Here is a 63,101-nt window from a genome sequence, read left to right on the forward strand (position 1 = left end):
CCATGACATTATACGAAAAAGGTTCGATCTGACTATGATGAATTTGCTTGTTGTGCAACAGTTCGCGTATGAAGGGAAATTTGGAAACATGCAAAATATATTGGTGCCGATTTTGTGAAATAAATTGAGGCTAGATATTTCAATGCGTTGACAGTTTTCACACATGACGTTGGTGCTAGCTTGTTCTAATTTTCGTTTCGTTTTCATTATTTATGCTTTGTTACCTGGAAACTATCGTCTGTATTTCGTGATTTTTACGTATTAAATCAAACAGAGAATTCGTTAACTCAAACAGTTAACTGTTTACCTGCGCAAATTAAGCAAAATCTGATGTAGGGGTAGGTGCCTACTGAAATACAATTTATTCTATCGGTAATTCGGCATTATCTTTTGCGTAATGGCAGATTAATGCAATAGGTTTTGTTGAGATGCTCGGCATTTTCTCGAGTTTATTCAGTTTAAATAGAGTTTGATATCGCTGACGGAAATATGTAGGTATATACATGTAATATATATATGAATAATTTCGAAAAAATAAATTGTGTTCTTTATTTGTTATACATGTAGTGCATGTTTCTTGTGTTTAATTGTTTACAGTTTCTATTTACTAACCATATTTGAGTGGTAAGCTTCGAATTATAAGCAAGATACAAAGATTTGCTCACAATTCTATGTTTGTACACATATCTTAAAAACTAAAGATTAAAAAAGTAAAAAATTTGTCAATATTTATTAAGAACATTTTCAAAGTCTGTTCTTCCAGAAACCAACGTATTGTAAACTTAACCTTTTTAGCTCACCTGAGGGTGGGGCCACAATGGGGGGTCGAAGTTTAACAAATGAATATATAGAGTAAATCTTTAAAAATCTTCTTCTCAGAAACTAATCAGCCAGGAAAGCTAAAACTTGTGTGAAAGCATCATCAGGTAATGTAGATTCAAATTTGTAAACAATCATGACCCCCGGGGGTAGGGTGGGGCCACAATGGGAGATTGAAGTTTAACATAGGAATATATAGAGTAAATCTTTAAAAATCTTCTTCTCAGAAACTAATCGGCCATGAAAGCTGAAACTTGTGTGGAAGCATCCTCAGGTAGTGTAGATTCAAAGTTGTGAAAATAATAACCCCTGGGGGTAGGGTGGGGTCACAATGGGGGTCGAATTTTAACATATGATTATATAGAGTAAATCTTTAAAAATCTTCTTCTCAGAAACTAATTAGCCAGGAAAGCTGAAACTTGTGTAGAAGCATCCTCAGGTAGTGTAAATTCAAATTTGTGAAAATCATAACCCTGGGGGTAGGTTTGGGCCACAATGGGAGGTCGATGTTTTACATAGGAATAAACAGAGTTAATCTTTAAAAATCTTCCTCTCAGAAACTAATCAGTCAGGAAAGCTAAAACTTGTGTGAAAGCATCATCAGGTAATGTAGATTCAAATTTGTAAACAATCATGACCCCCGGGGGTAGGGTGGGGCCACAATGGGAGATTGAAGTTTAACATAGGAATATATAGAGTAAATCTTTAAAAATCTTCTTCTCAGAAACTAATCGGCCATGAAAGCTGAAACTTGTGTGGAAGCATCCTCAGGTAGTGTAGATTCAAAGTTGTGAAAATAATAACCCCTGGGGGTAGGGTGGGGTCACAATGGGGGTCGAATTTTAACATATGATTATATAGAGTAAATCTTTAAAAATCTTCTTCTCAGAAACTAATTAGCCAGGAAAGCTGAAACTTGTGTAGAAGCATCCTCAGGTAGTGTAAATTCAAATTTGTGAAAATCATAACCCTGGGGGTAGGTTTGGGCCACAATGGGAGGTCGATGTTTTACATAGGAATAAACAGAGTTAATCTTTAAAAATCTTCCTCTCAGAAACTAATCAGTCAGGAAAGCTGAAACTTGTGTGAAAGCATCCTCAGGTAGTGTAGATTCAAAGTTGTGAAAATCATGATCCCCAGGGGTAGGGTGGGGCCACAATGGGGGTCAAAGTTTAACAAAGGAATATATAGGGTAAATCTTTAAAAATCTTCTCAGAAACTAATCAGCCAGATGATTCTTTATAATTGTTAACCCCAGGACAATTCTTTGGCCTCACGAGAAGGTTCAGAGGTTGATGTACGTTTATATCCCATATATAAACTATTGTTAAGGATCTTTTTGAGAACTGCAATACTCAACATATGATATGACTATAAAATCATCCTGTTAGAAAAGGGACCAATGATTATAAACATAAGAATATCCAGGGGAAAATGGATTTTATTTATACAGGATCTACATGTATTATTGTACATTGTCCAGATAGTTTGTATTATGACTCCATTAAGCTGATTTTACCATACCTATTGTTCCTCAGGTGAGCGATGTGGCCCATGGGCCTCTTGTTTAAAATGTTTAAATTTTGAACCCCTCTTGGTGCCCATCAATTGTCCGGGAGTTACAATTTTTTGAATCTACATTATTTAAGGATGTACATGTATGCATAGTAATATCCCAAACAGTTGCACTATAGTTCTTGAGAAGAAGATTTTAAAACATTTTCCTACATATGTTAAAATCTAAACCCCTACTGGGGCCCCACTTTTTGTTCGGGGGTCACGATTTTTACAATCTTCACTATGTATACAACCTTTTGTGTATGTATTGGCATTTTTGGTGAAGTGGTTCTTGAGAAGAAAATTTTTAAACATTTTTCATATGTAGTTCTATGTTAAACTTTGAACCCCGCCTGGGGCCCCAGTCTTGGTCCGAGGGTCACGATTTCTACAATTTAGAATCTTCATTATACATACAAGCTTTTGTGTAAATATTGGCATTTCTGGTGCAGTGGTTCTTGAGAAGAAGATTTTTTAAACATTTTCCTAAGGTATTTCTATGTTAAACTTTGAACCCCGCCTGGGGCCCCAGTCTTGGTCCGAGGGGCACGATTTTTACAATTTAAAATCTTCACTATATATACAAGCTTTTGTGTGAATATTGGCATTTCTGGTGCAGTGGTTCTTGAGAAGAAGATTTTTAAACATTTTCCTATGTATTTCTATGTTAAACTTTGAACCCCACCTGGGGCCCCAGTTTTGGTCCGAGGGTCACGATTTTTACAATTTAGAATCTTCACTATGTATACAAGCTTTTGTGTAAATATTGGCATTTCTGGTGCAGTGGTTCTTGAGAAGAAGATTTTTAAAAAATTTTCCTATGTATTTCTATGTTAAACTTTGAACCCCGCCTGGGGCCCCAGTTTTGGTCCGAGGGGCACGATTTTTACAATTTAAAATCTTCACTATATATACAAGCTTTTGTGTAAATATTGGCATTTCTGGTGCCGTGGTTCTTGAGAAGAAGATTTTTAAAGACATGCACCCTAAACTTACTGTTTCGCAATTATCTCCCTTTTGAAAAGGGCTGTGCCCTTTATTTTAACAATTTATAACCCCCTTTCCATAAGGATGCTTTGTACCAAATTTGGTTAAATTTGGCCCAGTGGTTTTTGAGAAGAAGTTGAAAATGTGAAAAGTTTACAGACGGATGGACAGACGGACGGACGGACGACGGACAACGGGTGATCAGAAAAGCTCACTTGAACCTTCGGTTCAGGTGAGCTAAAAAGTAAATTCTAAAGATTTTTTTTTCTCCATGAATCATATGCAAGATAATTATTGAAAAAGCTGTCAGTGAAAGAACTTGATCTATTGTGATAAACATGTTTTGATATAGGCCTATGGTATAATGTTCTGAAAGAAATCACTCTGTCAGTGTAAGAACTTGAACTATCATGATAATAAAAGATATGATATATTAAACTTATCATGGTACAATTTTCCCCTCATGATATATGTTCCTGATCAGATATAGAGTTGATATGTACAGCTGCCTTACCAAATGTTACACACTTCAAGATTAAGCTCAAGTATTGTTAGCCTTTCAAGCAGTTAATTCACTGTCATTGTGTGTAAACTGTTCAAGTATTAGTACATGTAATATATATTTTGATATGTTTATTGGTCATTTTACGACACAGTGAGTGCAAGTATGTACATGTATCACATGATACTAGTACCTCAATGAGGATACATTGTGCATTAAATGATATACTTTGTCCCAAGTTTTGCTTCCACCACTTTTCGCTTGATATTATGATAATAATGAATACCATTTTCATCCATTAATATGAAAAATGTCCAGATTATCTGTTTTGAAACGCCCCCTCTATGGCTTCAGGTTTCAATACACATCCCAAAATAAAAAGTCTACTGAGATTTTGCATTGCATCAGCCATTAATAAGCCTGGATGATAACGTTGAAAAATTGCGCGAGGTGTCCAGAGTACTTCCGAATGGAGAAAAGATGTAAACATTTCCCATTATAAATCTCCGTAAGAAATTTGTTTTCGTTCCTGTGAAATTCTATGAATGAAAAGGGATGATTTGTCAATGAAGATATCTTGGATATTTTCCATTTCATTGATTTCAACTGTACTTCTTTCACAGGTATGTTTTTATTAAAAATCATCAAAAAGTGATGGAAGCAATAACAGGGGACAGACTATAGTATTTCTTGCTACCGTATTTATGTTTACAATAAAGGCAGTATTTTCCCTGCTCAAAGATACAATGTATTTGCTATAGGGTTTTTACTGAAAAAAGTTATGAAACTGGTCAGATTCCGGGTCAAACTATGCATGATCATAGTCATGCTTCTATAATGGAAGACTGACCTTGGGTATCATCTGTATTTTCATTGCTAAATTATGTATTCACTTTGGACCTAAAAATTAATATTCCATTGGCTGACATTCTTAGCTTTTTTGAAAAGCTTCAATAAGCCTTTCACTTTAAAGCCATTGATCAAAGAGCATTTTCAGCTTGTTCTTTGAAAATACTTGACCAACTTTGTATACCATTATCTATAATTTATTGACCTGTTGTATGGAGCCAAAACATTTTGGCACCTCTGTGAAAATTGATTCTAATCAATATTGTTAAAATCTTCTCTCTACTCCATGACATCTAGCAGGCAAACTGAGTTCATGGTTAAAATGAGCAAAGGTTCCTCTGTTTGTCATAAGGTGAAAATGCATATAAATGTTTTGAAAAAATTCTTCTGATTTGGACAGCAGAGGCTTGATGAGGCGATCTTGCATGATATTTTGCAGAGTTTTGGTAAAATAGTTCACTCATTTAATGGAATGAAAGAGAAATATGGCTCAGCTTTGCTGCCAGTTGATTTGACAGGATTCAGATCTGTGTTTCAGAGAAGCACTAAGCAGATTTCAAAAGTGTAGATGAGAGAAGAGCAATTTGTCAGCTTTCTGTTTCTCATCTTGAAGGAATGTCCTGGAATTTTTTAAAATATCTGTGATCAGATGTTGTTAGACTAGGGTATTTTCTTGCTCTACAGTTTACACAGAATTCGATTGGTTTTTCAGCTCTTATATCACACTGTGTGCCCATATTCTTCGTAGTTCTGTCATCAATATATTCATACTGAGTCGCAGTGTCCACAGTGTTCTTTGAATTCTACAAAACAGTTTAAGGAGGCTTGGTGTCAACAATGTAACCATCAGATCTTCATAAAACTTTAAGATATGATTTGTTTAGCTATATAAAGATATTATTTAGTAAAGAAAATATCCATATAATTTACTTTTTTAAATTTGGTTATTTTTTTTTTTTTTACAATTTCAAGTAGAGCTCTTCTTATAAAGGAGACGTATACATTCTAAAAATGGCCACGACTATTGAACCCTCTTAAGAGAAAATGTCATTGCTCTTTCTATACAAAACAGATATTGGCATAAACACTTAATATCTACCCGAGTAACCTTTGCCTTTTTTGGTTTTCCCTTAGGAATTGTTTCTTCTTTCCTTTTCTGTTCAGATCTCCAAGCTTCTTCTTCTTTCCTTTTCTGTTCAGATCTCCAAGCTTCTTCTTCTTTCCTTTTCTGTTCAGATCTCCAAGCTTTGTAAGAACAGCCTGCCTCATCTTCCGGTACAAGTTTGTCATCTTCAGCATTGGCAAGAATATTCTTAAGTAGCTGTGAATGACAAAATGACAATAAAATAATTAAGGCTTTTATTTAATACAGAGATTCCATGTTTATGAATTCAATTTTATCTTCTATAGTGTTTATGATATTACTCACTTCTGATTTTTCCTTCTTTTTTATTCTTTTTTCACTTGCTTCCCTTCTCTTGGGAGTTTTGCTGTCTTTGAAAATAGTAGGAACTGCTCCCTTTTTCAGTTTTTTTCTTGGTTTGAAATTCATAAGGCGTGCCTTAAAGAGAAAACTTCATGCTATTTATTTAGGATTTTAAATTGATTAAAATATTTCTATGCTAGTATCTTCTTTATATAAATCTTTTCGAATATCTTAAATGCATAAATTTTAAGGTACCTCACTACATCAAGACTTATTCCTTTTAAGACACAACACCACAAGAGATGGCGATTGAAATGTTTTATTAAATATTGCTTGTATCAGTTTAGTTGATTTTTTTATCATAGCTCAATAGTTTAATTATGTTTGGGATTGTGAACAGCAGATCATAAGTTCAAATCATCCTGGGGCTTTTATTCACATTTAAATTTTAGAAAATCATAATTTTTCATACAAAATTGCACATTTTTGACTTATTTGACTTGTATGCATCTTTTGCATCATGCTATCTATCATAATCTAGTAAATTTCTGCTGATTTCAGGAACTATTTCAGAGTGTAGTAAACCATTTACGTACCTTGATTTGAAAAATTTAAAGTAAATTAATTCTTACCTCAACATCATCTTCAAAACAATCCTCTTCAAAGTGTTTTTCACAGACAATTTTATGATATGCAAAAACAAAAGTCTTTATGTTTAGTTTCTTATTCCCCAAGTTATGGATCCATCTTTTGCACAATTCATAGTCATGCTTAGGGTCAGGAATAGAAAATGTATTGAATCCCTGTCCCCTTCTGACAGTGCAAAACTTTGCTTGGCATTCAGGCATGATTTTTCCTGTAGTTTTAACAATTATTTTGTAGAGTTGACCCAGACACTAGCAGCAGTACGTGTGTCTAATCTTCGTCAGAGCACACTTGCAATTTTGTAGAGTTGACCCAGACACTAGCAGCAGTACGTGTGTCTAATCTACGTCAGAGCACACTTGCACTCAGATGCATGCTGGGAAATGATGGAGGATAATTGATGAAATCTTTCAAGAGAAATACAGTTTATTGCAAAAGAATTCAGTGAATTTATCATTAAATGAATTTTTTTTTGTTGTAGAATGTGAATAAAAGGGGATTAAATTTTGGGGATTATATCTTTATTGTGATCAATGAAGTTGTATTTTCACAACATTGAATGGAACTGTTTTCCTCCCAATATGCTAAATAAATCAATAATTGGAATTTCAGTTGTATGTATACAAAATGCTGCTGTGATTTGGTTGTGTCAAATAAGTGTTTTCTTTGCTGCCTGCAGACAAAGAGAACGTGTGTACACATGGCTTATCACAGCTTTATCAGATCGAGAGGCCCTTGGCATACTTAACGAGTGGTAGGCGGTAGAGCTTTAATAGTGTAAACAAGCGCCCTCTACTGAGTTAAATGTAAATCAAGGAAAAGGAATAAAGATTGGAAATGACAGTATGATTTATAAGTGTGATATACATAATTTGTAATTTTCAATGTATTGTTTCAGTTAAATGATTGATTTGAATATGCGATTATGTTAAGTACATCAACACCTTACTACTTCTTGTAATTAGATTAAAGAACTTTTATATACAGTGAAAAAAATAATGATTTTTGTGAGAGCTCATGTAAATTTCTAAATATGATCAACAGAACTCATGTGAAGGATATAAAAGCCTTCTCAGCCCAATATCTGGTATCGCTTCTCGGCCTTTTGGCTAAGATCAAAGTGTAGTATCTGTTCTTATCAGCTTAATATCTGATACGTTCCCTACATGGGAACTACGATATTAAACTGATTTTTGGTCAGAGGTGAGATGTCAGGGGCTTGCTCCGCTCTCGCCACGGGTTGGCCTGGTATTGCAGTACCTCCAGGATCGGCCCACTCCCCTCGGGGAGAAAAATCAAATAATGAAAGATTTCCACGCCCTTCTCCTACCCCTCTCTCCAACTTTTATCTACCCTCCCTCCCAACCCTAAAGCTTTATAATTCCTTTACCCTCCATTTATTTTGTTCTCTGAATTGAATCATTCCTTTTAGTTAGGAATGCTCTTAGGAAACTTTTGGGACTTCACAGTACCCGGTACTTGGGTATATCATCATATCATCATATGGTTGATGAAAAATGATAGAAATTTAGAATACATGTACATTTGTCTGCTTCTCATTTGATATTTGGGGTAAACTAAAAGGTTGATAAATTTTGATTTGTTTTAGGTGGCCATTTTGTCAACTGCAGCAAGTGCTATATTGGGATGGCCTTTTGCAGGAATTATAGGGTAAAATTCAACCACATTTACTTTCATTTGAATTTGTCAGATTTTTTTCCCTTAATCCTTTTTATCTAGTTTTTGTATTGATTTATGTATCTTAATACCATATTGAGTGAATTATCTTTATTTTTAAACAGAGTACCCATAGCCCTGGACCTACTGCTGAGGAGAAGACACTATGGTTTTTTCATCAAGTGGTGTTTGGTGGCACTGGTTCTCTTCTTGGTAATTCAAAGCGATATCTCACTTCTTATCCGCTCAAGGTGGTAAGGGACCTCTCGAGAGATATCAATTCACAATTGGAATGAAAGTATATAATTCAAAATCTAAACATTGTTTTGAATTTTAAATTTTACAGTATTTAACCTTTTATATTTACATTATCCAGTGTCTTTGTCTGTGATAACACTACGTATCGATTTTGTACTATATAACTCATAATACAAATGACGCCAAATCAAGGCGCCAGCGGGGTTTGTTTTATTATATTTAATCGTACGATGGCCTAAAATTATATAAATATAAGTAATAAGGAATCATTCTTTGAATATTAGGAGGTGATAATTTCGGTCAGGGCATGATCAAATCTATCATAAAGCCCTTCGGGCTTTATTGGATTTGATCACGCCCTAACCAAAATTATCACCTCATAATACTCAAAGAATGATTCCTTATTCCTTATATAAATCTTACATTGATTAAGATTTAAAAAAATGTAAAACCTCCAGTAGGTTTCAAACTCATAACTTGCTGTTCTGGGCTGCGTTTTACAAAAGATCTTACACCAGAGTCGTAAATATTTTCAGTCTCATGTAATGATATTTAAAGAACAAAACTACAGAATCACATCAAAATGGCGAAAAGAAAAATAGGGTTATTTTAGATTTATTGTTTACATGTATTTCCAAAGAAAGGTTACAATATTAAGGTGTTTATGTGAACATGGCAATTAGAATGTCAGCTTTGTTTTGTTAACATCCTTATTTTCTCAGAAGAAATAACACTAGCATTTTTACTCATGAATTTATTCAGCTAAGTTAATTGAACATGTAACATTCTCAGCATAAAACATACAAAGTACGATTGAATTGATTTAAGTAAATGTAAAATCTCTTATCTTATGGCAGATTAATTTATTAATTAATTACTTGTACAGTAAAAAACGCCTATAACAAAGGGCCAGTGATGGGCAATTTGCTCTGTTATAAGTCTACCGGTAATCGTTATAACCATTAAGTTTACAACATGTAAATAAAGTCATGGGGATTGAAAATCACGTTGCTGTAAGCGACAATTCATTATGAGGGCATTTGCTATAACCATGTTTTACTGTATAGCAATTTGAATGAATTTCCCTCTGATTGCATACAGGTTCCCAGCATACAGGTGGACTTCCATTACTACGGGAAACTGGTGATTGCTCCGCTGAACATCGTCATGTATAATGTGTTCACAGAGCACGGGCCTGACCTCTATGGTGGGTTATTCTACACTAGGGCAAGCTTACTGATCTCTATGATGGGTTATTTTACACTAGAGCAAACTTACTGATCTCTATGATGGGTTATTCTACACTAAGGCAAGCTTACTGATCTCTATGGTGGGTTATTTTACACTAGAGCAAACTTACTGATCTCTATGATGGGTTATTCTACACTAGGGCAAGCTTACTGATCTCTATGGTGGGTTATTTTACACTAGAGCAAACTTACTGATCTCTATGGTGGGTTATTCTACACTAGGGCAAGCTTACTGATCTCTATGGTGGGTTATTATACACTAGGGCAAGCTTTCTGATCTCTATGGTGGGTTATTCTACAATAGGGCAAGCTTTCTGATCTCTATGGTGGGTAATTTTACACTAGAGCAAGCTTACTGATCTCTATGGTGGGTTATTCTACACTAGAGCAAACTTACTAATCTGTATGGTTGGTTATTCTACACTAGGGCAAGCTTACTGATCTCTATGGTGGGTTATTCTACTCTAGGGCAAGCTTACTGATCTCTATGGTGGGTTATTCTACACTAGGGCAAGCTTACTGATCTCTATGGTGGGTTATTATACACTAGGGCAAGCTAACTGATCTCTATGGTGGGTTATTCTACACTAGGGCAAACTTACTGATCTCTATGGTGGGTAATTTTACACTAGAGCAAGCTTACTGATCTCTATGGTGGGTTATTCTACACTAGGGCAAGCTTACTGATCTCTATGGTGGGTTATTCTACACTAGAGCAAGCTTACTGATCTCTATGGTGGGTTATTCTACACTAGGGCAAGCTTACTGATCTCTATGGTGGTTTTTTTTTACACTAGGGCAAGCTTACTGATCTCTATGGTGGGTTATTCTACACTAGGGCAAGCTTACTGATCTCTATGGTGGGTTTTTTTTTACAGTAGGGCAAGCTTACTGATCTCTATGGTGGGTTTTTTTACACTAGGGCAAGCTTACTGATCTCAATGTGAGTTTTTTTATACTAGGGCACGCTTACTGATCTCTATGGTGGGTTATTCTACACTAGAGCAAGCTTACTGATCTCTATGGTGGGGTATTCTACACTAGGGCAAGCTTACTGATCTCTATGGTGAGTTATTCTACACTAGGGCAAACTTACTGATCTCTATGGTGGGTAATTTTACACTAGAGCAAGCTTACTGATCTCTATGGTGAATTATTCTACACTAGGGCAAGCTTACTGATCTCTATGGTGGGTTATTCTACACTAGGGCAAACTTACTGATCTCTATGGTGGGTAATTTTACACTAGAGCAAGCTAACTGATCTCTATGGTGGGTTATTCTACTCAAGGGCAAGCTTACTGATCTCTACGGTGGGTTATTTTTTACACTAGGGCAAGCTTACTGATCTCTATGGTGGGTTATTCTACACTAGGGCAAGCTTACTGATCTCTATGGTGGGTTGTTCTACACTAGGGCAAGCGTTCTGATCTCTATGGTGGTTTTTTTACACTAGGGCAAGATTATTGATCTCTATGGTGGGTTATTCTACACTAGAGCAAGCTTACTGATCTCTATGGTGGGTTTTTTTTACACTAGGGCAAGCTTACTGATCTCTATTGTGGGTTATTTTATACTAGGGCACGCTTACTGATCTCTATGGTGGGTTATTTTACACAAGAGCAAGCTTACTGATCTCTATGGTGGGGTATTCTACACCAGGGCAAGCTTACTGATCTCTATGGTGAGTTATTCTACACTAGGGCAAACTTACTGATCTCTATGGTGGGTAATTTTACACTAGAGCAAGCTTACTGATCTCTATGGTGGGTTATTCTACACTAGGGCAAGCTTACTGATCTCTATGGTGGGTTATTCTACACTAGGGCAAGCTTACTGATCTCTATGGTGAGTTATTCTACACTAGGGCAAACTTACTGATCTCTATGGTGGGTAATTTTACACTAGAGCAAGCTTACTGATCTCTATGGTGGGTTATTCTACACTAGGGCAAGCTTACTGATCTCTATGGTGGGTTATTCTACACTAGGGCAAGCTTACTGATCTCTATGGTGGGTTTTTTTTTTACACTAGGGCAAGCTTACTGATCTCTATGGAGGGTTATTATACACTAGGGCAAGCTTACTGATCTCTATGGTGGGTTATTCTACACTAGGGCAAGCCTTCTGATCTCTATGGTGGGTTATTCTACACTAGGGCAAGCTTACTGATCTCTATGATGGGTTATTCTACTCTAGGGCAAGCTTACTGATCTCTATGGTGGGTTATTCTACACTAGGGCAAGCTTACTGATCTCTATGGTGGGTTATTTTACACTAGGGCAAGCTTACTGATCTCTATGGTGGGTTATTTTTTACAGTAGGGCAAGCTTACTGATCTCTATGGTGGGTTATTCTATACTAGGGCAAGCTTACTGATCTCTATGATGGGTTATTTTACACTAGGGCAAGCTTACTGATCTCTATGGTGGGTAATTCTACACTAGAGCAAGCTTACTGATCTCTATGGTTGGTTATTCTACACTAGGGCAAGCTTACTGATCTCTATGGTGGGTTATTCTATTTTAGGGAAAGCTTACTGATCTCTATGGTGGGTTATTCTACACTAGGGCAAACTTACTGATCTCTATGGTGGGTAATTCTACACTAGAGCAAGCTTACTGATCTCTATGGTGGTTTTTTTTTTTACACTAGAGCAAGCTTACTGATCTCTATGGTGGGTTATTTTACACTAGAGCAAACTTACTGATCTCTATGATGGGTTATTCTACACTAGGGCAAGCTTACTGATCTCTATGGTTGGTAATTCTACACTAGAGCAAGCTTACTGATCTCTGTGGTGGGTTATTCTACACTAGGGCAAGCTTACTGAACATGAAATTGTATCAATCGCAATTTCTCAGGCCTTTTGAGCAAAGAAAAACATCTTGAATGTATTAAATGAACATGAATTTTCTATAACATGTTCACAAAGCATGATTCCTGATCAAGATCCCATGTTTGAAAAATATTAAAACCTTTTACATGTATATCTAAATTGTTGGAATATTGTTGGCAATAATCATAAGATATCCACCTTAATTTGATTTTAGTTACCAGGGTATTTTAGTTATATACATGTACTTACCTTGTCATTGTTATTTCTCAGGTGTGGAACCATTTTCTTTCTACTTTCTGAATGGATTTTTGAACTTTAATGTGATGTTCATTTTGGCTTTGCTCAGCTTACCCCTAGTTGTAAGTAAGTTAACATCTCGAAAAATGATCATACCAGGAATATTTGGTTCATATAAATTGTATACATAGAACCATTTTAACAAGAGCTTGGACTTAGGTAGTTGTGTCAAACAGCAATGTGACGTAGGCCTGTGTATTTCATTGCTTGCCAATCCATCATGGTTCTTTGAAATCAACAAGATTTGTCTGCCTTTTGAGCTAAGAATAGCAATTGGTGTATATTTCACTTGAAATCAGCGTCATTTTTAACTTGTTTGTCGCAAGAAATATATAGTTACGTCCTACTGAAAGTCCAAGGTCTTGTTAAAATGGTTCTATTTCCATGTCTCTGGTTTAATCTGTGAACTAAATCATCTGTTTTATTTTCAGTACCTAGTCAAATTTCTATTGAAACTGGAAGATAGAGGTAAAATTATACATACATGACATTTGTAGGGTTGAGTGCCCATATCTGAATCATAAGATCTGAATCATAAGATAAGATACACTTTCAAATTGGTATGCATTTATTTCAAATAGAGTTCCTCAATTAAATTGCTTACATACAATTGAAATAATCTGTTGATAAGGCAAATACTGATATTTTGAAATGATGGCTACAAAAATTGCTATTCAATTTAAAAAATTCAAAGAATAATGAAGAGAATTAAAGGAAATACAATATTAGTAAGCTACAAGATACAAACATGTTATATAGAATGGTATGCTTGTACAATGGTATAGTATCTCTAAATCTATTTTGTAGACAAACCAACATGGCTACTGATGCTACCTATGTATCTTTGGATGCTCATTTTCTTCACCAGGCCACATAAGGTAACCAACTGTTTGATGTATCACTCTTAGAAACATGCGATATGTCCTCTCTCTCTCTCTCTCTCTCTCTCTCTCTCTCTCTCTCTCTCTCTCAAATATTATATGAAATGATTATATACAACTATGCATTCTTTCTTCAAGTCTTTAGAGACACAAAAAATAAATGGCTTATGCATGTTTACCACTGGACTAGGTGTATATCTCTATTAAACTTTTATGTTCTCTGCAGGAGGAGAGATTTTTGTTCCCAATCTACCCACTACTGGCCTTGTTTGGGGCTGTGAGCATTGATTATTTACAGGTATGTGAATACAAAATCATTTTGATTAGACTGATCTGTTCAGAGTTTGTATTATACGATTAGTTCTGCTGAACAATATATACATGTATAAATGTTGTTTGGTTTCAGAAGCTGTGTTGTTTGTTGATGCCTGGACAGAGGGGCCAACACTACACAACAAACACCAATTGGATCCCCGTTTGTCTGTGTGTCCTGTTCAGTGCCCTCTCCTTCTCTCGTATTATTGCCCTGTATCAGGGTAAGCAACTCTGTGTGTGTTTGACATAAGGTTCATGAACTCTCCTCCTCTAACATTGCTCTATTTAAGGGTAAATAACTCTGTAAGTGATTTATATAGTGCCGTCTTCTTCTATCGTATTATTGCCCTTTAACAAAGAAAGCAACTCTGTGCATGCAATATACATTGTATGATAAAGTGCCCTCTCCTCCTCTCATATTGCTCTGCATCAGGCTTAGTAACTCTGTGTGTGTGTGATGTGTAATGCCCTATCCTTCTACGTGTATTTGTATATGCATATTTGTAGAAGATAAAAAATCTAACTTTTAGACATATCTATTTATCATAGGATACCATGCACCATTAGATATCTATGTGGAACTCAACAGAATTTCCTCCGATCCAAAAGTCCATACATTACCTCCTGACAAGTCTGTGAATGTTTGTGTGGGAAAAGAGTGGTATCGTTTCCCTAGCAACTTCTTCCTCCCTGGAAACAAGTAAGTAATGGTGTTATTCCTTTCACTTCGTGCGTGTATCTGTGATTGTTTGTACCCAAAGTACTGATGCCTACTTAGTAGAGTGAAATTAATATTGTTTGTCCGACATCTTTAATTTCATGGCTGAGCTATGTTGATAATTTCATTATTTTCATGCATTTTCAGCATTAAACACAACACATTAACAGTTTGACCAAGTCAGTCAAGGAATTTCATATACTGAAAGACTTTCTTCAAAGTAAAATTTTCTATACATGTAGCTTTGTCTTTAATTCTCATAAATTTTATTTTTAAGCTGGAATCTACAGTTTCTACGGTCAGAGTTTAGAGGCCAACTTCCAAAGCCATACAGTTCAGGGGAGGATGCAACAAAAATAATTCCAACAGACATGAATGACCTCAATAGAGAAGAAATGTCTAGATATGTAAGTGTATATATTGCATGTGTACAATATGGATATGTCAGTTTATTTAAAGAGTGCCATAAAACTATGTCTGTTTTTTGAATGAGTGCACTACAGCTATGTCAGTTTATTGAATGGTGTCACTACAGCTAGGTCAGTTTATTGCTTGTAAGGCAGCGTAGATATGTTATTGTATGGTTTGTAAAACAAGAGTTATCCTTAGATACATTAACCATTAGCAATCATAGCATTTCATAGCATACAGGTAGATAGTGATGATAATGATAAAAGAACTGAGCAAGATCAAGTTATAAAAAGATTAGAGGGACTGAAAAACATGTATGAAGTAGCACCAACAATACACAGCTGTACTAAATAAAAAATGTACTACGCAACTTGGAATTTATCAGGATTAGAAGTAGAGCATTCAATTGTGAATTTATGAATTTATTCATAAGAGGTTTTTTTAATACAAAATGTAATACATGTACATTTTTACCAAACAATTTTACTTAACAGGTAAACATTAGCAGGTGTCATTATCTGATAGACCTGGACACACAGACAGACACAAAATATGAACCCAACTACTCCGCTAATTCTGAGGAGTGGACTGTCCTCCACTCAGTACCCTTCCTAGAGGCCAGCAGGTAACGAGATTCTTAATTCATAATGTGGAGAGGGGAGGGACGTTCAGTCAAATGGGAGGGGTCAAAGTCATGTGATCATAGCAATGACATTGCCCAATATTTGATAAGCACTGGAAACAACAGTATCCTGGTGCTCTCAAAGTCTTTCCAATAAGGAAATACGCATGTACCATATTACATATATGTACCAGTTATCATTTAAGGAACGTTCTTTAAGTATTTCAAGGGGAAGGCGTGACTCAATCCTTTAAAGCCTGAAGTGCTTTCTGATAGATTTTATCATGCCCTGGCAGTACTGATCCCCTCATGATATTCAAATAATGATTCCTTGTGACTTATATAATTTCCAGCAATTGTATGATTAAATATATATTTTACTTTTATTTCGTATAATTATGCTGCTTGCACTTGGTCCCACAGTATGTCACTTGCATCATTGATGATTTTATTGAACTATAATTTACAAGTTTGATTCACAGTGTCATCAAAGACAGACACTGGAAAATGTAAATAAATCAGGATAAGCTTGCTCAAAGGAAGTGGGGGGTTAATCAAATTGAAAAGTCTAAGTCATGGGAACTTACCAATAAAATTGTTCAGAAATTGAAGAGCTCTTTTAATGAAAAACAACAATTTCCTGTATTAATTCTCACAGTCTCTCCATGTACCGGTAGTAAATATGCGTGTGATAATCTATACACCTTGCTTGAAGAATCTCATTTTAAAGTTGTAAAATTTGGATTTTTGTTTTCTTTTTCAGGTCTCATCGACTATTAAGGGCATTCTACATTCCGTTCATCTCATCAAGATACTGCACCTATGTGAATTACAATTTACTAAAAACTAAAAGGACTAAAAAGAATTCTGCGCACAGAAATGTTTAATTATATTGTAGGCAATAAACCAATTGTAGATTTAGAGGAGAATGTTGTTTTGTCTTTTAATTAATATTCTGGTTGGATCCAAAATAAAATTATAGTTACATTGATAAACACGTTATTACCGTTTAGGCATCTTCACTTAAAAAGAGCATTTGGTCAAATCTGCTCCTGCAGAGTGGGCCAAAAAAACCTTGAATAGGGAAGATGCCCAATAGGGTTCATTATGGAGTTCATCATGGCCATGTTTTAATTCTCCTGATTCTCCTGATGTACCAATTATGAAGTACTGGTACATTTATAACCTAACATTTCATTGATAAAATCACAAGTACTCTGTAGGAATCAGACAAAAATTTGTTTAAGTGATCAAATAAACAATATAATTGTGTTTTCATTATGAGATATGACCTAGTTATAACAACACATTTATTTGTAATTTCTGCATTTAGTGTTTTCAATTATGTCCTTAATGATGGTATAAGTACCACTAGATGCTAGACAATTGTCGGTCACAGAGTAGGTTATGGTTCCTCCTCCATCTCGGGGATTTCCACTGCTTCCATGGAGATTCAGTTCCCTGTCCTGCTGAAGATCTTGACAGAGACACACACATGCAACTATTTCATTTCCTCTATAACTGTTGGACTTCCATGTGAAAGGCTCTTTTTTTTTTTTTAAATCATTTACCAGTAATATTTCCTCTAGCTGTTGAATCTCCATAGGATAGGCTCTCTTTAAATCAGTGAGGAAGTTGGGGCTATATGGATCATGGATATTGGCCTGGATAGCTCAGTGGTAGAACTCCTGACTAGAGTTTCAGGGGTCCCAGGATCGATTCTTGGTCCAGCCATATGTTTTCATTATTTCTACCATCCCGTTACATTTGGTGCCATGACTAACCCCTGGAACTGACAGGTGAACTCCTGCCAGGGGAAGAGCCTGGGGTGATCTTCGAGGGCGAAGATCAGTTAAAGGGGAAGGAATATGACAGTCTGACAGATTCGAATGCCAGCGCCAGATAGCTCAGTTGGTAGAGCACCTGACTAGAGATTCAGGGGACCCAGGGTCAAATCCCGGTCTGGTCCATCATTATTTTTCCATCCAGTTACATCAGTTACAAGTAATTAACAAATGACAAGGTTGTACGCTCTACTCTTTTATTGTTTTTATTTAATGAATCATTTGATAACCAGTCCACATACCTACATATTTCTACAAAAAATGACTAACAGTCATGGAGAGAAAAATACAAGACCATGGAAACTTAACAACAACTGATACATATACATAACAATTAAGAAATGGTGGAGTTACTGAATGACAGCCAGTTCCCAAGTATTGGTTGCCATGTAAACACACACCCCCCTGTTAATGACCATGGCCTTCCTAGCCTTTTGTCTGAGCAGTCCAGGGATAAAACATATCATTTACTGAAATGAATGCTGATAACTGCCTACATTGAAAAAGTATACAAGCCAGGGGATATGACATGGACATAATTTCTACCTAAAAAATTTTGATCCAAGTATGATCTTTACAATTCATATTTTTAAAAATAAGAAAAACAATTGATATCTAGGGATTTTTTTAAAAGTTAAAATTCAGATCAGTGGTTTAAAATGATCTCTGTGCAATTTCTAAAACTATCGGTATTTATAGACATACATATAAACATGAAAAAACAAATCTGGTTCACCTGTACAAAATGCGCTCGGATACTACCAGTGTAAGAGGGCAACAGATGAACCAGATTTTATTACCAGAACCAGTACAATTCGCCAGAGAACTGTATAATAGTAATTCACTTGATGCTATACATCATCAGTACTAGTACAATTCATCAGGTGCTGTACATTAAGAATAGATTCGGAGGAATTGGGGATTGAAGTGGTAGCCAAGATGCATGCTGTATCAATTTCACTAACCTTTGAATGAGCATTTACAAAGATACTGTAGATCGATTCCTAATTAAACGTATGGAATTAATATCCACAAAAAATCGCGAGAAGCAACCCTCGCCGATTTTATAATCACGCTTATATTTTTCAGACAGTTTTGAACTAGGTAAAAGAAATCATAGCAGAAAATTGGTGCTCCCTATTTTATACTCTCACAATTTTGATACAAAAATCAGTGGAGTCGTGGAATTAGGTACTTATGTAAAATAAGGAATTTACAGTACATGTACTACATATCATTTAGTTATTCCAACTAGCAAACTATTAAATGAACTAATAATATTTCATAAATTAGGAATGTATACACAATGTCATTATTGTACAGTGACTTTACGATTGTTGGAATGACTTTTCTTTGTCACTATGTTTTGGCACAAGGATTAATATAAAGTAAAATCAAGATATCAATGCTTACTACGTCTGTGCAATACTAGTAGTTTTCATTATACCATATACACATGTAGGTATTGTAAAGATATGTTAGTAATATTGAGCTTGATAATTCAAACAGAATAACTGCAGAAATCAGTATTTTCACTTATCTAGAAAGGTATAGGTTCAACACCCCTCCCCCCTTCACACTATTAACGAAAATACAAACTTGAATAATGCCCTGCATGAACAAATGCACAGACACAAATATAGCATGAAGAGAAAAAAGTTATTCTGTTTCAATACACCCCATTTACATACAAAACTCTATGTATGCACACAATTCCTCTCAAAGATTCCAAAAGAAAAAATGGAAATATTATTTTACAAAGTAAAATTAGTTGGATATATATGAATCCCTTTGCATGTGCAAATATCTTTGTGCAGTTTATTATCTGATTCAGTTAAATTTTGTGGTGCAAATATTAGTGTTTCAGGGAATAGGGGCATGGTTTTCATATTTTCTTATTTTCAATAAAAAAAAAGATTTTAAAATAGATCTATGCACTATTTGCATTACCTGTGCATTGGTGAAAAAAATTTATCAAGATTCTGCAAAACAATAATGACCATATTCAAAGTTACATAACATCTAAACTGTTTATTGTTTATGATCTTTCTAGCTCTCAGCTCTTTATCTCAGCTAAATCTGGCCACCAGAGTCTGTATATCAGGAAGTATATCCTTGACTAGGACTCTATCTTTCTTTCTATCTACCAAACAACGCTGTGAAATCATGAACAGATCGTCAGCGGTCTGGGTACACCACCCTCCTGCCCGGGGGTCGAGAAGGGGAATGATACTTTCTTCTACATTCTCAACAACATGACTCAAAAGGTCTGTCTCTTCTCGAGTGCTGTCACTCGGTGGAAGACCTGTTAAAATTTCCAAAAGCACCACACCAAAAGCAAAAGAGTCTAGTTTAGCGGATATGTCAAACCTAATGGCCTCCGGAGCCATGTAGGCAGAAGTTCCGATCACTAGTTTTGTAGAGGCCACTGTGGTACTACTTCCAGATGGAGCGAGTCTCGCGGTGGCAAAATCACCCACTTTCGGCACAAAATTTTCGTCCAGTAAAACGTTTGCACTTTTGATATCCCTGTGAACTAAACCACAGTCATTCAGGTACACAATTCCTTTTGCTGTTCCACAGGCTATGTTTAGTCTTAAGTGCCAGGACAAGGGTGCCGTGCCATTCAAGCAGTGGAGTCTGTCCTCTAGAGAGCCATTGGGCATGAACTCATACACTAAACACTTTTCTGGACCATCGATAGAGTACCCCACTAGTTCCACAATGTTTTCATGATGATAATTTGCGAGCGTTTGCAGTTCTGTCTCAAACTGCTTTTGCATGACCGGATCCTCTGGATCTTTTAGTCTCTTGACAGCCACAACATACTGGTTGGAAAAACTAGCTTTATACACCGTTCCAAAGCCTCCCCTTCCTATAACACTACCACCCTGGGAAGCTGGCCTATCGTCAAAGTTATTAGTGTGATACTGCAGCACTGCGAAGTTGATGGCTTGAGACCCGGGCTGGTAGACCGCGGAGAGTTGTTTTGGGATATGTTTTTCTGAGGACTCTGAACAGGACGGTGCAGCATCCAGATTGGGACTCTGTTCTCCACTGTCATAGGACTCGATTCTGTTCACCATCACACCATTTTCCGAGGGGTGACAATGCGCGAAGGAGAGAGAATCGTGTCTCGCTGAGTCCTGACTACTACAGGTGGTGCTTGTGTCATTATCTGTTGAGCTGTCCGGCTGGACAGAGGCAGTGTCTGGCACCTTCACTCTGTTGTATAGTTCTCTTTTTTCAAAGCTTCTGTTCTCCAGATTTTTCTGCTCATTTGGAGTTAGAGAGCAGGAACCCACTGGTGATAAAATGGGTTCGTCCTCTCGTGGCACAGGGTCTCCTTTGAGTTGAGTGACAGATAGATAATCCGCTGCTGCATAGAGTCGAGCCTTACACAGAACTTTGATTAGATGTCTTACACTGGCATTCTGTGTTCCCCATTCTTCCAGTATAATTCTGAAATAAAGAAAGATTCGTGAAAATCCGGGTTTTATGAAATGGTAACATAAGTACTTCCATATATTACTGCTGAAAAATGACACACGTGGCCAGAAAGGAATTAACTTATGAGTTGAATAGTTTTTTGTTAAATTTTATGAAAAATGTGTAAATATAATAGTATCTTCAAATCATTTATCGATTAAGCTTATCTACTTACTTGGTAGCGTAAGCACCAGGTTTGGATGCTCTGTTTTCGATCATCTGCGCCTGAGATGTGCTGTATCTCTCCTCAAAATTATTTCCATCCAGTTGTTTTGGGATGTGACACAAAAGCCTTTTCCACAGCTGGTCTGGTTCCAAGAAATTTACGAGTTTTAGGATGGCAGAATACGGGAGTTTGCGGATGTAAGTTTCCGCCGTTACCTGATTCGACATCTCAATTTAGTGTTTTTTTCCGCACCAAACTTTCACTCTTTACCCGGAAGTAAGTCAATAATCATGTTGGGAATTCCAGGATGACGTCAGAGGTGAAAATAGACCAATCGGCGTTTAAAATGGATTACAAGTTATTGGATCTATTATCTTAATATTTTCATCAATAATTCCTAGAATTAAAGATTTTTACATCAATATAGCAATAACAAACGATTAAAACGATAGGTTTATGAAATTCATAACTTTACAAATATATGCTTTGTTTATAATCCTGTATAGTTTGTAGTCAGGATGGCCGAGCGGTCTAAGGCGCTGCGTTCAGGTCGCAGTCTGGTTCTCCAGGCGTGGGTTCGAATCCCACTTCTGACACTAAAATTTTTCTTTTTTTTTTAAATGATTTCGGTTTGAAAATATTTACATTATTTCATATGGAATAATTAATCTGCATAACAACGTATTGTTGTATAAACTAAACTAACCTTTACCAGAGTTTTTAAACCATTCCCGAAAATGTCCGTACACTGTAAACCCTCGATAAATAAAACCGTCGATATATATTTTGAAAAATGATGATAGTTCTTAGTGTGATGTTATTCTTAGTTGAAGCCTGAGAAAAAAAGGTTAAAAAGGTGAAGCAAGGGGTTTTAAATTGCATTTGATTAATCTTTAACGTTAGATACATGTATCTATTCCCTGATGATTGATCACTCACAAATATATGAACTCACAAAAATTTCTATTAAAGAAATAAAACAGAATTATCATTTCTTAGTTTATAGTCATGAAACAAATTTTACCTTGAATTTAAAAAAAAAAGATTTTGGAGGTGTATTTTTATTCTTTACAAATGCATGTACTTACAGAAAAAGAACCGTTATGCAATCCACCGAGCAAATTGAACCGTGTCTACATGTATATGCAAGCATTGGCACATTACGGGTTTTTTTTTAAAATTATGTGGGTTAGTCCAAAATATCCGATGCTTTCCTGGCCGTTTTAACGATTTTGATATTTTACTCGTCAGGAAAACGTCAGATATTCCAGCCTTTTTAAAGGTAAACTTCTATTACAGAAACAATTGGCTATTGTCTTATATTTTACTTTGCATCATTATTTCATTTTTATAAAAGTAAACGGAAGAATACTAAGTGTTCATTTCTTTTGATTTTATTACAGTGAGTAGCGGTATGTTTTGTCGCTTGATTGATATTTTATACTGTAATTTTTTTTTAAATATATAAACACTTGCAACATGCAGACACAAAAATAAACTAGAGAGAACAAAAACACTCTTTTTATAGTGCATGCTGGGATATCAATGAACAGAAAACTGTCAGCATGTAATGTGGGTTTTATTTTGCTTATTCAAGTTAGGCCAATCTTTAAAAAAAAAAGGACTCAAAGACTACAACTTTATAACTTCAAAAGGTCAAGCTTACAGTCCAAAACTTAGACTGATACGAAAGTAGAATAATCTTAAGTTGGATTACATACTTACTGAGTAATTAACTTAATCATTAATAAAATGATGAAAAAAATATATATACATGTATATCTTATACGTATATATGGGAACATGTCAACTAGAGAACATTTCAGACAAATATGCAGGAAGTACCAAATTATTTCTATCTCTGTATATTTGAAAAACAAATATTTCCTTCTCTCTCTCTTTTTTTTTCTTAAATGATTGCAAATGAAAGGAGTTGTCCAGACGTGAAACAATTAACTTCAGACAGGGAAAACCTTAAAAGAAATGGAAAGAAAACAGCGCCGCGAGTTTTTGGCAGGTGCGAGGAATTTGGAGGTAGCTGGGACGTCAATGGTTCAGACGAGAGAGACGAGTCGATCGCTCTGTCTCCCCCACTTCGACAAAGTGTCGATGTTTTTCAGTCTATGAACGATTTAATAGTAGATTTGTTTACCATCTAAACAAATAAAAGCGCCAGAATTTGCTCCATTATTTGTTTTTCTATCGCGCCTTCCAATGATCCTTGCACCTTCAAACCCATACATTGTCAGAATGCACGCAGCCCACATTTAATTGTCTGCCTCTGATTTCAACCTCTTCATCAACAATACGGCGGACGCTCGTCTCCACGAGGAATTTGAATTTTAAACGATTTAGACTTCTCATCAACAGAAATCCCTAATATAATCGGTTGCTTAAAATATAAATATAGCAGAGCAAATGGGTAGGTCAGTATATATACACACAGTTACCGTTTGCAAGGAAATTCGCGAACTTTTCTCGGACCAGAAATTTCAATTCCATTTTGGATTAACTCCCTTTAAAAATCATTGTTGGATTAAAAATCGGACAAGCTGACGGTAAGATAACATTTAAACTTTTGCAGTATTTATATTTGATGAATATTAAATTTGAATGTAATTGCGATAAATTTTTCATGTTCTTGCATTAAGTTGCATGAAATCGAAAGCATACATTTAACTACTTATTTCTTGAGTTTTACGAGTTACGTCTCTTGGTCCTACGTTGACGCCTTTTCTTTTTCTCTCTCTCTCGAGTTTATACCAAACTATTAATAGACAGAAAGTGACAGATAAATAGATAAGTCTGTCTGACGTAATTCACTCATTGCTAGCCAGCCAGTCGGTCTGACGGCCTGCGTGGGGGATCGCCAATGTTCCCACACCATCCCAGCCGGTTATTAGTCTGCGACGAACTATTCCGTGCGCCTGGATACGATAGAAAGCTTTTCATTTTTGGGACTGCCTCGTCCAAGAGACGTGTTTGTAGATGTCGTAATACAAGCTGGTTATGGTCAGAGTGACTACAGGTGGACGATTATATCGGCGTCCGTTAAGGGCAGTGCGGCAAAATAAACATTAGGGAGACTTCAAAGAGCGCGCGGTATGTTATGTACGCATGTACAAACACTGGCTATACAATACACAGTCAAAACCCGTTCTACGGTACAACGACAACAAGAGGAGACGGAGACACGAAGATGTATGTGCGTTTGATCACAATGCTTTATGACACGGGTCCTTTATTTACTTCAGGTTTTGTTTTTAACTTAACCGCATACCAAACATTAACTAACGAATCGGTGTACAAAAAATTGAATAGAATATGTCGATGATTCAAACTTAATCATTAAATGAACACTGTAGTACTTAGCATGATAATGATTATCGCTGGAATTTAGATAAACAAAAAAAAAGTGAAACAGTTAAAATAGAGCCATGTTTTCACGCATTCGGTTTTGATTTTATACACCTGCTAAGAACTTCCGGTTACAACTTTTGACAACTTTTATATGCTCTTGTCTGACTAATTTTGTTTTGTACACATCATCGGGAGAGCATCCAAAAAATGAAATAGACAAGAAAAACCCCGTAAACAAAATCCCATAAAAGTGGCCGATCTCATATTTCCGTTAGGTTTCGTGTGGCATTAATGCAGAAAACTAAGGGAAATATCAAGTTACTAATTTAATTTTGTATTTTAATTACATTTTTTATAACGGTAAAATTAATCGTTAATGTTTTATTTAATTTTTTGAAGAATAAATTGTAACACACGACATCTTCAGTTATATGGAACCGTAGTTTATACTGGTCATGGGTGTCCGACAAAGTATATAATACCTTTTCGCCGAGATTTGCTAAAAGCAACGTTTTGGCTGTAGGTAGACAAAATATAAATGTTAAGTACTATTAATAGACAAAACATAAATGTTACTATTAGTAGCACATCTGCACAAGTGAACAAAAACTAATCATTATCTTTAGTACTTTCAGTACTTTGATCAGGAAACAATCATGCGAAATCTGCAGAGAAATGTATATTAAATATGATGTTTACTTTTTAAAATCAATATATCACTGTAATAATAATTGTTAAAAACATGTCAATTTTTGAAGGTCATAAGCAATTGAACGTCATTTTTTTTTTTTTTAAGTTTTGATCTTTTTTTTCTGGGGGGGGGGGGGGGTACATGAAACAAGTCTATAGGTTTGATTAATCTTCTAATCTTTTATCTCTATGTTAAGCGACCTTTATTTTTATAATTTTGATAAACTACATTCTGAAAAGCGGAACAAATTGCGCTTTTCAAAGAATTAAGTATATGAAGCATTATACAAGCTTGTTTTACATAACTTGGATGGTTTTGGTTACGTCGACAATATCATTGGGTAGTTTATTGTACAATGTAGTTGACGGTTGATTTTGTATGGAAAGCATTGTATACTGGCCTTCTTAATCTCTCTCTCTCTCTCTCTCTCTCTCTCTCTCTCTCTCTCTCTCTCTCTCTCTCTCTCTCTCTCTCTCTCTCTCTTTTGATAAAAACTGAATAATTATGTCAATGTTTATAATCGACCTCATTGTTCGACTTTTTAAAATATTCAGGTTTTTTTTTATTCTGTTATTATATCACATCATAAGCATGCCAAGGTCTGTTTTTGCGATAAAAACACGGAAGGTAAAACGCCTGGACTTATAGGTAAAATGTCACCTCTGTCGCGATATCGCGCGGTCATCGCTGGTGTGTCGCGTTCAGTAATGGCACACAGATCAAAATGTCGATGATGCTGCAGATAACAGTGATAAAATGGCCGATTAATCGGCCAATAGCAGGGTAGAAGATTAACAGTTTAAAGGAATTATCCTGATATCGCGTTGAAAATCTTGCATAGGTTAAGCGAAAAAAATATTAGCAGCCCTGGAGGCACTCTGGAGAGATTAGTACGTCGACGGGTATTTTGCAAATAGGTTAGAGTGCAAAAACGCCCTGACTTAGGAATGTTAAAACTGCGGCCCCTTGTAGCTATTATGATGTTACGTTAAGATGTCCCGGATTTCTATGCTAATACGCAAGTATGACGTCAGCGCTGATCAAAATGCGTCTACGGTACTTCGTCATTCAGCATACCCAGGCCGATTCGTGCCTAATCTAAATGACTCCCGGAATCGGTCAAGGTGTACCGAATGAGTGTACTGTGTACCAGTGCTCGAACCAAGAAGACTAGGTACTTTATCCTTGAAACACAGAGCAAACTTGATAAACTTGCATTTTGTTTAAACTGTTAGCTTCGTTCATCGAGGTTCATCGGTAGTAAAAAAAAATATTCCTCTGGGGAAAGTGGGTTTAATATCTGGTGTGTGATCTCACAAAACAATATAGTACTGAATTTACCAGACTGCAAATCTCCTGACTTTTTTTGCTGAACATAACAGCAGCCATCTTGATTACTGGTATTAGTATGCAGTTGGAACCAAATCGAACCTTTACAGGTCCACTTTTACCGGATTATCCTTTTAGCGAGGTAAAGAATCAACAGAACATACAAATTTGTTATAAACCACCATCAAAATTGACCATCATTTGTTTGCTTACCAATAACAAAAGCCAAAGAAAAAAAAATTATTTTTGCCGAGTCATTCTGTAGATAACAAACTTATAGATTTTCAAAACAATTTTAAATGATCGCCATCAACAACAACGACGGCAATTTGCCTATCTATTAACTATGTCTACTGGTATATCAGACAAAGTAATACAAATATTATACATGCAACCAAAATATAGACATATTAAGTTTTTTTAATCTAAATTTATAAAGGATGATATTTTTTTTAATCAAACATTACAAATTGGTATCTTTTCATGCTATGAAAAGCATGACTTATTGTATCATAAACAGAGAAACTTTTTTGAAATTAAATGAAATTGTTTCGCTGAATTTAAAACTTTATCTCCTACATTATAGCAAACACGTACACTGGAACTTTTAGATAGACGCCCCCTTGCATTTGAGGAGCTCTCAGTTAAACAACTGAAGCAATTTCTGTAGACACCTGCTATCTACTCGCTGTGAAGGCAAGTAATCAAATCTCCAGATTTAAGTGTTAGAACAAACATTTAGACAGCGGAGAGTTTTCGGAGCTAGGCGCCTGTCACAGAGGTGAGAAAATGAGGGATATGTCGTACTGTGTGTTTATATCCCCGATACGTCCACCGACAGGCAATTCAATGTTCAATTGACTACAGAGGATTATGCCCTGTCAGGATGTTGATATCCCATTTTAAGAGCGCTACCCCCCCCCCCCCCCCCCACCACCACCACCACCTTCACCCATACACCACTTAACCATACAGACAGACAAAACCATGAACCAAGATTGTCTCTAAAGATAATGCATTCTCAACATCGCGCCATCAATATCTAAATTTTCATTTTATTTAATTGGACAATGCATCGAGTGCTCTTGATATTGTAGTGTTACTGTTGTCTCTCCATGGTTTTGCAGGCGACTGTCATCTTCTTGGCTTTTCTCTGTCGTCTACGATAGTCGTGTGTCACTTGTCAAATTCGTCCTAATGTTTTTTCTTTTCCTCTTAAATTGTATATAAATCTTCAAACTTTGGCAAAAACCTTGAGGACCTTCCAGATGGCTTCTGCATTCTATACCTTGCAATGTGAAAACGATTGGGGACCACTTGTGTGCGCGTCTCGCGTGTTTACTCAGCCGGGGTAAGGACTCGAACGGAGACAATGCGATGTCGCCATTTTCATTGATATTGTGATCATCCGTTAAGTGTGTGTCTGATGGAGGATTGTGTTGAATGCTTAAACAGGATTGATAACGCAGGTATAAAACTACGAAATTACATAACGGGATGTCAAGAAGTCTCGGAAGACTGGGATTTTAAAGTAAAACAGACGACTCCCTTAGTCGTGCACACAATAACAACCTTAATCTTCTGATTGGCTGCATCATCTTAATTCTTAACTACACAAACACCTGGGAGACTTGAATTATTTTTGTTCAGTTTAACCATCGTTTTATAACAAATTAATACCAATTATGACACCGTACTCGTATAAAAAATATAATTTCTCTCCCTTTTTTGGTAAATTGCTATGTAGTTGTCAATATATCATATAAGCAACAAACAGTAATTCAGCCAAGATAACTTATGTTCTATGCCACAGGCTACCTCTCTTTCAATTGAATCCAACGGAAGTCGCACGTCTACTGACCGTCTGCTCGGGGCCGCTTAGGCGTTTAAATCGTTGGGATCGTCAGAACATGATTAGGTCCCCATTAACGGATGTCATTTTAGTGGGTTTTTTCCCACACCGAAAATATATAACGTTCGAAGTGAGGGTGGCAATAAACCTTACTGATCACCTGTCACAATTCAGAGCACTTAGGATTCAGTAAAATTCGCGGGGGCCAACTTTCGTAGATTTTTAATTTTTATAGGTTCGTTTAGATCAACTTCGGGGTAGCGAGTCTGTGTTCTAATGAATAAAATATAGTGTTTTATAATTCGTATGGGAATGTTAAATAAGTGCATAAAAAGCGTACCCAAGATATCCTTGAAAGAAGAGTCCTATGAATGCATGTATTAATGATTACAAAGTAACGTAAATTGAAATACTTTTTCCTTACGTTCTGAAAAACAAATTGCATTTGCAAATGCCGTTGACCTTTTTATTCTATTTTTTTTAAAACAAAATTGCACTACTAATTACCATTAAAATTGAAATTAGGTCTTTGATTTATCTACACAAATTAAAAAGAAACATGAAATAAACATCAACTCATAAAGGCGCTTCCTCATGTTCTATTGGTCTGGTATACGGAACAAACATAATGGATTAGTTCCCTTTGTAAGCCAATGGATCAAACAGAAAAAGCTGTTGAAGAAATCACAATCAACTAGACAATTGGCCTACACAAGAGTCACTGTGTCGTCCAAACGACGGATTAAACTAATCAAACATCGGAGAAGCAGTCTAATTAAACAATGGAACAACGCTTTACTTTGGTAGACCACATACTATACGAAATTTCCCAACCTCAAAAACCTGGAAATTAAAAACATGTTTCTCCCTACCCCACTACATTTATTTAGAGATCAAACAAATATACATCAAATCTTTCTTTTTTTCAAAGAAAAAAACGCACTGTCATTGTACAACTGTAAGTTTCCGCAGTTTCTGTTTCAAGTATGAATATTATAAATATCTTCTTAAACATCAAATTACACCTTAAATAAAACGACACAAATGCGTAATAATCAAATAATTAATGTGCTCGCATTAATTGTTATTTTAATATGTACTGTAGTAACCAAATAAAAAGTAAAATTTCTGCTTTATTTTTGTTAGATTATGGTTCTTGACATTTGTAAAGAATCTGAATAAGCCGGCTAGTTGATTAGCAGCTGCCGTTGATATGCTTAAAGTACAAGTCATTGAAATTATTCGACAATAGAAAAAAGAATTGCGCAAGAAGTGATGAATTTAAACAGTCTTTTTTTTTTATTTCTCCATATGAAAAACATGTAACTTTTATAATGAAATGGGAATTATCCTTTTACCAAATGACCGCATTTATATATCATCAATTGTACGTTAGTTGTATCTCCAGTTTAAAAAAGAAATTAACTAAAGGACAAAGTTGGAGCATGCGCAGTGTGGCATTGGATTCGAATAGTGCAGAGTGTTCGGTCAGAGTAGGATGCTCAAGTGTTTACTGTGGCGGAGGAATGTTCCTCTGTCATCGTTAATGCTCCACCTGTCGTCAGAATCGGGGACCATCCGCCATAACTTCACGGATTATGAATAAATACACGTGTTCTTTGATTGATCACGGCAAATCGTTGTCTCTTGTTTACAAACATTGCGTCGCTTTCCATTGATCTTTGCTCCAAAAACGCTTGTTCACTTCCTGGAAATAGAAAAACACACGTAAAACAAGAAACCATTAACTGATTCGGAATTCTTTTTTTAATGAGCCCTTGTCTAGCCACGGCGAGTCATTAAAATTGTACAGTGATGTTTGTGTATACAATATCTTGTATATATACAAAACCAATATTGATATCAATTAATTCCCTTTTCATAACTTCAATCTATTAGTGATACATATACATGACTTTATTCATTTGCTACATGTATTTTCAAAACAGGTAACACCAACTAATCTTTTATAGACCAATTAAGTTTAAAGGCAAAGAAATTGGGGGTTTTTTTTTGTTATGTCTAAGACAACAAATTCAGAAATGGAATAGTTAGATGTTTACACACATAGCATAAAGCTTAATATGTTTGCAATTACATGTAGTTTATCTTAAAACGAGTCTGTTTTAATGCAAATTTGATTGTAAAACGATGCATGTAACTGGAACGGATTAAACGAAATTGGGAAAAGTTATCAGGTAAAAGGACATATAATTAGTTCCCAAATCGACAAAACATCATTTGGAGGTCAGTTTAATTTAAAATGAAAAGTAAAATTGTCTAACTTTCATGTAATTTCAATAAATTAATATTGTAACATGTAACCACCAACTGTATAGTTTGTACGCAACCAAAAGCAGTATCTGAAATCAGGCGCCGAGTTCGTCGACCTGCGGAGTGTTCGAATGATATGCAATGTATTTGTATAAATTGGGCACATTCGATTTTTTTTCTTCTTCCAGAGTTAGCAAAAAAAAATGATTGATCCATATTGTATGTTCCTTTGAACTATGCTTACGCAACAGACGCATGCTGACAATTAATTACTTGTGCACCGAACATTTGGTCATTACGCTACGATTCCTGTCTCCCAGACCTCTCCTTGTCCAAAGGAACCCATTCATTGATAACTGATCTAGGAATGCACGCTTCAGCGAGTGAGTAGCATTCATTTCCTGTTAGTGTTACGTAATTTCAAGTTCGACTTCCGGCGAAGCGTTCATTGACAAATTTCCTCTCATGGGGATCACTATAAACGGTGTCAAGTTTCAAACAGCAAGGCCATGTAAAAATGATATTTCTCATTTATAATACCCTTGCTGGGGTCCTAATTTCAGTAACTTCTAAGAGTCAAAATTATCAGTAATGTTATGTTCCTGCAAAATGAACTCAGGGCACTTGTGACCAAAAAACCCCCCACATTTTTTACGTATTATCATACACTATATTAAATAATCAAAGTTATTGTGAGCTTTCTTGTAAAAATAAAATCATCCCATTCATTAAATTGTAATGTAAGTTAATATTCTTAATTTTTTTCTTACTTATGCAAAACAAGAGAACTTGGATTTCCAAAATAAAAAAAATCGTTGATCATATCTATAGTGTGTCGTCTTGTTTTTCGACGTTGCAAGTAATTTGAAAATGGTCGTACCAAGCTGGTCCATTGAACTGCTGTTGTTGATTAAATAAAACACATTACAGGCATCCACGTATACAAATGAATGTGTTATCAAAAGAACACCCACTCGTCGGTCTTCATTTTTGAATTTGTCTTTCGATAATGACAGTGGAGAGTTAGTCCATTAAATCTAGGCAGAGAAACTGAAATCTAATTATGGAATGATTATAATGTATATTATGTTTGGTATTCCCATAAAAATTAAGACACCACCACCTTTCCTTCACATGAATTAATAAAAGTAATTTAAAGAGCGGAAATATTCTAATTAACCTTCATTAACCCTACAGATAACATCTAACTTCTCCAAACGAAGCGAGAGTTAAGATTTCTGTCGTCATCGATAATATTCTAGTCCAGTGTTTGAACATGCTATTGATGTTTATGTTTTTACGTCCATTAAGGCATACTTGCAGACAATTCTAATATACGAGCTAATGTTGTTCATTGAGTGATTGACGACAAAGAAGCCATAAGATAATTACTGATATGAATACCATTACGAAGAGGAAGGGCCAGGGGTCACAGCGTTCAAGATTTAAACGTCATTTCAAGCACATTTATCTAAGACTGAAAACATCGATCATTCAATATTATTACATGTAACTTCAGTTGAAATATAATTTTCAGAATTTATATGCATTATTTATTGAAAATGAAGTAAAGAATGTTCAGCTCTATAAATAAGCCATTTTTTGTTATTTAGATACTTGGTTTCCATAATAGGAATAACAATGATGTAAGGCACTATTTTGATTGCCACAGTCATAATATTCATGTCAGAGTTTTATTTCCTAATAACGCCAGTTCTGTGTGGATGTTGTGAATTTTGATGATGATTTATTACGTATTTTACGGCCGAAGGAAACTCATACGACTGGTGATGAAAGCTATTTTGTGACATAATACCACATTTCTATCTAATTTCATCCTTCGCAATCTATGACTATTTTTTTCAGGAGTGTAAAACAAAGAGAAAGCGATCAACCGACTTCTGTTCCTATCATCACGTGACGTCATTACTACACCGGAAGTGCAATAAATCTTTTTGAATCTTTTTTCATTTGCAGGAAAAGATGACACTAGCAAAGCTAACCATTTCAAGAAACCTTCAAAACTTGGTACCAGTTTCTTTATATTAACAAAAGTTGTATCGTGGTGAGTGTATTTATCAGACTTTAAAGATGGAAAATAAATTAATAAATAGCATTATTCCCAAAATCAATGCAAATGTAGCATGCAGGCAGAGATAGTCTTTTTGGTGCATGGCTATTACAGCACAAGTACATATACGTGTCTATTTAATCAGAAAATATTTAATTAAAAGTTAGTGGAACATCATAGACCCATTTCAAGTTGTGTAGAAGTCTATTACTACCATGTATATATATCATACTGGAGTGTGCTGAATTCGTACCATAACTTTCCACACTTCGGCTTTATTTATGTATATTATAACCATAACCTGTAGTAATGTTAAACATGCTCTTATTTCCCGATGCGCGTTGTGCAATAAACACTTATCCCTGCTATTGATGCATTCTATCTAGTCCATATTGACACACTTTAACGTAATTACTCGGCATGTCGAACAGATATTGGATTGAATACACAGGTAGACGTTGAAACTCCTTGGCTCGTAATCCGTACTTTTATAAACAATTATCGTATTTGGCCGAAATTCATTTTGGAATGTTTAATTCTTTATATACTGTACTATTCTTAAGTCAAATTAACCTTCAATTGATTATATTTGTTCATTTATCTTAATCTTGAATATATCTAGAAATTTCTTATGTTTAAAGAAGGAAGGGGGAGATTAAGAAATACGATCTTCCAGTGGTGAATTGACATGCATGGTTAAACATTTTGATCGGAAAGACTTTTTTTCACAAAAGGTGGTTGAACAATAGAGTGGCCACTTAATAAAATCAGGAATTAATTGCAATTGGAGTAAAGGACAAATAAAAGTAATTTCCAAAATTATCCTATTATATGAAAATTCCTTAAATTAGTTCAAAGATATTTTCCTCATGTTGATCAAAGATTAGTATTTCAGTAGCTGCCGACATTTTGTTACCTGCAATTTTACAACATGAATTATTATGAATTATTCTTCAATCAAGCCATAATATCATAATAGAAAAAAGAAACTTTCATCGGGTGTCGTAATCTAAACAAAAAAAAAAAGATTCATTAATGTACAATAAAACGAATCTTAAGATTAAGATAGAAAGAAAATAAACTTTAAGTTTTATCATTTAAAAAAAATCAATAGAATTCTTCTTTGTATGAACGTGTGAAACCGTCTGAAAATGTAGAATCGCAGTATACTTAAGTTTTATGTACATTTATAGGTAAAGCAGAAGTAATAATTTTTGTAAAGACAGTCTGAAAAGGTAGACCTGTATTTTACTTATATACTATACATATATACGTTCATAGATACGGTTGTAAAATGTAGTACTAATTTTTGTTAAGCGTTATAAATCATGCAGCTGACGGCAAGACAGTATGCAGAGTTGTATCAAAAATCCCGTTTACACTCTAAACTCCAATAAAAAGAAAATCAAACCTACTGCTTACATGGCGAGAGATCGACAATTCCTTATATACATATAAAATTAGTAAAAGATGCGATCGTGGGCGCCAGGATATCTACAACACGATTAAAGAATCATTTCATCATCTCGGATACCGCGCCGAACTAATGCGACAAATCGGTCTTTTATATCAGCGCTGAGCCACTATAGGGTTAGGACTGGGACGATAGTCGAACGTTATTAAATAGAGTCCTAATAATCATGTGCGCGTCAAATATTTAAAAACAGACCATACAACATAAAGACGCCAGCAAAGAAAAACTCGGTGTATGGCGAAGTTAGAGCGGAAAATAAATGTCTTCATTTATCTTTGAAAAATTCGGTTTGGGTATTGGGTTTGGACCTCCCTAGGCGGCGGGTGATCACGTGACCACCGATGATTGGCTCGTCAGAATTTCAATTATCACAACATTACCAGAAAAGTAGCAGGCCTGTGTAATATATATATATGTATTTATTCCAAAAACGGATTTAGTGTTGTTTAACTCCAGAATATAAGGCTGCAAGTGACGAACAATTGACTTGAAGCCGATTTTATTTTTTTTGTTGCAGTGAATTTTATTTCCTCAGTTTCCCCCTGTTCTATATAGGAGATGAGTGACGTTTTACGCGTAGAATTTAAAACTGACTGTAACTTTTTTGTTTAGATAACATGTGGAAAGGTTTGCTGGTGTCTACTACAATTATTATTTGTGGAATAATTTCTACAGGTAAGATTTCAGACTTTTTTTTCAATACCGGGTCTTCAAATTTCAAAAGATGTTATCGGCTCCAGTAATGATCAGATCGAATTTAAAGCGTTTGCTCAAAGTGAAAGGATTCTTTCTTTACAAGAAGTTTAACCGACAAGCGATATCTATTGCATGATTCTATCAAGCATTGTTAAGCCAGCAAAGTCGATCGCTTTATCAGGCTGTGTTTTTGGATATAATCATCATTTGAAATCGAATAGCCTAGATTTTATTCGGATGCCATGCTAGTTATAAGATAAGTGATGTCAGAAGATGAATTCATCTGCCTTAACCATCTCTTCCCTTGATATTTGAGAAGTCCTCCTTTTGATAGTAAACAAGGGCTCAAAGGGAAAAAAATCAAACATCTGCTTTATAAGATCAATATTACATCTAGAAATATGATATGCGGTATATCTTAAATTATGAATGAATGAAACTGCTATGGTGAAGTAATGTAAAATGTATGCATAATGAATTCTTGCAAATTGAGCATTAGATAAATGAAGATTTTCTGTGAAAATATTTTTTAATTAAAAATTGTAAAACAGAAACTGTCATTAATATATAATAATGATGAGTGTTAGTTAAACTATTGACGGGTAATTTTGAAAAAGGGTCTTCTTTTCGAGACTTGTCTTAATTTGAATTGTTTAAATTTCTGGCAAGATGCTATCTTAATGCAACGACGGGACAATAATGTCTCTGTATGACTATCAACATCTTGTTGTTAAATTGCTATAGACAAATTTCCAAATTTTATTTTATTTTTAAAAAATCCATGTTAAATGTATTGACAAAGAAAACAAAAACAACAATTTTTGCACTCCCCAAAACACTTACACAAGAATGTATTTCAAATGGATGCAATGCGTAAAAGGGGATAAAGGGGAGAGGTTAATTTAGGAAAGAAAAGTGTCTTTAACAAAAAAGCTGTTATTTAGTACATTATGGCGCTACTGTCGTGTCTGTTAGGGAGACATCATTCTATCACCGGGGTCGGCCGTGTTTTTTCGGTAATTAGTCGATCAGAAGATCGTCTGTGGGTTTTGAGGACTCCACTTACGGACGCTTTCCTCAGTGTATTACTTTTGTCTGACGACAATTTAGCTTGTCAATCGATCATTATAGGCAATTTATCGGCTCCAAAAGCCAAATTTATTTATTCCGGACTTATGAGAACAACATTCCTACTAATAGTTTAAATTAAGGACATGGTATTTTGAGAAATTATTTTTTTTTCTTCTTTCATACGAGTTTAATTGTTTTTACGGAATCTTTGTACGAAACGTGATCGGATGTCGTTAAATTATTTCATTCACGAAAAAGGGAGTTACTTAATCAAATATGCATGTTCGTGGGAAAAAAAATTACTCAATAAACCAAACCTTTGCTTCTTTATTTCAGTTTTTTTTTCAAAATTGACCCGTAATGAATTCGATGACAAAAACAATGTTCAAACCGTTTATAATTAGACGAAATCTCAAAATTCCGTAAACTGACTTAAGGAAATGGCCTTCTTCGTACCGACTTTCTGATTTCTGATAAATGGATTGCCTGCCAGAGCAGAAAACCATTTCGTAGTCGCCAGCGATTCTATAAAAAACATAAATGTAGATACTTTCATCACATTAACACTATCTTTAGCTTTAATTGTACAATTTTCTTGAAGGCATCGGATTCTTTATTGCCTTTTATGACTTTTCCAATAAAGGTAGAAGCTAGAGTTTCACGATGATAAATGTATATGTAGAGGTTTACTTGAACTTGGTTGATAAATCATCTTACAATCCCACCTGATACGGTACCCAGGGTAGGACAGCTTTTCCATGGTCATACAAGTTGTAAAACAGGTATTTTTACAATTTTTTGTATCGAATTAGAATATCAAATTTTGAAGGCAAATACAACAAGGCAAGCCGCTTCAATGCCGCTCAATGTCTGAATGAACTAAATTTGGAATAAGTCTTCTTCTCTTTTTTTTATGTAAATAATTATAAACAACAAAATTCCATAGATTTTAATCTCCTATTGTTAATCTCATTTTGATATAGATACACAACCAGTGGAACAAATAAACGCCATGTCATTATCTCCTCAGTCCAGACGGATGGGGGGTTTTAATTGATTTATAATCGTATTCAATATTATCTAGTGGCAGTCTCAACAGGTAAACATTATCACCCCCCTAATAAGCCCGTTTACCTGCTTATAAAATAATCACAGAGCATGCCATGAAATGTCATGTTAATGCGATAAACCCATACTCGCGATGTTATCGATCAGGGCTCAACCCAACATCTCGCTCAAAGCGCGCCCTCGTGCCCAGCAGACGAGAAGAAATTCACACCTGACGACGTTTCCCTGGAGTCGCGTGCTTCCAATCGTCTGCCAAACCTTTTGAAATTGTCGTATTTTGTCCGCCATCCCTATCACAAGTCCATGGCCCTCACTGTCTCGAGTAGGGGACCGACCGTAATCAAGGGATGATTGTTCCCTAGACAGATTACATACACACGAAACAAAACCTTTTAATTTACTCGGATTTAATTCTCCCAACTCTCCCATACTTATAGGCCAGGCCCTGTCTCAATTTGACGTTAAAACTTACGTTTTTTATCAGTTCCGGCATCTGCCAACATAAGTCTAGAACAATTACAAAATATTTTAATACATTATCTAAACAATGCAAACAATATAAAAAAACTGAAAGGATCAACCAAATGACTAGCCTTCTTATTTATATTAAAAAAATGAAAGATCATATTTATCTGCGCAGGCATCTAGAAGGCGACGCTTACCTTTCATTTAGAAACGATAGACAATAAAATAAGGCTGGTCTTTTGCCTTCGATTGGCGCGATAACAAATTCTTTTGTTTAAGATAAGTTTATTACAAGACAGGGTTTGTCAGTCTATCTGATCAGTGAATGCAACGGGTCATTGCCGAGCCAGCTTGTTTTTCTAATAAAAATTTAAAAAAATATTTTGCTTTTTGACTCGTAAATTTCCTAGGTCAGTACTGGTTGAATAGAAAATATTTAAATCCTTTCAATGATGTAACGTTTTTCATTTTTAAAAAAGTTAAATATCGAGACGTCCCACCCTATTGAATCAGTTTATATTAAATACATATTTGTAACTCTATATCTCAGATACAATCAGTTATGACAAGGAAAATTAATTATTCTTCAGATTGATTTTCAATTTTGTTGAATAAAAGATTCTTTTAAATTCTACATTTCATCACAGCTATGTAAGTTGAAACTTGTGTTTCGGAGGAACTTGCTGATCAATTTACAGAGATTAACTTTTACGAAGATACAAATCGACTTTTTGTTTGGAAATATAATAGGAGTAAAAGCGTTTGCATTACTGGTGGGGCTTTTGGGCGGTACCAACACAGATTAGTATCTAGCGCGACCTGGGGGAAAACGCCCCTCTATTTCACGTTCCACCCATTATACATTTCATATTTCCTAAAAAGTAAAAGAAACCAGTGTTTTCGAATTCTCCTTATTCATAGATTTCTACATTTTTTGTATCGGTGCAAGCGACCTCTATTTCTGTTAGCGGAAGGTGGCGAGGTGCGTTGGAGTAAGACTTCTTCGTCTACGACGTAAACTTCACACATTGTAGCATATTATTACTCCACAATTTTTTTATTTCAAGCCCTTTGTTGTGTTAAGACAGCGACTAACAGTCGACAAACACGGTGTACAAAGTTCAGAAGTTTGTGTAAATGCTTTCTGCCATTGCACTGATTGATCGTTCAAATTCTCGTCTGCTCTCACGCAGAGAGATTTGGGTACTGCTGGCGCCCCCACGCGCCGATCCGTTCAAATGTACGACGATTATTTTTAAATTTACAAAATCAATTATAAAATGTTCCTGTTGGAAATGACAGGCATCAAGAGCTTTGGGTAATTGATCTTCTCCGAAGTCAGCGAAGGAATTTAAAAAGGAACATCAATTTGCAATCCAACACTTTAAAAGCCCGCCATTGTAATTTCCAAAGGGAATACACAATTATGTAAATGAAAAAAGAAAAAAATGATAATTCGTCATGCAAATTTATTTCCGACAAGTTATTTATTTGAAAGTTTTTTAATCATGAAAAAAAAATGTTTTTGTAGAGGCCAAGTGCACACTTGACAACATCAATTTTTATCCCGAGGGAGCTTATTGGAACCCGGTCCAAGACACCCAAAAGATCGGCGCGGGCTGTGTCAACTGTACCTGTTCAAACGTAAGTTTCCTTCAGACGAACAGTCAATTTTATACTCAACTGACTTCATTCAAACGACAATTGGCCCGCGCGTCTGCGCCATTATCCTCTATTTGGCGGGAAGTCGCCTCGTGTCGTCGTGAAATCGTGAGAAAGTCTGCTTCTTCCCGGTGTTTGTTTGAGCGGCTTTTTCTTCTCACAAAGAGACAGGGGATTATGACACAAATTTGTGATTTAGAAAACAAACACTTTTTATCACATATATAAAATGTCATAATTAAATTTGACGATATGAAAAAGTCGAACGTCTGCATAAGAAGAATGGGTTGAAAGTAAAATGAAAAACAAAAAATATTATATGACTTTCTTTGTAGAGAAAACATAAAAGTTATTTCCCAAAACAAGAATTTCTTTCATTTTCTGTTAATCAATTTTCTTTCTTGCATATGAGAAAACTAATGTAATTGAAATCTACATTTCGTCTATATTCAATTAATAATTATGTACAGTACATTAAATATATTACACACATACATGTCTCTATAGAATTACCGCATATTTCACAATCTGCACATCATATAATGTATTATACTGTTATAGTTAAAAGAATAACTCATTTCAAAAACGTTATTAAACTTTTCACACGTTAACATGGAAAAAATTAATCTGACGTTTTTTCTCTATGAAAAAAGGATGTTGTCAAATAGAAATTAACCAATATTTTTTTTATACCTTTATACAGAAAACAATTAGTTGCAGTAAGCAAGACTGTCCAATATTAGACTGTGAAGTGCCTCGATATCCCGTGGGAGCTTGTTGTCCCGTCTGCGAAGGTATCATTTTCTCTCTCTCTCTCTCTCTCTCTCTCTCTCTCTCTCTCTCTCTCTCTCTCTCTCTCTCTCTCTCTCTCTCTCTCTCTCTCTCTCTCTCTCTCTCTCTCTCTCTCTCTCGTTCACCTATCTTCTACATGCACATACATAAACTTGATGTTGTGGGGCGACAGCTGATTAGTATTGCTGGCCTGAGATCCCGCACTATTTTCACCTAGATCTAACAAACATCATTCCTACAGTGGCCCCGGTAGATGAAGGGGAGGCGGGGGACAAGGACCGGAAGTGTGAGTTTGAAGGGCGGATCTACGAACACAACCAGTTCTTCTCTAATAACAACACCCACATAACCCCCACCCGCTCCAACCAGTGTGTTAACTGTATATGCCAGGTACATCATCCTAGTTTTCTTTGCGAAAATCTTTTAAGTATGCTCGATATGAAAATAAATAGTCGTGTTACCGGCATCTTTCGTTATTTATATTTCCCATCATATTAAAAAAATAGATATTTTACCTAATTATGTATTATAAAGTAAGGGATTTATTTTTTTTCATTATTACGCAGCGAGGAAAATATTTACGGTCAGGTGCCCATGAGAGCTTTGTTTAATCCGAACATTTATTTTTAGTCCGGACAAATCTACTGCTATCTGAAGACGTGTGACATCACTCCCGGGTGCAGCAAGTTTTACCAGTCTCCGGACACCTGTTGTCCAGTTTGTGTCGGTATGTATTTTTCTGATGATATAGAATTTTATCATTTTAAAACAACAAAAAAACCCCAAAAAATCCAGATTCCTGACCAAAATTTAAATTATGAATAGTGGATTTTAAAGTGAATCCTGAGACTTCTTAGTAGTCCAATATGGTTTGACTTTCTATCTCTAGATAGCAAAACAAAAGGAAAAAATCTACAAAAAAAGAAACCGGAAGGTACGTTTTGTAGTTTTCTGTTATTAGTGTAGCCCCAATAGTGTTTCTGGGTGTTTGGTCTTTCTTCTATGTTTCCTCTTCATTGGAACCCCCAAAACTAACTTCAGTTGTAAAAGATGTGCTTCACATTTAAATAAAAAGAAATCATATATCGTAGAAAAGATTGCTTGCATTTTAGCATAGGTATTTATTTACATGTAAAATAAAATTCATAATTTTTTTAAATCCGAGATTTTTTATTACTTTTTTATTCCCTTGATTTACTATTAACACAGTCTTTATGAAATTAAATCTCTATATCACGGCTCACTTTTATAGTATGATATTGCTCGAATGTATCCAGTTATCATATATTTACATGCATATGTTTTCATTAAAAAGCAACTCTGACGTTGCTTGATTTTTTTTCATATGAAATGGTGATTAGTTCTCATTCCAAATCTTTAGATCAATAAAAATTGACTTTCAAAAAAAAAAATAACTTTCTGCGTTCGGTTATATCGAGGTCAGTTTAAAGTACAGCCCAAGTCATGCATTAGTAGTGCTTTACCAATTTACGTATCCTCGTATGTACTTAGGATATAATCTGGAACGGCGTAAAACCTCTTTGTGATTTTAAGAGTTGTCACGTGACTCTGGCATCTGGCTTCTTGAGTGATTAATTCATTATTGGGCCTAAGAAATCATGGCCGCCGAGTGCTTTGTTAAATTCGCAATATTGATATTAGGAGTTTGTACTCTATCCATATCTGCAGATCTTGAAATCCAGGAAGGTAAGATAGTTGATTAAAGTATTCACGTACAAATCTAGAATTATTCTTGGCTTTTTCAAAGGCGTATTTGGCGGCTGAGTTTTGTATCTTTTGGCGCTTTTCTCATTGACCCAGTCATTATATTCCTTGAGTAGGATGTTTGAGCTTAGCATTAAACCACTCCAAATTTCAAGGATAAGATTTATGAATAATCCTTAGTCCATTAGCGATTGATTCTACCTAATACTCAGTATCTTAATGTATACAATATTTTTCATGAAGACGAGACTTTAGATATTCAGTGGGCAATTGGAAAACATTGTCACTAGGATTTGCTCTTTTAAAGCCATATGTCGATATTGGCTGTATATACATAAGCAGTAACCCCTGCATGTGCCCAAAATATTGGCTTTACATGCAAGATCACGGTCATGGTTTATGGTTGCTGTTCCATATTTAGAATTTCTTTGGTTTTTTTTTTGGTCACCTTATATACATGTAACTATTGATTGTAAAGTTAATTGATTTCCGCCGTTTGAAGAAGACAGTCGTAATTAAACAGACAACTCAAAACGTAAGCGGATCGATTTCAGTTTAAAATATACAACTATTCTTTCCCCACCGTAGTAAAAAATTATAAGTAATGGTCAAACATTAATATTTTAATCCCCTTCCGCGAGATTTTAAATGACATTTTAAATGGCATTATTAATATTGCGAAAAATCTAATCAGTCTAAAGTATAATACCGCAAATTTTCCTGGGATATTAATCATATAGAATGTTTAATTTTAAGTTTCTTTGAAAAAAAAACTGTACAACTACTTCAAGGCTACATATATTTACTAGATAAGTATTTTATATTGATCCTAAAAACGACAAGAAAATAGTGACATACTAAACGGGATACTGAATGGAAACTGTTCCAAAATGTCAATTATGATACCTAAAATGAATTCAACTTTTAATTTTAATTAATTTATGTTTGAATATGGTATTTTGGACCAACTGTTTACCACCCGACCGCTGACATTTATAACTGTAGCAATTTGCTTTTACAGATTGTACAGATGGTTATGGAAAGCTGAAAGCAAACTCCACATCGTGGCACCCGTATGTTGCAGAAAAAATTGACAATTGTATCACCTGTACTTGCCTGGTAGGTGCTTACTTTTTTTTTTTATCTTCCTAGCAAACTCATCCAAAATGAACTTGGTATTTTATTGTAAAGAAATGTACCAGGCCCCGCTGTCACCACCATTTTGAAAATTACTCGACGCACTTCCAAACTGATTTCCTCAAAATTCATTTGCATAATTTTTCGTAAAATCTTAAATTGGAGGCTGTAAATTTTATGAGGAAAGTTAAAGACGATGCCATTGATTTCTGATGTAGAATTTGTCTGTCCACTTCATATATAATTAGGACATTATTTATATATTTATCTATTTGATTGACAGAATGGCGCAGTTACATGTGAGAGACTGAAAGGAAAATGCGAAAAAACAAAAGATGACAACGAGGACAGTAAGAAAAACAGAAAAAAGATCAAGAAGAAAAAGAAGAAAGGTCTCTGTAAAAAGAAAAGTAGGAAGAATAGAAAAAATAAGAAGAAAAACAGAAAGACACCTAGAAATGGGCGAAGCAAGAGAAAAGGTGAGGAATGTTGCGTTTGGTGTAGGTACCGACTAGCTTGTTTTGTAGAATACCAAAGGTTTCTCTAGTTTCAGCAGAAAACGATAGTTAGATTTTGATTACAAATTTATCAAAAAGCTGTTGATTAATTCCAGGTAAAAGGAGAAGGAAAAACAAAAGGAGACAAAGAAAAAGATCAAAGAACTGTGTCAAAGTACAGCACAATGTGACAATGTCTGACAAACTGTGCCCAGCTCTTCCGGCGCTCTCGTCGCCGCCAGATGGCGCTCTGTCGTGTCATTATAATAATTTATGCTTACCAGCAAGGACTGAGTATATCATTTACCGGAAGCAGATATCCAACGGAAGTAATGGTGATGGTACTTTAATTATAGCATTTGATCATGTGAAAACCCAGACGGTGGAAATATGGACATATGTCATCAACAAAGGTAACTATGTTCGTACTTTGTTTTTTTGGGTTTTTTTTTTTACCATAGTATTGCAAAGACAAATTGGTGGATTGAATTTCATGAGTATAGAGCCTCAACCACCAACCATTCTTTTCCACTCCTCTTTGTCTTTTGGTAGTTGGTGGATGATGTTCTAGCTATCATAATGTCTGATAAGTACAGTACTTTGTTTTTTAAAAATAATGTAGCCTGTGAATGTGAAATGTGATGTCTAAAATGTAAAAGTGATATTATGCGTTTTTGTCCTTATGTCCCAAAGTTGATTTGTCTAAAACGCAAAATAGTCTTTTAGTCCTTGGTATGCTACAGTTATTCACCCTTAGGAAAAAAAGGATAATGGTTTAATGGTGAATGTTTTGACTTCCAGATAAGATCAAGGAGAGACAGGAGTTGGCCAAGTGCCCGTCCCCCTCCCTCAGAGCCCAGCTTAAGACCCCGGACGCCATTTTGGGCGCCGCCAGTGCAAGTAAGTGTCACTGTATCACTGTAGAGACGTTTCCATTTGAATTAATTTTTTTCCATAAAGAAATGATTAACGCTAAAAAAAAATAACCCGAAATTTATAAGCAAGGATTTTGACCAACTTTAATGTTTTTTGACAACATACAATTATGCATTTTGTAAATATAGGCTGCGTTTTTTAAAAGTACTTGCTTTCAAATCAATCGATAAGCTACCAACTTAATAAGCAGTAAAACAAAAGAGAAGGAATTGAGAAATTGTTTGATATACTAGTAAATGGTTATAGTTTATAAGTGTTACCGGTTGAGCTTCATTCCATGGTATGGAAACAGATTTTGTCGTATTAAGTTATTTTGTAAAACCAGCCATGGTTGGTTAACTAGCAAAAAGTGTGAAGTTCAGTTCTCCTCTAGATTAATTATTCAGTGACAAAAATGAACATGTATTTTTCAAAGCTTGATTGTCTTTTATGGATATTAATTGATATTTTCGACTTGTTTCGTATAAATCATAACGAAACCAAAACTGACAAATATATCTTTAGTTTGCTTTCTTTTGATAGAGTCGGTAAAAGACTTCCAAAGAAAATTACGAAGGGGACTGAAAGGCTGTGAGCAGAAAAAGAAGGGATGCCGCTTACGGACAGTGCGCAGACACGTGATCTGTTTTGAACTTGAAGAGATTGATGTTCCAAAGTGTCAAAACTAAACAAAACCAAATCGAAAACACAAACTATGATTTAAAGGTCAAGTGATAAGCAGAGCATGCGCATGAACTCCGAATTGTGGATTGTACAAAACCACGTGACATGTGATATGAAGATGGTGTTGATTGTACACTTGTTTACCTTATTGACTTGTGTCGTTATTGCTTGTTAATTTAAAATCTGTTAAAGGTCAGGTAAATGACACTATTAGTTTCTGTGGAAATGTTTCGCTGTTATGTTTTCTACTTTGCATATTTCATGTTGATCATTGTATCAAACCTCCATTTGTAATCATTGGTTATTCATGACATTAAATTAAGGATGCCAATTCCAAAGCCGGTCTTGATACTTTTAGTTAATGGCTTGTACAGGTAGTATCTACATAAGTTTATCTATATGAAGAGGAAGCTTCTTGATTTAACTGAGCGCAGCTTGCCCTTGGGATTTGTAGTTTAATACACTTCTAACAAGTTACCACGAGATTTGACCTCACATAGACACACACACACACATACACACTTTCTTTGGAATACGTTAAAAATGTATACATTTGTGCATAAAGTGAAGTCAACACAAACATGTTGTTTAGATTTGTCAGTGGTCTATTACAATAACTTAGTACACTATATCATAGTAGGAGGCCTTGAATCTAGATGTATTACTACTAGTATTACATTAATCCTTTAATTCGATTAATTTTTTTCATCAACTACAGATATTTGCAAAAGAAATCATAAATCTGCGCATTCAAAGGAAATTTTGAGGGTTTATTGGTTTCACCATGTCCGTCTGTCTCTAGACGCAACTTTGTCCCCCCCATGAGAATTTTTTACGACTGCATGGAACAGTCTGAAAATTTGTACATATGTTGAACACCATCTGAAGATGTGCACCTGCAATGTTTTTTGAAGATCAGACAAGATTTAATGATTTTATGACAGTTTTCATTTTCCTCATTCTATATATTGTACACTGATGTTGAAAAGTAAGGGAGGTAATCCTTACAAATTTTATTAGTTAATTAATAGTTTTAAAACACTTTAAAATATATTTATATAAATACATCCAGATTGAGATTTTTTGTCTTTATTTCTTAACTAAATTTATTTTTTATAAGTATTCAATAAACTGACGATGCAAAATTTTTGTTTGCCAATGATAAATTTTTCAGAGCTGATAAGAACATCAAAGACAAGTGTGGCAGAATTCATTAATCTCAAGGGGGCCATTATCTGAGCCATAGTTAAGATGGTGCATGTGTTTAAGGAAAATTAATAATCGTGACCCTATAGGGCATTAATTTAAATAAAATTCAAAACTACAGATATGATTGTAGTGTTTTGGCAATTTTGAAATTGTTTGTAATATGAAATTTTGTTTTTGTTTTTGTTTTTGTTTTTTTACATATTTTTACAAAGTATGGTAATTATGGTAATGTTTTGGGAGTTTAATAAATTTAACAAGCTCATCAAAGAAAATCATAGTCCTATGGGATCAATTTTCTGATATGGAGTTGCATTGTACCAAAGGAGAAAGGGAGGAAAATTTGAAACAACTAATTGCATCTGTCAAGACTCTTATCAGAAAGATATTCAAAGTTTTATCAACAGAAGAGCATTGCTTGGCTACCGGTATTTCCATTTACTGCAAAGAGAGGGGTTATTGTCATTTTGTTGTTTTTTCTTTAAAACAATTAAATAAAAAAAAACATTATCAGATACATAAATTTGTAAGTGTATTACTGTTACACATATGTATTTTGATTTTAATTTTTCTTTGTTATAACTAATCTTTTTTTTTTTTTTTACAATCCTAGAATTTTTTTTATTTATATATGTTGCAAACCTTTATTATTCAATTCAATTATTTGTCCCATTTGAAATTAGCCTTGCGGGGTATTAGTCCCATTAGGACAGTTCTAGTACTAGTTTGATATAAATTTTATAGAATAAATCAATTTAAATACAAATTAAGTTACGTACTTACCGAAGTTGCAAATACATGTACATGTATTTTTGAAATATACATGTATATTAAAATTATCACGTGAATATATACCGGTATAAGAATCTAATGTTGATGATTAAAACTGTTTTAGAGTTTCTTGCGCAGATGCCAAGGACGTGAATAATTTCGTTGTTGAAAATCTCTCGATATGTATATAAATTTTACTCACTCTGCAATAGGTGTATATGTACATGTACATGTGTTATATGAAGATTATTAAGATTAAGATTTCTAAACTTCTTTTTAACAATAACAAATTTTGTTAAGATTATTTATGTAGTTTAAGTAGTTTAATTTGTATAGTCCAAGAACTCTCCAATTTTAATTTAACTATATCAATATGGAATTTTTTACTCATCAAAGTTAAGCAGAAAGTTAATGAAAAGTCTTAGTATGTAGATGATAAATCAATACAAGGACTACAAAATCTTTGAAATTATATAAGTAGAAAGCACATTCGTGGCAAAATTCGGTTTTAAATCAAAAGGTTTTTTTTTTAGCTCACCTGAGCTGAAAGCTCAAGTGAGCTTTTCTGATCACTTTTTGTCCGGTGTCCGTCTGTCCGTCCGTCTGTCTATAAAATTTTTACATTTTCTTCTTCTCCTGAACTACTGGGCCAATTTCAACCAAACTTGGCACAATGCATCATTGGGTAAAGGGGATTCAAGTTTGTTATAATAACGGGCCACGCCCTCTTTTAAGGGTAAATAATTAGGATTTATTGAAAATTTGGTGATAATTTTCAAAAATCTTCTCAAAAACATTTTGGTCAGAGAAGCTGAAACTTGTGTGGAAGCATCCTCAGATAGTGTAAATTTAAGTTTGTTCAAATCATGGTCCCCGAGGTAAGGTAGGGCAACAATGGGGGGAGGGGCAAAATTTTATATAAGAATATATCGAGTTAATTTTTAAAACTCTTCTTCTCAAACACCATTTGGCCAGAAAAGCTGAAACTTGTGTGGAAGCATCCACAGATAGTGTAGATTCAAGTTTGTTCAAATCATGGTGGGGCCACAATTGGGGGGGGGGGGGGTCAAAGTTTTACATAGGAATATCACAGGTGCTCGTGGACAGATATAAAGGGTTTTTAACGATGATAAATAAAAAATATGGGAATTGAAATACATGTATTTGTAAGCAAATGGTTTTATGTCAATTTTGTTCTTTAAAGATTATTTTATGATGCTGTAAATATTTACGACTTTGTCGTTAAGTTCTTTTGTAAAATGCAGCCCGGATATTAGAAATACCTATCATTTATCATTAAAGAATACATACCGAAACTTCATCTCGAGTGCAACTCAATATTATCTCGAACGGCTCTTGTTTATTTTAAGAGTTATCACGCGCCTTGGCTTCTCCATTCGGCAAAAGCAATGGCTGCCGAAGGGTTAATAAAATACGTAACATTGATCTTAGGAGTTTTTACTTTGTACGTATCTGCAAAAAACCAAGAAGGTAAGAGACAGACATTTTGAATTATTTCAGGTTTTCACTTAGAAAATAAGAGCAAGTCTTGGTGTAGTATCTCTTGTCGAATATATACATGTCTATAGATGGTCCAGCTATAGTACAACATTTTCCTTTCACTAAGCAGTGTTGCATTTAGGGCAAAGTTTATAGTTACACCTGAAAAGATATAGATAAGAAAGTTACATATATATGAGAAATACAATGTACGTCTATTAGATTCATCTGCTTCTTGTCAAATCCAGTTGTATTATATTTTGTTAGACTATAGCAATGTTTGCGGGAGCTGTCATACCGTTATAACCCCCGTGTGTGCATTTGGTTACTATTTTTACATGTTAGTCAGAATTTAAAATATCTTGCGCCTCTCAGTGAAACATTTCAGCTCCTCAGTGTTCAGCAGGAAAGTTTATGGTTCAAGGTAATTGCCATTCAGTGAGTGTATATATACACCAAACATATTCATTTTTTTCTGCAAAACAACAGATAAATCATTGACGGGAAACGATTTGGTTCTTGAAACCGAAAGGAAATTGCTATAGATAATACCAGAAAGTTATACATGCATAACTTGATTTCCGATACAGCACAATTTGTGCAAGACGTTGCTTTAGATATAATGTATCTGAGGTTTTGAGTAATTTTTACACGAAACATCACATGGCAATATCTGAAGTTAGAAATCTACAGATGAATGACAACTTATGATACCGGTATGTGTTACCGTAGCAAACGATAATTTCTGTTTTGGTCTCACAGACTGCAGGGATGGTTACGGAAACTTGGTGAAGAATGCCACATCGTATAACCCGTATGTTATCGACAAAACTGACCCGTGTGTAGAATGTACCTGTTTGGTAGGTGTAAAACGATATCAATTGCATGAGCGAACTCTAGCTCATTCTAAAAAAAATCTATTCATTCTCATTTTTTTTTTCACTTTTCATTTAGTATATTTTATATTAAGGACACTAACAAAATCATATTTGAATGACAGAACGGCGCTATCACATGTGCGAAAAGACCGGAAGAAGAATGCGAAAAGCCGAAAAATCTCTGTGGAAAAAAGAAAGACGGATCGCGTAAACGTAAAAAGAGGAAAAGAAAAAGGAAAACTAAAAAGACAGCTAGAAAGGGGCGTACCAGAAGGAGAGGTAAAACAAAAGGTAGGAGTGTTGCGTTGCAGTTATGTACAATATATCTATCATTGTCTTTCTCCAGATTCAGTTTTCAAGGCTCGATGATAAAGACCGTCTTGTAAACTTTTTCTACACTATGATATCAAATGTTTGTTGAACATTTTGCTCTGAGAAGTTATGTACATGAACATGTACAGTACTAACACGGATATAGTGAAATTGCATGTCATTTTTACATCTTTTAAAACGATTGCTTCCAATCAGTATTTTCCTAAGTTATACATTTTCTCTGTTGAGGAGGCTAGATGGTCAACACATTAACCATCAGATCTACCTTAAATTTTCAGAAATGATTTTTTAAACTATAAACTTTTATTTGGTTAAGAAAAAATCATATATTTATGCTTTTGAAATTTGAATATTTTCTTATACATTGCATCTATATACATGTATATATAGAGCTCTTCTTTAGGATATCAATAAGTAGCGTAAAAATGGTCCCGGCCATCCAGCATCTTTTTTATGCATATTTATGTTTGAATTACATTGCAGACAAAGTAAAAATTAAAAAAATTAAGCTTTTGTTTGATTTTAGGTAAAAGGAGAAAGAAAAACAGGAGGAAAGAAAAAAAACGATCAATGAAATGCCGCAGTGTTAAAGTTTCCCACAATGTGACAATGTCTGACAAACTGTGTCCAGCTATTCCCGCGCTTTCTTTGCCGCCAGATGGCGCTCTGTCGTGTCATTATAATAATTTATGCTTACCTAGAGGGACCGAGTACATCGTTTACAGGAAGCAGATATCCCATGGAAAACATACTGATGACAACACTTTGATAATAGCATTTGATCATTTAAAAACTGAGATGGTTGAAATTTGGACATATCTCATTAACAAAGGTAAATAAACCATTAACTGAGATGGTTGAAATTTGGACATATCTCATTAACAAAGGTAAATAAACCATTATGCTTTTTGATGAAAAGTGTCAACCTGATTCCATAATTTCTATTAATAGTCTGTTCCCGTCGCTTTTTGAAGAATTTTAAATATAGAATACATATAAATTCATTTATTTTAACCTGGAAAAATGGACAGGCACGGAAATTGATTTCTTACGGAGATTTACAAAGGGAAATATTTACATCTTTTTTTCCCATTTGAAAGTTGTTGGAACACCTTGCACAATTTTTCAACGTTATCATCTTTGTTATTTTGGTTGTGGATTAAAATGTAAAGCGGTAAAAAGGGCGTTTCAAAACTGAAAATCTGGACTTTTTTCACGTGCTTTTTCAAAAATTAAATTTTTTTAACGTAGTTTGGACATACATGTTTTAATGATTATCGGAAGATTAAGCAAACAGTGGTAAAATCAGAAACTTTGCAAAGCGTATAGAATCAAATTCCGATCAAGAACTTTCATTTTCTCAAAATCATACTTATATACTATATGTGTTCAAAATGAACACGATTTTATCTAAATTTACAAAGAGATGTATACATTGTAGCATACTGTTATAAGACATAAAGTTGACCATCTTCATTGCACGTATAAACGTTTTAATTAAAATCTTGAAGAAAGTTTGCAAAAATAAATGAAAATGTTGCATTGAAAAAAAATATAAAGAATATTAATATTTGAGTGAAATTAATGTCCATATAAACATGTTTTTGTTTTGCGTCATATTTGGTATAGATAGTTTAGTTACATGTAATTGCTATGTACATCGGTCATAATTACGTATCGTTGCTCAGGTGATCGTTGTGGCCCACAGCCCCTATGTTTTAATTTGGTGAATGTCTTCACTTCCAGAGAAGATCAAGGAGAGAAAGGAGCTGGACAGATGCCCGTCCCCCTCCCTCAGAGCCCAGCTTAAGACCCCGGACGCCATTTTGGGCGCCGCTAGTTCAAGTAAGTGACACAGGGCAGGCGCTATTGACAATACTCACAGGGGATAGTGCCGTAGTAATCATTGGCGAACGTATAAATCCTTATAAACTTCTTTTAAATAATATAACGTAAACAACTACATATATTTATGAACATGTATTCTGCATCTTCGCTAGCCAAGGGTTTCTGATCCGCACCGCTTCTCACGAACCCTATACGAAATTTTCTTTATCATTTAAGCAATCACAATAAAACTCAAAGGAAAAACAAAAATACAGAATATAATTATCGAAGTTAATAATTTCTTGAAACCAAAGCACTTTGATGGCAATTTATATTGAACAACTTTTAACCAGATGAGTTTCATGCCAGCCTTATTTCTTTTTAATCATGATAGAATCAGTGAAGGATTTCCAAAGAAAATTACGAAGGGGACTGAAAGACTGTGAGAAGAAAAAGAAGGGATGCCGCTTAAGAACGGTGCGCAAACACTTGGTCTGTTTTGAACTCGAAGAGATTCCAAAGACAAAACTGCTGAGAAACTGTAATAGTTGAAAGAACATGTGATGGGCAGAGCTCAGAATTACGGGATGTCATATGAAGACGGTTGGATACAGTTGATGCTGGTTGACTGAGGCTATTGTTTACGTTATTGAATTGTTCTGTTTTCTTTTTCTTTTTTATAAAACTATTTAAAGTCTATAGTCTGTCCCATGTTATTGCTTCCATCACTTTTTGATGATTTTTAATAAAAATACACATACCTGTGAAAGAAATGCTGTTGAAATCGATAAAAGGGAATATATCCAAGATATCTTCATTGACAAATAATCATTTTTCACTCATGAAAGTTCACAGGAACGAAAACAAATTTCTTACGGAGATTTATAATGGGAAATGTTTACATATTTTTTCCATTCGGAAGTACTCGGGACACCTCGCTCAATTTTTCAACGTAACCATCCGGGCTTATTAATGGCTGATGCAATGCAAAATCCCCGTAGACTATTTATTTTGGGATGTGTATTGAAACCTGAAGCGGCAGAGGGGACGTTTTAAAACAGATTGTCTGGATATTTTTCATATTAGTGGATAAACGTAATTTGAACTCAAAGGTATTTATGATTATCGAAATATCAAGCGAAAAGTGGTGGAAGCAAAATCTCGGGACAGAGCATAAGATAAAATCGACAATATGACAAGATCGATGATGCTAAACCAACTACGCTAAATGACATGCAAAGAACGTAGACGCTCTTTATTTATCTGGGGTTCTCTGTGGGTGAAATATTTCGCTTTTTGGTCATTTCAGTTGCAAAAAAATTGGTACATTAAAGTTTTGCGATTCAAAGAATTCATATAACATTGTTATAGATCGTTTTGAATTATTTGAATAACAAAACTTTAATGTAACAAATTATCAATTAAAAAATTGAAATAGGAAAAAAATCTCACAAACAAAAAATAAAGATGAATTTTGCTAGGAGTACATTAGTCAAGGTATGGTGTTTGGGAATTTGCAAAATAACAAAATTTATCTATTAAAAAAACTTATGGAAAAAAGATACAACCCCGGCCCTTCCCTCATAAGATTAGGAATAGAAAGATACCGGTATATACAAAATACATTATGGAGAATCTCTCTCTCTCTCTCTCTCTCTCTCTCTCTCTCTCTCTCTCTCTCTCTCTCTCTCTCTCTCTCTCTCTCTCTCTCTCTTGTTCTTTCTCCATCTCATCCGATTTATTTAGCATTTTTGCCTTCAGTGAAATATCAAAATATTGAGTTTTTAAAACTTGATTTATGATCATGTTGAGTGTTTATTTTTTCATTTCTTTATTCAATGCATTGCTGGATTTTGACAATTTAAAGGCTATTTTGAGAATCGAAATTGTAGATCGAAGTTGTTTTGGAATAAATTTTTATTAATAAAGGTTAAAAAAAATTTTGCAAAGAAAAAAAGTCATGAAAAGCCATCTGAACCACTTACCCGTCTAGCTTCATTTGCATTTTGGGTTAAGAGTGCATAAAATTAGGACCTAGAGGCTTGATGAATAAACAATACTCTAAAATGTTTAAAATGGTAAAACCAAAATATTCCTTTTAGGTAGTTAATTAGTGTCGTATACACGCGATGTACTCTTATTTGGCTCAAAGGTACATTTATGAGGATGGCAGAAAACTAAAAAAAAAAATATATTGAAACCTTGATTGATCAAAATCTGATTTGTAAATAATGTAATATCAAAAAAAAAAGAAATTAAGAATGCTTGATAAAATGTCGGAATATTGTATTTTGACGTCATGTTGAGAAAAAATAGAGATTTTTTTTAAAGATAGATTTCAGTTTTTGTCATATCAGATCGAAAAGCTAGGTTTTGCGTAGAATATATTATATATGCATATTGTCATTTATTATTTCACTCGATTAGCAGACCTTTTTTTAAATTCTAAATGAACAGAGGACATTAAAAACCATAACAATCGCAAGTTCTTGGGGCTTGTCAGCAGAGCAAAGAAAAAGTTAATGAAACGAAAGATAACTCCAATTAATAGCCATGAAAGAAGGATCTTACCCTTGACATAAAGATACAAGTAAAAATAAATCATATTTTCAGAAATGGTTTAATTTTTTTAAAGCAATATGAGCCGCAATTTTCATGTTGAAATTTTTTTTTTACGAAAATGTTATTTTCTACTAATATGACAAAAAATATCATGGTTTTTAAATTTCTGTTTGCCATATTTTTGTGGGAAAAGCCGTTGAGAAGCCTAAATTGGATCAAATTTGAATTATTGTCGTCCTGTACAAAATTGATCTGCTATATATTCCTTAGAAGAGAAATCTTTCTTCTGACTAAAAATAATGTTTTTTCATGTCTTATCTAACATTAAAGTTTAAGCTATATGCAGACTTATCATACCAGCAGGTTTTTGCAGCAAAACAAAATTCTAAATAATACAGCTCATATTGCTTTAAGATACACTAATTTTTCATTTTAAGGATCGTTAATGTGTCTTTTCTGAAATATTTCATTTTTGAAGAACGAACGTAAACAACATGTGTGATTTACTGTTGTACTTCAATTGACCCTCCCCCCGGCCTTTCTTTATATTGATGAGACAGTTGTTAGTCAATGATACCGTATCTTAAAAAAGATGTCAGGAAGAGTCAAACACGCATTTAAAGCAATATGAGCTGTATTATTTAGAATTTTGTTTTGCTGCAAAAACCTGTTGGTATGATAAGTCTGCATATAGCTTAAACTTTAAGGTTAGATAAGACATGAAAAAACATTATTTTTAGTCAGAAGAAAGATTTCTCTTCTAAGGAATATATAGCAGATCAATTTTGTACAGGACGACAATAATTCAAATTTGATCCAATTTAGGCTTCTCAACGGCTTTTCCCACAAAAATATGGCAAACAGAAATTTAAAAACCATGATATTTTTTGTCATATTAGTAGAAAATAACATTTTCGTAAAAAAAAAATTTCAACATGAAAATTGCGGCTCATATTGCTTTAAAGTCTTTGGACCATTAGACTGAAGCATGCGCTTTTTAATGATCATGTAACTGATTTGATAACCGTAATAAATTAGAATGTTTCAAGAAAAACAAAACAAAACAAAAACCCACAAAAAAACACATGGCCAAGACAAAACAAAAATCCAAAAGGAGTACAATATTTGCAGCTTTGCTAATACATAAAAACGCTAAACAATGGGACACATCAGCAAAAACGCATTGTACTTGAATATTAGAAGTATGTTGTACACATATGATTATACACAAATATTAAAGCGTCAACCGCTATTGATGCATTCCTCTCTCTCTATATATATACAGTCGTAGGATCGTTGAATTTCACAAGAGGTCGTCATAACTTTAGGCTGTAACGTTGAAATTTTTCCATAACAAACTTATTCTGATTGCATAGTCCTCTGATAGTTAGACTGATGTGGATATACTCACAAAATATATATAATATGAAAATCAAATGACGATGATAAAAAAATACCCCCCCCCCCCAAAAAAAAATCAATAGATAAAAATCTGATTCTTTATAGAAATAATTGCCTTGAGCAAATTTATTGCACGTGCTATCGTGTTGTTCATTAGTTATTCATTAGTCAGATTGCCCTTCTTATACCATCTACATCATGTTCAAATTAATGCACGTGAAACGCGCGTGTTCCTCTATCCGATGATCTTCATATTTCAGCTACAATTCTATCTAGGTTACAACCTCTTGAAATGTAGTAATGGCTTAGATTAAGGTAGTAGCATTCATTGAAGAAGAAAAATCCAATTTCTTCAGCCGAGTGCTCCAGTTTGTAAGGATAGGACCCCATGCTAGGAAAAGCCTTAATGGAGTACTGTACCTCGCCTTCGATCTTCAACTCGTCGAATGGCTAATTAAACTACATGTATAAGTTTAATCACTTGTCTAAAAAAAAACAACCCGGATTTACACTCTTAGTAGGCAAGGCAGGAGTATACATGTTAAAGTTAAAAAATTAATACATTATTGAAGAAGTTGAAAAAGTTTAAGTTTAGTCCATTCGTCGTGAGGCAGGTACATATGTACTAGTAATTGTCAATGTTATGAAAATTCTTTTAATATTAATATTTATTTGTCAATTCACATACATGTACAATAAGAATAACCGGTATTTTTCTTCATAGTCGTAATAAATTGTTTTTCTTCTTTCTTTTTAAACTATTCTAGTACAGTTTATACTCTTATCAAGCAATTATTCCAGTTTGTTTTATATAGTCTACATGTGTATATCGACTTATGGATAAAAACCAAAAGTCGTTTGTTTCTGTTAAAAAGTTTACATCATTTATATGTGAAAAAGGGTAAAAAAAAAAGTGAGGAAACCAAAAACTAAATTTACCATACTTCAAATCCCCTACCCTTTTTTTCCTTTTCTTTTTCTTTGGGGGGGGGGGGGTGTCTAAAATTTTGGAAGTACCTCTTTTCAAGATCATTTGTGGACTATCTCGGAATTTGGGGCTGGAACAGTTACTGCTTGACATGTATTTAGGAAAATTGTCTTTTGTCTAAACACGTGGGCCCCACCCACCCCTGGACCCCTACATGTTACTTCTTGTCAGTAGGTCCCCTTTTCTTAAAACTTTCACGTGGTTTTAGATAGTCTATCTTATGTGTATACATTGTATTATCTATAGCAAAATACAGAGTTTATATCAATTTGAATTCCAATTGAATTTCAACTGCCAAATATCGTGTCAGATCGTGTCTCTGTAATAGTGGTAAATTAGCGGACGAATACCATTTTATTCTTGAATGTAAATTTTTTTTAACTTTACGTAAGCAATTTCTATGTACCAAGTATTTTCAAAAACCAAGTACATTAAAATTTAGGGAACTGCTGATGACAACGAACATCAAAACATTGAAAAAATTAAGCTCTTTTATATTGAATATCCAAGAGCAATTCTGCTGTCCAGCCTAAACTATATTAGCATTTATTATTATTATTACTCTCCGCGTATTGAACACCAATGAAACATTGTATTAAATTTTTATATGATGATCTATTTTTTTTTTTTCTACCACTTTTTGTATTATTACTATTTTTTTTTTCTCTTACTTACTTATGCTTACTAACACATGTAATACTATGTTGTATTATAATTTATATATAATTTATTAGACCCTTGACATCACAATTTAATGTAAATATGTTATTGTACCTCATGTACCATTGTATGATAATGGTTTGAGAGAATAAATTGAATTGAATTGAATTGAATTGTCCAATGGTGACAATTTGCATTTTTTGTTACTAACATAGTCCCGCTAAGTAAGGCATGGACTAAAATGCGAAAAAGCGATAACAATTAATGACTTAGAATACTTTAAGTACTATTGTACCGCCTACGTAAATCCTAAAGCTCACAGGCGTTTGTTGACAAACGGATAGAAAGGTAAAAAGGTCGCGACCCGTTTAATTGCATAACTTTCAATTGTATAAATATTCTTAAGTTCAAAATTTTCACCCAACGCGTATTTGAAAAAAAAAATGGACTTATGAAATTTATTAAGAACCATCCATGTAAAATACAATAGAACCTTCATTAAAAATTACCTATCAATTTATTTTTTACATAGTTTTTTCTAGTTCTTTTCCCTTTATATAGCTACAGAAAATTGTTTTTTAACAAGAGGCCCATGGGCCACATCGCTCACCTGAGGAACAATAGTTATGATAAAATCAGCTCAATGGAGTCATAATACAAACTATCTGGACAATGTACAATAATACATGTAGATCCTGTATAAATAAAATCCATTTTCCCCTGGATATTCTTATGTTTATAATCATTAGTCCCTTTTCTAACAGGATGATTTTATAGTCATATCATATGTTGAGTATTGCAGTTCTCAAAAAGATCCCTAACAATAGTTTATATACGGGATATAAACGTACATCAAACTCTGAACCTTCTCATGAGGCCAAAGAATTGTCCTGGGGCCAAAGTCTTAACAATTATAAAGAATCATCTGGCTGATTAGTTTCTGAGAAGATTTTTAAAGATTTACCCTATATATTCCTTTGTTAAACTTTGACCCCCCCCCCATTGTGGCCCCACCCTACCCCTGGGGATCATTATTTTCACAACTCTGAATCTACACTACCTGAGGATGCTTTCACACAAGTTTCAGCTTTCCTGGCTGATTAGTTTCTGAGAACAAGATTTTTAAAGATTTACTGTATATATTCCTATGTAAAACTTCGATCCCCCATTGTGGCCCCACCCTACCCTCGGGGGTCATTATTTTTACAAATTTGAATCTACACTACCTGAGGATGCTTCCACACAAGTCTCAGCTTTCCTGGCCGATTAGTTTCTGAGAAGAAGATTTTTAAAGATTTACTTTTTATATTCATATGTTAAACTTCGACCCCCCCATTGTGGCCCCACCCTACCCCCGGGGGTCATGATTTTCACAACTTTGAATCTACACTACCTGAGGATGCTTCCACACAAGTTTCAGCTTTCCTGGCCGATTAGTTTCTGAGAAGACGATTTTTAAAGATTTACTCTATATATTTATTTGTTAAACTTCGACCCCCCCCCCCCCATTGTGGCCCCACCCTCAGGTGAGCTAAAAAGGTTAAGTTTACAATTCAATAAGTTGGTTTCTGGAAGAACAGACTTTGAAAATTTTCGTAATAAATATTGACAATTTTTTTACTTTTTTAATCTGTAGCTTTTAAGATCTGTGTACAAACATAGAATTGTGAGCAAATCTCTGTATCTTGCTTATAATTCGAAGCTTAACACTCAAATATGGTTAGTAAATAGAAATTGTAGGGTAACAATTAAACACAAGAAACATGCACTAGCTACATGTATAACAAATAAAGAACACAATTTATTTTTTCGAAATGAATCATATATATACATGTATATACCTACATATTTCCGTCAGCGATATCAAACTCTATTTAAACTGAATAAACTCGAGAAAATGCCGAGCATCTCAACAAAACCTATTGCATTAATCTACCATTACGCAAAAGACAATGCCGAATTACCGATAGAATGAATTGTACTTCAGTACCCCTACATCAGATATTGCTTAATTTGCGCAGGTAAACTGTTAACTGTTTGATTTACCGAAGTCTCTGTTTTATTTGATACGTAAAAATCACGAAATACAGACGATAGTTCCCAGGTTACAAAGCATAAATAATGAAAACGAAACGAAAATCAGAACAAGCTAACACCAACGTCATGTGTGAAAACTGTCAACGCATTGAAATATTTAGCCTTAATTTACTTCACAAAATCGGCACCAATATATTTTGCATGTTTCAAAAATTTCCCTTCATACGCGAACGGTTGCATAGCAAGTAAATTCATCATAGTCAGATCGACCCTTTTTCGTATGATGTCATGGCTGCTTTAAACAAAGAACCTCGTTTTAGAAGTATGGAATACGAGTCTTGGTAAAATGGGTATGCAAACCCAGGCCGTGGCAAAATAAAAGCCGGGGCAGATCGGCATACAGCGAATACAAATATACTGGTCCATCAAATATCCCGAAATTTTAATGAGATTGGCAGATTAATACCTGCCAATCTTTTGTTTTGCTCAGACCAAGTCTTGCCTACCCATTTTACCGTAGGTAATTCTTACCGTATGCCGAGCCCGAAGCTATTAAACTGATTGAAACACGCATTTCCTTTATTATTATTTTCGTAATAACTCAGATTTGAATCAGAATTAGCACTTAGTTTTTGCAATTTATATTTTCCTTCCCATAAGGATAATTTATGCTAAACTACGTTGAATTGAACTAATTAGTTCTTGAGAAGAAGATTTTTAAAAATGCACCCCCCTTTTTCTACAGTTTCAAGGTTTTCTCCGCTTTGAATACAGATCGGACTTTTATTTCTGCAATTTATATTCGCCCTCACATAAGGATGCTTTGTGCCAAATTTGGTTGAAATTGGATAAGCGGTTTTAGAGAAGAAGTTCAAAATGTAAAAAGTTTACAGACGGACAGACGGACAGACGGACAGACAGACGGACGGACAGACGGACGACGGACAAAATGTGATCAGAATAGCTCACTTGAGCTTTCAGCTCAGGTGAGCTAAAAAACGAACCTAAAAAGAATGGGTAATCAATCAATAGATGTATGTATTATGATTATAATAATTAATATGTATCCACAATAAACCGTAGAATGCTGCAAAACACCTGTGTAACGGAAATGCCATTTATGAAAATATCATATTATTTGTCACGATGCTACAATTGTAATCATTTGTAAAGGTAATGCCTTTGATTATTTGTCACGAAGCTGTAACTGTAATCATTTGTGAACTTAAGGCAATCCTACAGCTGTAATCATTTTTGCTCACCTGAGTCAAAGGCTCAAGTGACCTTTGTCCGTTGTCGGTCCATGTTGTCGTCGTCATCGTAAACGTTTCATATTTTGATCTTCATCTCCAGAACCACTTGGCCAATTTCAACCAATCTTGGCACAAAGCATTCTTGGGGGAAGGACTTACAATTTTGTTCATATAAAGGACCAGTTCTTTTTCAAAGAAGAGATAATTAAGAAAAAGTTAAAATAGAGTTTGATCTTTAAAATATTTTTTTTCCAAGAATCACTATTCCAATTTCAACCTAACTTGGAATAAATCAGTCTTGTGGGAAAGGCTTTTAAGTTTGTTCAAATGCAAGGCCAGTTCCTCTTTGAATGGGAGATAATTTGGAAAGAGTGAAAATTGGGCTTGGAGTCTACTACTACTAAACTACTCTCCAATAATAACAACAATATGAGTAAAGATACGATCAGATAATTCAAAAGCCGTCTTCTCAAGAAACAAAAAGCCCGTAATCACCAAACTTAAACATTAGCCTTATGTTATTGAGAATTGAACGCGATCACCATCGGAAAAAGTCAACCAAATCGGTTCTAATAATATATTTCAAATGAATAAATTAATTGATAAGAAACTTTAAAATCTCTTTTCTTTTACACTGAGGTCAAATTAAGGTCGGGATAAAAAATCGTTATATGTATATTCAAACAACAGCTGGTTCGTTGTTATTGATTACGAGTACAAGCGCATTGTAATTAATTAATGACTGGAAAACAGTCTACAATTGGGGGGAATAATTTTAATTACATTATAAAGTTGCAAATCATATTTTCTCAAGTTAAATGTATCTTTTTTGGTAGGTCAGAATATACATATAACGCGTTGAATAATTATTAAATGAATTGAATTTAACTAGAAAGAACAATGCTGGCAAATCTTTGCTAAGAAGTCGTTGATGGTTTGTAATTAGCTCTAACAAATAAATTGACACTGTGCTCTAAGATTCCACTGTTTGCATTTGACTGGATAGCAAGTATTTGATTCATAACGCTTCCGCTAGAGTTTAGACCAATGGAAATCAGGTGAGTGATGTGGCCCCAGGGCCTATCGCTCTGGTTATTTATAACGATGCAACAACTGTCATCATTCGTATACTAGGCTATTCCTATTCTACAACGGTTATGTCAACGTACTTTATAACAGTTTTTTTTTTAAAAATAAAACGGAAACACCTTTATAACCGTATTTATATCAGAGCATATCTATAACGGTTAAACCTCTATATCCTTGGCGGCGTAATCTCTTCTGAACTCCTTATAATTGTAATGCATCTGAGCCCATCTATAACAGTTATGCCTTTGAACCTCTCTATAACAGTAATGCCTTTGAACCTCTCTTTAACAGTAAGGCTCTGAACCCCTTTATAACGGTAATGCCTCTGAAACCCTCTATAACGGTAAAACTCTTGAACCCCTCTAAAACGATAATGCCTCTGAACTCCATAACTGTAATGCCTCTGTGCCCCCTTATAACAGTAATGCCCCTGAACCCCCCTTAAACGGTAATGCCTTTTAACCCTCTATAACGACAATGCCTTTGAACCTCTCTATAACGGTATTGCCCCTGAACCCCTCTTTAACGGTAATGCCTTTTAACCCTCTATAACGACAATGCCTTTGAACCTCTCTATAACGGTATTGCCCCTGAACCCCTCTTTAACGGTAATGCATCTGAACCCCTCTATAACGGTAAAGCCTTTGAATCTCTCTATAACGGTAATGCCTCTGAAACCCTCTATAACGGTAAAGCCCCTGAACCCCTCTATAACGATAATGCCTCTTAACTCCATAATTGTGATACCTATGAGCCCCTCTATATTGACGGTAAAGCCTTTAAATCCCTCTATAACGGAAAGCATCTGAACTCCTCTATAACGGTACAGCCTCGAAATTTCGTAATTGTAAAGCCTCTGAGCCTCCTTATAACAGTAATGCCTCTGAACCCCCATTTAACGCCCTAAAACCCTCTATAACGGTAATGCCCCTAAACTCCTTTAAATAACGGTAAAGCCCCTGATCCCCTCTATAACGGTAATGCCCCTAAACCCCACTATAACGGTAATGCCCCTGAACCTCTTTATAACGGTAATGCCCCTTAAACCCCCTTTAATGGTAAAGCCTCTGAAACCCTCTATAACGGTTATGCCTCTAAATCACTCTATAACGATTACACACCCTTTATATACCTAAACATAGATCTTCAGAGGTACATGTATAAATATACTCCTCTGTAATCATCTGTAATTGTTTTGCCTCTTTGTTATTACATACACCCATCATTTTTCGCATCTCGTTTTATCTGATTGATGATCCGCGCCTGGCAACTCGACGAGATCC

General features: G+C 34.7%; 5 protein-coding genes, 1 long non-coding RNA gene and 2 other non-coding genes across 14 annotated transcripts; 5 read left to right on the forward strand and 3 right to left on the reverse strand.

Moving 5' to 3' along the window:
• Nucleotides 1–4,913: 4,913 nt before the first annotated feature.
• Nucleotides 4,914–7,592, reverse strand: LOC105329205 (uncharacterized protein AH6.3). Its single transcript, XM_011430395.4, has 4 exons — nucleotides 6,773–7,592; nucleotides 6,144–6,275; nucleotides 5,814–6,035; nucleotides 4,914–5,517 (listed from the first exon to the last, which is right to left on the reverse strand). The coding sequence occupies exons 1-4, from the start codon at nucleotides 6,986–6,988 to the stop codon at nucleotides 5,317–5,319; spliced, it is 771 nt and encodes a 256-aa protein (XP_011428697.3). The 5' UTR covers nucleotides 6,989–7,592; the 3' UTR covers nucleotides 4,914–5,316.
• A 226-nt stretch (nucleotides 7,593–7,818) lies between these two features.
• LOC105329206 (alpha-1,2-mannosyltransferase ALG9) lies at nucleotides 7,819–16,973 on the forward strand. Its single transcript, XM_066069059.1, has 13 exons — nucleotides 7,819–7,872; nucleotides 8,395–8,456; nucleotides 8,588–8,675; nucleotides 9,822–9,927; nucleotides 13,078–13,166; nucleotides 13,536–13,572; nucleotides 13,912–13,982; nucleotides 14,212–14,283; nucleotides 14,392–14,521; nucleotides 14,850–15,000; nucleotides 15,296–15,425; nucleotides 15,924–16,054; nucleotides 16,815–16,973. Exons 1-13 carry the CDS (start codon nucleotides 7,819–7,821, stop codon nucleotides 16,936–16,938), a joined length of 1,245 nt encoding a protein of 414 aa, XP_065925131.1. The 3' UTR covers nucleotides 16,939–16,973.
• On the forward strand, nucleotides 7,875–8,067 carry LOC117690572 (U2 spliceosomal RNA). Its single transcript, XR_004602535.1, has one exon. It is a non-coding gene; the product is annotated as a U2 spliceosomal RNA (small nuclear RNA).
• Nucleotides 16,974–18,075: 1,102 nt separating the features above from the next.
• LOC105329202 (interleukin-1 receptor-associated kinase 4) lies at nucleotides 18,076–21,853 on the reverse strand. Its single transcript, XM_011430391.4, has 2 exons — nucleotides 21,560–21,853; nucleotides 18,076–21,357 (listed from the first exon to the last, which is right to left on the reverse strand). The coding sequence occupies exons 1-2, from the start codon at nucleotides 21,775–21,777 to the stop codon at nucleotides 19,965–19,967; spliced, it is 1,611 nt and encodes a 536-aa protein (XP_011428693.2). The 5' UTR covers nucleotides 21,778–21,853; the 3' UTR covers nucleotides 18,076–19,964.
• Nucleotides 21,854–22,062: 209 nt separating this feature from the next.
• Trnal-cag (transfer RNA leucine (anticodon CAG)) lies at nucleotides 22,063–22,146 on the forward strand. Its single transcript has one exon. It is a non-coding gene; the product is annotated as a tRNA-Leu (tRNA).
• Nucleotides 22,147–29,743: 7,597 nt separating this feature from the next.
• LOC105329199 (uncharacterized) lies at nucleotides 29,744–38,233 on the reverse strand. The gene is made up of 3 exons (XR_900311.4): nucleotides 38,099–38,233; nucleotides 37,909–37,943; nucleotides 29,744–30,490 (listed from the first exon to the last, which is right to left on the reverse strand). It is a non-coding gene; the product is annotated as an uncharacterized lncRNA (long non-coding RNA).
• Nucleotides 33,104–46,394, forward strand: LOC105329200 (uncharacterized). 6 transcript variants are annotated; one of them, XM_011430385.4, is made up of 12 exons: nucleotides 33,104–33,121; nucleotides 35,214–35,276; nucleotides 39,433–39,545; nucleotides 40,267–40,357; nucleotides 40,573–40,745; nucleotides 40,986–41,082; nucleotides 41,245–41,289; nucleotides 43,102–43,199; nucleotides 43,501–43,696; nucleotides 43,831–44,127; nucleotides 44,516–44,614; nucleotides 45,173–46,394. In XM_011430385.4, the coding sequence occupies exons 2-12, from the start codon at nucleotides 35,219–35,221 to the stop codon at nucleotides 45,316–45,318; spliced, it is 1,413 nt and encodes a 470-aa protein (XP_011428687.3). In that variant the 5' UTR covers nucleotides 33,104–33,121; nucleotides 35,214–35,218; the 3' UTR covers nucleotides 45,319–46,394. The 6 variants fall into 6 exon arrangements, with proteins under 6 accessions (XP_011428687.3, XP_011428688.3, XP_011428686.3 ...); XM_011430386.4 differs by lacking the exon at nucleotides 33,104–33,121 and adding an exon at nucleotides 34,812–35,001; XM_011430384.4 differs by lacking the exon at nucleotides 33,104–33,121 and having other exon boundaries at nucleotides 35,033–35,276.
• A 2,242-nt stretch (nucleotides 46,395–48,636) lies between these two features.
• On the forward strand, nucleotides 48,637–54,060 carry LOC105329198 (uncharacterized). 2 transcript variants are annotated; one of them, XM_011430383.4, is made up of 6 exons: nucleotides 48,637–48,781; nucleotides 49,553–49,650; nucleotides 49,791–49,959; nucleotides 50,528–50,833; nucleotides 51,748–51,846; nucleotides 52,223–54,060. In XM_011430383.4, the coding sequence occupies exons 1-6, from the start codon at nucleotides 48,700–48,702 to the stop codon at nucleotides 52,378–52,380; spliced, it is 912 nt and encodes a 303-aa protein (XP_011428685.3). In that variant the 5' UTR covers nucleotides 48,637–48,699; the 3' UTR covers nucleotides 52,381–54,060. The 2 variants fall into 2 exon arrangements, with proteins under 2 accessions (XP_011428685.3, XP_065926223.1); XM_066070151.1 differs by having other exon boundaries at nucleotides 49,791–49,947.
• Nucleotides 54,061–63,101: the final 9,041 nt, after the last annotated feature.

This window comes from Magallana gigas, chromosome 8 (assembly GCF_963853765.1).
Source record: "Magallana gigas chromosome 8, xbMagGiga1.1, whole genome shotgun sequence".
Lineage (NCBI taxonomy): Eukaryota > Metazoa > Mollusca > Bivalvia > Ostreida > Ostreidae > Magallana > Magallana gigas.

Coding starts and splice junctions, on each gene's coding strand:
- LOC105329198 (XM_011430383.4), top strand. CDS start 48,700: ATGGCTGCCGAAGGGTTAATAAAATACGTAACATTGATCTTAGGAGTT. Junction 48,782..49,552: donor ATCTGCAAAAAACCAAGAAG/GTAAGAGACAGA, acceptor TTGGTCTCACAG/ACTGCAGGGATGGTTACGGA. Junction 51,847..52,222: donor TTTGGGCGCCGCTAGTTCAA/GTAAGTGACACA, acceptor TAATCATGATAG/AATCAGTGAAGGATTTCCAA.
- LOC105329202 (XM_011430391.4), bottom strand. CDS start 21,777: ATGTCGAATCAGGTAACGGCGGAAACTTACATCCGCAAACTCCCGTAT. Junction 21,358..21,559: donor CCTGGTGCTTACGCTACCAA/GTAAGTAGATAA, acceptor TCTTTATTTCAG/AATTATACTGGAAGAATGGG.
- LOC105329200 (XM_011430385.4), top strand. CDS start 35,219: ATGTGGAAAGGTTTGCTGGTGTCTACTACAATTATTATTTGTGGAATA. Junction 41,290..43,101: donor ACAAAAAAAGAAACCGGAAG/GTACGTTTTGTA, acceptor TTGCTTTTACAG/ATTGTACAGATGGTTATGGA. Junction 43,200..43,500: donor GTATCACCTGTACTTGCCTG/GTAGGTGCTTAC, acceptor TTTGATTGACAG/AATGGCGCAGTTACATGTGA.
- LOC105329205 (XM_011430395.4), bottom strand. CDS start 6,988: ATGCCTGAATGCCAAGCAAAGTTTTGCACTGTCAGAAGGGGACAGGGA. Junction 6,036..6,143: donor AAAAGAAGGAAAAATCAGAA/GTGAGTAATATC, acceptor TGTCATTCACAG/CTACTTAAGAATATTCTTGC. Junction 5,518..5,813: donor AAAAGGCAAAGGTTACTCGG/GTAGATATTAAG, acceptor ACTGTTTTGTAG/AATTCAAAGAACACTGTGGA.
- LOC105329206 (XM_066069059.1), top strand. CDS start 7,819: ATGATCAACAGAACTCATGTGAAGGATATAAAAGCCTTCTCAGCCCAA. Junction 8,457..8,587: donor CCTTTTGCAGGAATTATAGG/GTAAAATTCAAC, acceptor ATTTTTAAACAG/AGTACCCATAGCCCTGGACC. Junction 14,522..14,849: donor TATTATTGCCCTGTATCAGG/GTAAGCAACTCT, acceptor TATTTATCATAG/GATACCATGCACCATTAGAT.